The 70,735-nt window shown below is 44.3% G+C and overlaps 2 protein-coding genes across 3 annotated transcripts in view; one reads left to right on the top strand and one right to left on the bottom strand.

Moving 5' to 3' along the window:
• Nucleotides 1-34,281: 34,281 nt before the first annotated feature.
• A1CF (APOBEC1 complementation factor) lies at nt 34,282-54,874 on the top strand. 2 transcript variants are annotated; one of them, XM_010565943.1, is made up of 11 exons: nt 34,282-34,380; nt 37,101-37,235; nt 37,424-37,554; nt 39,020-39,258; nt 42,435-42,599; nt 46,019-46,116; nt 47,006-47,276; nt 48,845-49,029; nt 51,313-51,449; nt 52,091-52,224; nt 54,569-54,874. In XM_010565943.1, the coding sequence occupies exons 1-11, from the start codon at nt 34,282-34,284 to the stop codon at nt 54,718-54,720; spliced, it is 1,746 nt and encodes a 581-aa protein (XP_010564245.1). In that variant the 3' UTR covers nt 54,721-54,874. The 2 variants fall into 2 exon arrangements, with proteins under 2 accessions (XP_010564245.1, XP_010564244.1); XM_010565942.1 differs by having other exon boundaries at nt 48,821-49,029; nt 54,569-54,720.
• A 7,672-nt stretch (nt 54,875-62,546) lies between these two features.
• ASAH2 (N-acylsphingosine amidohydrolase (non-lysosomal ceramidase) 2) overlaps nt 62,547-70,735 on the bottom strand; it is a 20,854-nt gene continuing 12,665 nt past the window's right edge. Inside the window, exons 14-20 of the mRNA XM_010565950.1 lie at nt 70,302-70,341; nt 69,407-69,502; nt 68,437-68,532; nt 67,650-67,799; nt 66,823-66,882; nt 66,030-66,118; nt 62,547-62,736 (exon numbers count right to left, since the gene is read on the bottom strand). Of these exons, the coding sequence (XP_010564252.1) occupies nt 62,547-62,736; nt 66,030-66,118; nt 66,823-66,882; nt 67,650-67,799; nt 68,437-68,532; nt 69,407-69,502; nt 70,302-70,341 (721 nt within the window). The remainder of the gene's footprint in view (nt 62,737-66,029; nt 66,119-66,822; nt 66,883-67,649; nt 67,800-68,436; nt 68,533-69,406; nt 69,503-70,301; nt 70,342-70,735) is intronic.

Below are 70,735 nucleotides of genomic sequence, written 5' to 3'. Positions count from 1 at the left end.
GAGAATTTAAAAAATATTAATAATTGCAGTTTGATTTATTGAAAGGCAAAGAGCGCCATCTCGTGTAGGAAACCATCGTACAGTGCAGGGCAAAGATTTAGACAGACAGACGGACCCTCCACACGCTGCTCCCAAAGGGAAGGGGTGATGCTGAGGAGGGGCAGGCAGGAGCTTGGCCACGCACTGATGCTCAGCACCTTCATGATCTATTTCCCTGTTAAAATCTTGTTTCTTAAAACAAATGCTTCATTTAGGAAAACAAGAGCACCGTCCCTGCACTCCTCGGGGACTTTTTGAAAGTGATTGCTGCCGGGAAGCTAGAGAAAGAAACGCACCAGGAAAATACATAATTTCCTTATAAAACACATAATTGAGCAGTCAGATTTCACCAATATCAAACCAGGCTTTTTCAGGATTATGTTTTAAAACTCACTGCTCATTATTCAAGGATCGCCTATAAGTTTTGGCCTTCACGCAGAAAACAGGAACCAGGATAAATACTGAAATAACCACAATTTAAAGAGAGATGATAACCAAGCAATGCACGAGTGCTTTGTACCAGATTAGTGTACAGTCATACTATGGTTTTAATTTGAGGTGGAGGTAGTCCGCAGTCCCCAGGAATGTCAAGATGACCTGCGTGCGACAGCAGGAGGCACGGTGCGGGATGCTCCTCCGCATGTGGCAGGGAAGGTCCCTCCCATGGTCCCTGGTCTTGCTGAAAGCCCCAGTCCCCAAGGTACGGGACTCCTGGAGAATTTCAGCATCTAATAACTTCAGAAATAACTTCACACTTCAATAATTGCCAAGGCACACATCAATAATTGCCAAGACCAACCTAGAAACATCGCCAGAAAACCAGAATCCATGTAAAAAAAACCCAAATCCCAAATATACTTGGCTCAAATATATTTGGAGAGCAAGGAAAGGTGTTTAGCACTCATATTGGCCACACTGCTGCTGTTCCCCAACCCTCTTTCTTTCCTGACCAAGGAAAGCAGAGGGAGGGCAAGAGAACAGCAGGGACCTCCAACAAGTAGGAGCCACAAGCCAGTTCCCAAATGTAATTCTTGCATTTTTGTCCTACAACGATCACGTGCACCAGAAGAAGGATGCAACTTCCCCCAAGGAGGTCTTGAAAAAACAGCTAAATGCTCTTTTTTTATTGGAACTGTACAATTCCATGTTTCTACCCCAGTAACAGCACTTTAGAAATTGAGTCATTTCACAGTCCTAGGGGCCAGCAGCACAAAGAGAAAACTCCAAACATACTGTGAATTAGTATAATTATATATTTACTGTGAATTAAAACAATGGCTAGGATCTTGTCATCACCATTGTCCTGGTTTTGGCTGAGATAGTGTTAATTTTCTTTCTAGTAGCTAGTATAGTGCTGTGTTTTGGATTCAGGATGAGAATAATGTTGATAACACACTGATGTTTTTAGTTGTTGCTAAGTAGTGTTTAGACTAAGTCAAGGATTTTGCAGCTTCTCACGCCCAGCCAGCAAGAAGGCTGGAGGGGTACAAGAAGCTGGGAGGGGACACAGCCAGGGCAGCTGACCCAAACTGGCCAGAGGGCTATGCCATACTGTGTAATGCCATGCCCAGTATATAAACTGTGGGGAGGGACTGGGAGGGGGGGGAAAGCTTGGGAACTAACTGGGCATCAGTCAGCAGGTGGTGAGCAATTGCATTGTGCGTCACTTGTTTTATATATTCCAATCCTTTTATTATTATTAATGTCATTTTATTATTGTTGTTATCACTATTAGTTTCTTCCTTTCTGTTCTATTAAACTGTTCTTATCTCAACCCACGAGTTGTACTTCCCCCCCGATTCTCTCCCCCATCCCACTGGGTGGGGGAAAGTGCGTGAGCGGCTGCGTGGTGCTTAGCTGCTGGCTGGGGTTAAACCACGACAGCCACCACACACTGACAGCCTCTCCAGTCTTCACGGCTACATTACCGGACCCCCAAGTACAGACACTGCCTGTGACTCTCTCTTCTGATAGATGGAGTTTTTACTTAAAAGAAATAAAATCTCTGGAGCAGGAAGACAGCAGAAGCAGGTCCCAACCTGCCTTCTTGTCCATGCAACCTCGGTTTTAAGTATATGAGTAGTCCAGCATGTGATCTTTATTAATATCCCATCTGGCTTTGGTTGCTTGGGAATCACAGAAGGGAAAACACACTCAGTCATCTACTTTGGATCTAGATTAATGGATATATATATATAATATGTACATGCTACTAAGAACAGACATTGAGTTGAATCCCTGAGCTTACTGACAGCCACAGCAAGTCACCAAGGAGTGTTACCAATTTTACAACCAGCAACTGCTGCAGCTTCAAGGTCAGCTCCTGGGGAAGACCAAATAAGAGTTACCCACAGAGCAAGCCTGTGAAATCGCAGCTTCCCGTCGGTCCCTACATCAAGCCAAAGTCACCCTCAGCATCCATCAACCTTTCCAGGAACACGTCTGGTGTGGTATCTGGATTTAGCCTAAATCAAGTGTGGTTTTATCGGAAGACGAGCATCTTTTTGAAAGCACAGACATAAAACGCAGCCTGCAATGAAGCAACAGCAAGAATCAAGGTGCTGAGTAGGGCCAGACATCTTAATTGGCTTCAACCCTCTTAAGTCCTCCAGACATCCCATATATATGAGAAACCAGGCATGGAGCGAAGCAGCTCCTAACTAGAAACCCTTCAGGGCAAGTGGGTTTGGAGCAACACAGCCACAGACCTAGCAGCAACAAGAGGCTTCAGCATTATCCCATCTTCTTCCTGGGAGGGGAAGGTGACATACCTGCCCCACCTTTCCTGAAAATTCACTAGGCAGCTGCAGAAAATAACAGTGCAGCCAGTCCCATTTATTCTGGATAGTCCCATTTATCCTGGGTAGCCCCTGGTATTAATATTTTGCTTTTAAGATAGGGACAGTTGTCGCTATTGCCAGTGGTAAGGATGGGGGCAAAAAACTGGTTGTAACCTGGGTAGCTCCTACAAGAGTTGGCAAAGAGTTTTACAACCACCTAATTGGTGGTGCCTTTTATTAGCATTTTTTTTTTTTTTAAACACAACTTTTGAGTCCAACCAGTGATTCCTTGGATAAACTATAATCCCTCAGGGTAAGAGCATGATACCATCTATAAGGAAGGGCAACATTTTGCCAGCTACACTGGTCCCAGGGGATCCTGAAGCAGCAAGTGCCCCCATTCCCATGACTAACTCTCAGCTGTGGGTGAACATCCACCACGACAACTTTGCACATACAGAGGAGGCAAAATGCAACATGCTGCTGGAAGTAACCCTGTTGGCTTTGGCCAGCACTGCCAGAGCTTATTGTCTTGGCTTCCAGCAACTTTTCTGTTATGAAGCACTATAGAAAATAGTTTACAGAAAGTAGATATGTAAAATATGCCAGCTATCGAACCCAGGAAGGATCAGCGCCTTCATTTCTCATTCAAGCTCCTTCTAATAAAGGCAGATCACTTTGCAAGCCTGAAACATGCAGACATTACTCAGACTGGGGCTGTAATTATCCCACTGGAAGCCATGCCAGCTATCCCTTAGTGTAACTTTAACAGAGTATCAAAGGTGATGCTGGATTTTTATAAAATCAATACCCTGGCTTTTATTCCTCCTGTACAGCCCCCACCATTTCTCTTTTAAACTCGCTTCTGCGAGCGGAGAGCCTCTGCTGCAATAGAGTGGACTTGAGGTCACAGCTATGTGTGTTTTGGAGGAGCCGTATGAAGCCAGTAATTCCCCCATGTTAAAAAATTTTAAAAAATTAAAAATCGGTATTTATGATCTATTTAAATAGTGAGAAAAGTCTAAACATATTCCATCCCCTCCGCCCTTAACCTCAGCTACATTTTTGTGGCAGCTTCCTAAGGGATGCAGCTATCTTGTGGACCAGATGACACAGATGGAGCACTAGGTAGGAGTTCACGACATGTAGAGGGGTTTACACTTGATTTCTAGAGGAACAGCATTAATAAAGGCAGTGGTTAAAGAATCCGTCAAGGGTATTTTTGTTTTAAAGAGCAGCAGATATTTCATATAAGTCTGCCTAGAGGGTCTCTCTTCAGACGCATGGGTACAGTGCAAGAGAAGAGGTGGCCACACGTCCTCTGGTACACGGTGCCCCATGTCCCAGGTGTGATGCTGGTGGCCCTTGCTGGTCATCAGTCACATCATCACAGCATCTCCCAACCCTGTTCTCCCTTCACCTTTCAGCTTTATTTGGTAAATCACCCCTTGGGAATAGCTGCAATGCCAAGGGGAGGGCGGTACCAGATCAAGTGCTAATTGAATTTGGATGGAGCTGAGGCACTCTTTGCCTTCTTCCAGATTTTCCTTTTTAATCATTTTTCTTATCACACACAAGATAATTTGCTATGGGAGGGTATTTTAAGATCACAAAGAGGAAGGATTAATTTTGTGCTGTTTCCATCTTCAGTAAACATCATTTTAGCCCCTGTTTCACCAGGTAATTTAATAAACTGTGTCACCTCCTCAGTATCTAATTTACTAACAGCTATGAGGCCTTTTCACCATGCAGTAACTCCCCAAATAGGAAGTAGAAAGCATCTAAACACAGTATTTCTTTGCATGGGGAAATGCAAAAGTAATATTTATTTTTTTAAAAAAAAATCAGCCTTCTCAATGCCCTAGCAGCTGACACTACAGAGCAGCCTGCCTGCTGAGCTCCTTGCAGAGCTTCTTACAGTCTTTCTTGCTGGCTGACACCTTCAAAAAGCGCCTTTGAGTTGGCTTTGGGCAGAAAGCAGGGTGTGAGGATGTATCTGCTGTGCGTCTTACAGCCCTAAGCCCTGCAGCTACTAAAGCGTGCAAGAAATACATTGCTCCTTTGGATCACAAAAAGCATCCAGTGATGCTGCCCAAACATTTTTGTAGAACTGGATTGAATTTACACCACCACCACCACCCCCCGCCCCTCTATTAAATTACAACCCATCAAAACTTCCAGCAAAATGACATTACAGACAGCATGAGTTGGAGAAAACTATTCTGATCAGATACCTAGGATTTTGGCTTACAAAATTTCATTAGCTCACAGAAGTATAGCGATGTCCCACATCAAATATATTTCTTGCTGTGATAACCTGGAAATATCTCCTTGTATTCTTTTCCTCTTGCTTTTTGGCACATTTTCTCATCGTTGCTTATGACACTGCTTAGTATACAGTCCCATAGCTTTAATTTCGTCTTGTATTAATATAAATTAAAATCATCTTCAGAATGTCACAAGCAGGATGTAATTTTCCTTAACTTAAGGAAAAATAGGAAGCCAAAAAAATTTATTTGGATACATTGGTATCGTCACATACACGCTTTTAATGCCAAGCTCTCACCACGACTGCTCAACAGCATCAGAGGCTGGGGGGTGGGGAAATCTCCAGCAACTCCAAGGACAGTGAGGATTTCATTCTAGTTTTATCCAGTCCGATCCCCCAGGCCCCACGTGGGTTTTGGCATATTATTATATAGATAATATTAACTCTCCCATCCATAGGCATTTGCAGGACTGCATATGCTCTCAGACACACTCCCTTTCATTCCGCAGGCAGCCCTGAGGTACGGCTGTCTCATTTCCCCCTCCTTCACCATCCCACTGTGACCCAATACATTTTCATCAGTATGTACACTGCAAGAAGCACTTTTAATGCTGAGAGGATAAAAAAAAAGTTGAACTGCACAAGCAAGATCTGTTGGGGCTACAAAAATACGGGATCCAAATTTAGACACTGAACATCTACGGCTGAATTCCTGCTGGTTTGTTTTTTTCTCTATACTATCCCAGAAGAGTTTCCCTTTCTGTGTTTGTGGTTTTTAAGGCTGTATCCTCACTCCCATTCTGCACGTGGTAATTTTTTGCAAAATGTTGAACGTGCAGAAAAATTGAGAGCTTTGTCATAACTCAAAAAAAGTCACTTTCTGCCAGACTTGTATCGCTCCCTCACCTTTTAAACAAAAGATTGCCATGTAATAACTTCCTTTTTTATCATCTTCCATCACTTAATCTTATTACAAATTTAGGCACAGGCTTTTCTGAACTAAGTGTCTTTTCTCTAAAGATTTTTTAAAAATATATAATTAAAAAATTAAAAGTAATGGTAAATGATAAGAAAAATCCCTTCACCTTTCAAGAAAACTCATCCTCCAGAGCATTTCAGCTCTGCTGCAACCCTCACCTGGAATGGCAGTAGGTACATCTGAAACATACCCCGATTTCTTCAAAGGCAGAAGGAAGAAATTGGACCATTATGTCTCAGAAAAGCACTAAGAGACCACACACAGGAGGAGGAACAAAGCCTGTTGAGAAACGTTGTGAAAGACACGCAAAACCCAGCACATTTATAACCCAAATCTTGGCAAAGCCAGAGCCAGCACACACATGGGGGGTTACCATGTGGCAAGCGAAGGAGAAAAACTTCAGGAATTGTAGGAATTCAAGCCCAAGAATACACATTTTTCTGCTAGAAAACCCCATCACACCACTTTCTCGTTCTTGCAAAACCACAGGAATGAAACAGCCTGCTTAATCACTTGCTTCCCTGTCAAAAAAAAAAAGTTCAAAGTAATCCTCTCCAAAAATGAGCTGCCATACTTGGTAGTTACATCTCCCCAGCATAAAGAACATGGCCTGTGAATGGCATTACTGCTGTGAAATGGGGTTCTGACATTGGAAAATATTTAATACTAAATATTAAATCCCAATCCTTCATTCTTCTGAGACAGAGGGGAGAAGACACACAGTAAGAAGAGTTAAGTTCTTGATAAAAGAACTGCTCCGAGGTTCCTGATGGGAAACAACAGAACTGACCGAAGTCTTCTGACTTCCTGAAACATGTTACCATGTCGAGCAATGACTCCATCCTTCATGTCTCTTGAACCAACCAGGTGGTTGGTTCCCACCTTCCATGCTTTTGCAGAAAAAAATACAGTTCCAGATCATAAATGTTTCCATCTCCTTTTGCTGCACGGTGGTGCTCTCAAGATGAGCAAAATACTCCTATTTGCTTCTAGGTGAGAGCCCTTCATTGCCCAACCATCACCACAGAAAGATTCACTAATTTTTATTTTGTCTCCTTTCTGAAGTACTGTTGATACGGACTAGAAATATATTCAAGTTCAATATGCTTGGGACTCTTAAAAGCAAAAGCTCTGAAGTCAAGAAAACAACAGGTCATAAATTACAGCAGTCAGAGGCTTCTTTGTTTGCCACCACACAGATGACTGAAGATTGCCTGAGGTCCACCTATTGCTCCTAAACCATTTTCTTAATTCCACTAGTATGTCACTCAAGAGACATGGACTCCCCTGAAGGTTTTAGGGTCTTTTCAGGGAAGTTGGTACAGGCATGCAGTCTTACAACCACAGCAGGCTCAGGTTGGAGGCACCGAGGTTGCCGGCCTAGGCCCAACCCCACTCCCAACAGGGTCAACGTTGCAACTACAGCAGGTTGCTCATGGCTATGTCCTGGCAAGTCAGGGCATCTCCATCTCAAGAATGGGTACACCTCACTGCTTTTTTATCATATTTATTCCCACATAGGACGGGGAGAAATCAGGAGATCAGGACCTAAGAACAAGAACTTGAGGTAGGGAAACGGATTGGAGATCTGGAAGAGGATGTCCCCTTACATGGCCAAATCTGTCACTACCTAATGGCAGTACTGATACTGTCAAATGTAGGCAACATTAGCCAAATAGCACGAGAAGCAACTTCATGGAGAAACCAAAGACTTTTCAGTGTCTTATAACACAAGGTGGCCATGCCATGGACTGCAATGCAAGAGGTGCAGAAGAGGTTTCCAAACCCAAGTCCACAGGACACAGAGCAGAGCTCTGCTCCGAAGTCCCTCGGGGCTGACAAGGTGCATCACAGCCCTCGCATCAACAGCCTCGTTTTCCAAAGCACTAAGCCCAAGTTTAACATTTCCCAATACACTGCAGACCATCGGCAGTCACGGAACAAAGCACCTTCATCCTTTCTGCTCTGCACGCTGTATCGTGCCTAATAACATCAGTGTCAGAGGGCGATGTCCAGCAGCACAACACAGCTGCTGACAGCCACCTGGCCAACCACAAATACATTGAGCCACTGACAGTCTATTTGGAGACAGAAACATTTCTATAAAATGCCTAGCATCTCATCTGACAGATCTAAAAAGGTTTCTGCTCCTTACGATCATGTTCAAGTGCCAAAATAAAACCAGTGTGCTTAGCGTGACAACTGACAGTTATCTTGGGAAGATGACACCAGGCCTGACCGCAAAAGGCTGCTCTTCCTGAGCACCCTTCATGTTTATATTTGATTGGCTCCAAAACCAGGCTGCGCTATGGCTGGGAGTATTTGTGAAAGTCTACTTTGAGGTATAATCCATCTTTTCCTTCCTGAAGCCTACTAATCTCTTGCCTTTGAACATAGCACTGGAGAGGACAACTCAAATGTAAACAGCAAGAAGAAACTCACTTGAGATGGCAAAAATGGCTCTTTAAAATTAGGAAGGTGACAAAGTGGGTGGAAAGTGACCATTGCCTGTTTTGCTATAAAGGAAACATTCTGCAGCAGTAACATCAAACATGAGCTGGTCCCACGCCAAAAACGGGTCTACAGGATCTGTATATAAATGTCAAGCGATGACCTCCAAGCACAGCCTTGAACTCCATGTTTATTTTCCCACCAATGACTCTTGCATTGGGCTTTTCTGCCTTTAAAAACCCCGTGAAGAGCTGCTTTCATGAAGTGGCAATGCGTGCAGTTGCCCTGGCTTGGCATCACCCGCATTCCCAAGCAATCCCATCAGGCTCCAGCTGGAGGCACTGGGGTGGGGGTCTCCAGCCCGACCCTGGTTGCTCAGGGCAGTGTCCGGGGGCATCAGGGCAGTCCCCAAGGATGGGAATCCCCCACCACTCAGGGCTCTGTCCCAGGGATGTTCTTCCATGGGACTCTTCATCCATCAATGAAGCTATTTTTAGACTCCGGAAACAGCCCCCGTTCCTCACTTTGCTACCACAGCCCAACTCCCAGACAATTCAGTCATTAACTCCATTACTTATTATTGTTGTTATTCTTCTATTACTTGGCTCGTAACTTGCTTTTCTAGGACACCATATGAGCTTCAACTACTTTGCACACTGAGAATACTTGACTTTGAGGGCAATTAGCACCCTGTGACATCCCTGTCACGTGCTCCTTTGTGAAGCCTTTTAACTTTTACATCTTTACATCAATATTCAGGTGTTTGAGATTAACTGTTTATTTTATTTTCTTTCAGCAAAGCTTGCATTCTCAGAGAACATCCTGTAGCTTCCTAGTCTTTATTTGGATTTCCACAGCATTTTAACAATAATGTAATTTCCCAGCAGAGCTGTTAACGTCAGTGTCTGACTGTGAGAAATTAATATACTGAATATCAATGTTCCTTTCCACTTCAGTTTTGCCTTGTTTTGCAGCTATTTTTACTTTGTTTCCCTTAAGGACTCTCTGCTTTCTAAATACTTCTTCATTTTAAAATCCCAGGTAACTGTACATTCAGCTTCTATGCCCTTTGCTTTTGGAAGCTACTGACCAGAGAAACCATTTAAAGAAAGATCCTTAGCTGCCTGCAAACTCTTCTAACACAAGTTTTCATCAAATCTTCCTTAGAAACAGGCTTCTTTATGATTAAATACTTTTTGACTAAGAAATAACACCATGTACTGCTCACCACAAGTGTTCATACTGTCTTGGGGGGGGAGAAATAATTAAAAGCCCCACAGATTTGCAAAGGCACTACAAAGTACAACCTAGAAGTTCAGTCAACATTGACTGTAGCAACAAAATCTTATGTATTTCAGGTAAAGCAGGTCAAATTAATGAAGGTTCACCTCATTAGGTACAAATGGATCAGAGATACACTACAGTTGGGGAATTTTTTTTTTCCTAGCAAATATTACAGTGAAAAGTGAGAAGAGTTATTGATGCTACTGAAATTACTACTGAAACATCTTGCATATAGTAAGAGTATATAGTTGTCACAAACTGTCTTTAGAAGGAATATTTTCTGGGGGTTTTGGGGTGTGTTTGGGTTTTGGTTTTTTTTAACCTTAAGTCCAAAGCTATATTTATGACTTTTTATACTTTCTGTTAAAGATGAAAACACAAGTTCAGCAAGAGGTACCTAACACCAAGGGAGCATCTGTAGTATAGACCAGTGCAGTGAGCAAAACCAACAAAACCAGATGTTTCTTTAAAGTATAAATTAATATTTTTCCTCTGGTCAATTTGTTCTTCATTTGAGCATTTTATGCATCACCTACTTCCCATATTAGAGCCTGAAAACAGCTAGATAAGCATGCTTTGCTCCCATGAACCACCTTATTCGTCAGCTAAGAGACAACACTGTCCATTTTTCACTGTAAAAGGACAGGGGAGAATTGCTATTCAGACTCACTGTTTACCATCCAGATAAAGTTGTGTTTATGCATCTATTAAGAAAAAAATAGCAAAGTGATGGAACCAGCTGTGTTATTTTAGAAATCTTTCCCCTCCCCACCCCCTTTCCAGGCTCAGTCCTTCAGGCAAAACAGCCTCTTGCGGGTCCTAAAGCCTGGTCCACCCAGCTGAACCCAGCCCTGCAGGCACCAGAAAAGCTTGTGGCACCTCACCTGGGAAGGGGTTTGACAGCCAGCCATCGATGACCGCTCAAGGCTGGGTATAAAACCTCTTCATCCCCCTCTCCACTGAAGTCAGGACCCGTTAAAAACAATTTGAGATCCACAAAGCAGACTTCAAACTGACTTCAGGCCTTTGGCAGACATTTTTCCTATTGTCACTAGACTTTTGCCACTTAAAAAAATACTTCTTTTTTTTCACTACATCGTAACAATTTCTATCACATATCAGTTTGAAGCATGGGAAGAAACACTGAGTGAACCTACACTTGAAGATGCACACGCTGAGTTATATTCTGCATCTACCTTAAAAAGATCCTATGAAATTCCTTTTCACACTGAAATTTCCATAATTAATATAATGACTTTTTTTTGGCCTGGATTAAAGTCTGGTTGCATCTCCATAAGACCTGAGAGGAGCCAACCTAGTGGTAAATGTAGCATGGTCCAACTATTCAGTCACGGATGAGAACTGAATCAGAGTTTCAATACTGATAAACACCAGGTAGAGTTACTGAATACCTTGAATATTTTTCCCATTTTATTATTTAGGACATTCCTGAAAGACCACTTTTAGAAACCCAGGGAACCTTCTGCAATTTCAAGATAAACACATTTATCTTCTGTGCTCTATCTTCTATATATGATTCATATTCCACAGCATAAAAGTTTCATCCGATATAAACTGAATGAGCCTGCTTACATATTAAAAAAAATCTGTGCTATTTCTGGAGTATAATTACTTGTTCATTCCAGAAAAGGTAATAAAAAAAGAAAAAGGGTTTGTTGAACAAGAGGAATGGAGAGCCAGATGCAAAGGGAAATACATTCCCTTTAGAAGGGGTGTGTAGCTCTGCAAAGCTGCAAGTGCCCAGAGGAAAAAAAAGCTAGTGGAAAAAACATAGAGGTCAAACCTGTGGCAATGCTGCACCACAGATAATCAAGAGTTTCTGAGGACTTGCAAGGAACCACATCCCAGGGACTAAATTCTTACAAGATTGGCACTTCTTAAAAAATTGAACTTTTAGACACATTGGACAGATCTGAGGTTACAATAAATGTACACGCTGTACTTCCATTTACACTGAAAAGGCCTTCAAAACTGGTCGCGTATACTATGAAAAAGTAAGCTCCTAACCTTCCCCATGATTTTTACAATTACTAGATTAATAAAAATATTGAAATTTGTTCCCACAACTGTGTTAAATATAGTTTTATAGTAACATTAATTTTGAATATACTGGTAGGATTTTTGTACCAGCATCTTTCTCTAGAAGGTTTCAGTAACTGTGGGGTAGTTACAAGGCTGGTGCATTATGGCCTGTAGAAGAGTTAAACAGTGTGTTCAGTTCTCTCATGGATACAAAGTGTGCTGCCCACCCCTGCCTGTTACTGCCAGTGATGCCACCTAGACAAGCTAATTCATACTGATAAGAAGCTATTCCATAGGAAAATGCAGGTGAATTTAATGACAGAGCAGAAATTCAGGTCAGGCCATCCACCCATCACAAGGAGCACAAGCAGAAGATATTTACCCCTTTACAGTGACTTTTGTGACATTTCTCACCTGTGAGAGGCAACAGTGATGTTACCGAGGAAAGATAAAAACCCAACAAAATCAAACCCAATTGATTCTGAGAACATGACAAAAATGAAACTACAGCACTTGAGCTCTGAATTCACAGCCATTTTCAGCTCAGAGTTGACGGTCTCCTTCCACAAGTCAGTCTGTGGTTCTTCTTGGACTGGTGATAGTGCAGTTAGAGCAGCAAAATCTTTAGATGTAGCATTCATTTGTCAGAAATCAGGTTTCCTCTCCTTCAAAAAACCTCAGTAATGTTTCCTGCTTGACATACAGAAACATTCCATTAAAAAAAATTAAATTAGGCCACCACAACATGCCATGAAGACCTTCTTGACAAGGAGACAAAAAAAGGAAAAGAGAAAAATATAATCATTCTGTATTGACTAAATTTGATTAACCTCTCTTCAAAAAGATATTTTTTAAAATGCAATGTTTTATCTTGAAGCAGTCCCAAAAGTGGAGTCAACCCAAAAGGAATTTCAGGTTTCTTCATTCCATCAGGGGAGGGGAAAAAATAAAACATACACAATTATTCCAGCTGACCAAAAGTACACATTTTTTGTTTGGTGGCTGAACCAGAAAGCAAAGTTTTCCACCCAGCTCTGTCCTCGAGGGCAAGGCTTTGCAAGTGAAAGTGAGCTGAATTCTTTTGATGATGAGTAAAGCAGAAGAGTGGCTAGCACGCTGCCGGCTGCCTTGGCTCTGGACTAACACCCTATAAAAACCTACATGCGTCACCCAGAGCAGCAGCAAATCCTAGCACACTTTGGGATGAAATCAGTGGAGTTGGCCCTAACCATACTTGAAACGTAAAGTTATTCTGCTTATTGCAGCAAGGGGCCATGCACGTGAGTACTCAAGACCCTGTTTGGTGACTGTTTTGAAGCAGAGATGTGCTAGAAATTATTCAGAGTGAACTTTCCTGGTTGCTGATCCAGAAAGGGTCTAACAATTTATGGGCTAGTCCAGGTCTATTTAGGTTAACCAGCTTTTTGGTCACTCCATTGGAAATCAAAACATAGGTCCAGAAAGCACCTCCAAAAGTGGTCTCCAGGGCTTCCCAACCTTGTGAGAAGCCCAGGTTTCACTCCGTCTATTCCTGAAGAGCCTCAGCAGAGCCCGGGCATTCACAGAAGTGGTCCAGGTACCCTTCTCCTTGCAGGTGCTCAGAGGTTGAGCCACATGGCCCCATTCACCACCTCAATGGAAGCTGGGAACCATTTATCCCTGGACCACCCTGCCTGATGTCAGTAGATGTCCAAGGGACATGGCAGTGACAGAGACTCCACAACTGCTTTCAGAAACCCACCCCAGCACTTAATTATCTATGCAGGAGGAGAAATTATGTCAATCTCTGCTGTAGATTACACAAGACAACCAAAGACTTATTTTTGCCACCTACCAGGGATAGGACGTTTTGCTCCTCCCTATGTATTAGAATATTTGGGGGACTTGAGGTCTTGGCCTACCCCATCTCTTTTTCTGGAAAGAAAAATTCTTACTCTCCCAGCCCTTTTTATTTTTTTTTTTTCATAGAATAAAGTTTCTTCTCTGAAATCTCTTACAAGTAAGTACTCCTAAACTTCAAGCTAATACTCATTTTTATGACTATGCATCAATTACTGTTGATATTTTCAGATTTTAAAAAAATTTGTTGTTGAACAAAGCATCATCACACACATATTTCCACCCACAATCCATTTAAAGGGTTACTCAAGCAATCCCATAGGTACCGTGGTACCAATCACCCTCACCAGGAAACACAGCACCCCTGTTCAAACACCCAATGCTTCAGCAACAAGAAATCTCTGGCAAGGTTAGAGAAGAAACCAAACAGCCTATCAACATGCTGCTTTGATTCATTCATGAGCTTTTCAGAACAGAATTGACTCATACGGGCCATGAATAGGACAAAACCTCAAGTTTGCTCCAAGCAACAGTTGGCTCCTGTCACATCCAGAGGTCCCTTTGGATGCTGTTGCTTCTCAATTCTGAAACCTTGTTGGACTCCAACATAGGGAAAGGTCTGCCCACTTCCAGGGCAGGGGGAGGGGCTGGGGCAGTGACGCCCCATCCCTTCCCAAAATATCAGAGATACTTTGATTGCTTTCTAGAGTAGCTGCATGTGTTCCCATTTAAACCTCACTTTTTTTGGTAAACTGCCAAAAATTTATGGTCCCAGGGAGAATATTTGTTTACAATTCAGCATTTATACATACATTGCTCAGTTGCATGGTATCTGAACATTTTTTCCCCAGACATACAAATTGGTAATTAAAATATCCAGAACATGTCATTTCTAACCAATACCCAGGGCTATGCATTATCTCAAAATGTTAATTTGTTAGTGAGCACTAGAAAGACTCCAGCAATTTCCAGCTGCAAAAAGTTTTGTGACAAGTTTGGCTGCTTTCAAAGGGGGGGGGGGGAAGCAGTACATCACATAAATGTTGCTAGCAAGGTTTGCCAGGAAGGGTGGACATTTCTTTTATGACAGCTCCGCATAAAGCTAGTCTGGAGCTGCCTGATAAGCCACTTTCCCATTGGAAAAATGACAATTTGCATGAAACTTTCTCAAAGAAATGTCAAAACTTCAGGGGAGGCCATTTCTTGAGCGCAGGATGGTGTCTCTGCTCACAACAAGAGCGACCAGAAGGGATGTAGCCATGAAAGCTTGTAAGGTGGATGTCATTTTTATATATTTTAGTTTTTCTAGCAAGACCATACCTACCCTGGGCTCCTGCACCATCCCCTCCACCACAGGTATCTGAAACGATGGCAAGTGCTGTCGTGAAGCAAGGAGCCTGCATCACCTAAAACCACTGCAAAAAGGAGAAGAGGTATCCAACACCGCCTTCACAAGAGCTTCTCTGCTTTCCCCCTGCATCGCTCCACCCTCTCACTCCAGCTGGATGCTCCTGCCCATAGGATCATCCACCATTTATCTCCAGGAGATAAATAGTTCTCAGGGCCAGAGGTGTTATGAGAAAACAGAGCTGAAAAGTTACTTTCTGCTAGGGAGAAGCCAAGCTTTCAATTAACAACTACATTTGGGGGGGCATGGATTCAGACCTACACAATAGACCTCACCAAATTCACCAGCCTCAGAGGCTGATATGGAAAACCCCACGAACCCCAAAACTGTTCTTAGATCTCCACAGCTTTGTGCCACTCACCAACTGCAGCTCATAACAGTAAACTGTTGTTTTATATTTACAGTGAACTTAAAGCAGAGCTAACCTCAATCCCTGTTTCTTGGTTACAGCTTAGACAAAATGGTAGGAATAGAATCTGGCACGGTGTTGTCAGTTTTTATTTATTTTAAAGAAACACCATTTCTCTAGGCATGGAAACATTTGAAGGTTTAAGCTTGGCCACAGCTGAAAAAGGGTTGTTTAAAAACACCACTTCAAAATGAACATATTTCCCATACATCGTTATGCAGGGCAGCTTCAGGGAGGGTGCTGGCAGGCTATCAGCCAGTAGACTCTTTTTAAACAGCAAAGCAAATTGCAACACTCCAAAAGCTAACAGGGTCCCAAATTCATTTAAAAAATAATGAAATAAAATAAATGCTTCGAAGGACACAAAAAACTCCCCTTACACCTACATTGAAGTGACACAGGCCTGCTTAAACTACTCAGATTAGTTCTATTTTTCCATTCTATTATATTAAATATTTACTCTGTTAGTGGTTAGCAGTCACACATCCAAAAATAAACATTGCTACCTTGCATCACAGACCCTGTTTTGTTCCAATTTGGCCTAAAGTGGAGGACCAGCCCAGCCACCCACCTGAGCTCAGGAACAGCTTGGCAGCCCCACTGAACACCACCACCGTGATTTTGCTGGCTGGATCCAAACCCAAGCCCTCAGGGAAGTTTACATTTAGACCAGGCAGAGGGGCCAAGCCCCAGGATTTGGACCTGAGCTACTTTTTGTAACCTCCTGAAGAAGAAACAAGACTTCCCGCTTCTGACCCAGGCTCCAACGAGGTCTTGTACCCAACAAGCCAACTCTATGCCAGCCTCTGCCAGGAGGACCCTACTTCTTCAGGCTCAAGACATCCCATGATCAAAACCAGCTCACCAGAAAACAGACCACCTGACAAACCACTGAGGGAAAGAAAAAGAGGAAAGAAATAAGAACAAGACTTAGAGAAATATTATAAGAAATGTATTTATTGGCCAGCACTGATTCCGGTTCTCAGCACTTTAAGGCTGCTGGACCAGAGGTAGGTATCTAAGTCTCCACCACCAAAATGTCCATATTTAGTGGGACAATGGGTTCAGAGTGGCACTTAACACACAGTTTGGCATCTCTCCAATTTGTATAGGTGAGTCATTTTTCCTGTACCTACAGAGCTTGAGGAGTTGATCACCCATTTGCAGCTCTGGGCTTTCCTTTCCCACTAATACTCAGCACCCACTTGTTACTTCTCATATCCTTCAGGTCACAGGAACCTTTTTTTTTTTTTTTTACTTCATTTTGCAGTTCTTCTCATACACTTTTTTTTTCCCCTCCCTCCTCTTTCATCCCTAGGGGGATTCGGTACAGGCTGTTGACCCACAGCAAGAGAAAGACCATACAGTCCTGATCTACTCCATGGCACCTCTGCCTGAGTAAGAGCAGCCAAAGTCAACCTTGATTCTTTCTTTCCTGCCACGAGAAAAGTCAGTGACAGAAGAGGGAAAGGAGGCAACAGGCTCTTCATGCAAGCAAGAGCATCCTAGCTGTCCAGCACAAGGCTGCCCACAATTACACTGCAGGAACCCCACAAGAAATTCGCCAAATAAGAATAGATGTGCAGTTTCACCTGCTGGGTTTTCTTTTTTTTGTGCACCAGATGTAACTTTTCAGGTAGTCCCAGAGAGGAAAAACAAAACCGAAAGAACAATCTCGGGCACTTGGAGAAACGCAAACCAGCAGCACAACAGCAATGTCAGTGCAAAGAAAACTCAACTTCTCCATTTCTTACTTGCTTCTCTATCCTGCTAGCTAATTAATGGCCTGGCATTTACCTTGGTGCTTGGATTAGGCTCACTTCTAGTTTAATAGGCATTATCAAATACATACCCAAGCAAATAATTTTGCCCCTTCTGCAGAGAAATAGCTGGGCCACACTCACCCCTCCCGGCACAACATGCTGTGAGGTTAAATACGCTTCCCACTGTTTGTTCTTCCCCTCCCTCCACAATCTGAACAGGGCACTTTTCTTTCCCTCTATTTCTCAATGAATTAATAAACCAGAGACTTACAAAGAACAACAAAGCTTATCGCAGCCATGATGTCATTCCCAAATTGCTGGTAACAGTTCTGTACCTGTTTTACAAACTTTTGTACTTGATGCCTTAATGATATCAAAATGTCCCAAGTGCTTTTCTACAATACCACAACATAATAAAGCACACCTTAATTCAATGTGTTACAGAAATGCTTTTTAGAAGAAAATTATTACATATTAGAGAGGTACAATAAGTCATGGAAACATGACTACCATTTTAAGAGTGAATTGGGAAATATTCCACATGCCTGCATCCACCAGGCTGACACAGCAGTTATGAAATTGTCTTTGAAGAAAAACACAAGTGGAAAAAAGCAAAAGCCACATGGAAAAAACCCCAGCATCCCAAACTATTTGCTCTTGCCTCCCCAGGTGGCCAAATCTCAGAAGAGGCAAAAGACTCAGCTTAGAGGTTAGGTCTGGTGTACAAGTGCCAACCCGCTACTTAGAAAAATCTTTTTCCTCCCTGATCTCCCAGCAGAAGAGAAGTCTCCAAGGTCCACCAATGTCTTCTTATTTTTTAAAAATATATATACACATAAGTAAATATAAAATGCCTCCAAGCCTTATTCCCCCCATCTCTCCTACCTAGACTTGCCTAGTAGTTTATGCAAATTGCTACCATTTCTCTTATCAATGGCCTTATGTCCCAAGAGCAATACCAATTCTCCTACCTCCTGTATTTAATGTACATAGTTCACTATTTGGCCCCTCCAAAAATCTAGAACAGTGGCATTGATCCTGTAGTCTTTACACCTGCACCCAACCATAGGGAGAGTTCCCTTTCACCACCAACTTTCCCTTATCAGGTAGAATTTTGGACTGATGTTAATATTGCCAACTCCTCAGCTCCCAGCTAATTCCTCCTGGTTTGTGCCTGAAGGGGATGTACTCCATCACACAGGCTCATGGGAAGACTAGGAAATAGCTGCGATATTTAATGACAAATCTCTTGCTCCAAACAGAACGAAAAACTCATTCAACAGCATATTATTTTTCCCTAGAAATGCCTTTTTCCTTAGGAAGGTTTATAGCCACGTGGATAAATTTACGCTTTCCGTTCTCCTCCCTTAGACACACCAACAAACTACATTTCTTCGCTTTGGTTTGTAACACCTGGCAACAGCCATTTCAAGCTACATTGTGCCACTTGGGTGGTTTCCCCTCATTTGAGCCTTTGCCCTAAGACAAGCCCTTGAGGAAGCTACCAGGATCCTGAAGTTACACCTATATTAGAGCCTGAGCACAGAGGTCCATGTGCTATTGAACAGCTTTGTTTTAACCAGTGCTTCAGGATCCCTCCAGAGCTGCAAAAAGCTCTCTCTCCTGTATTAAAAACAGGTTATATGCTCTAAGTACCCATGCAGGCTGCAGCATGTTGAGTTCATGCAACCTTGTGCAGGGTGTCCTTCCAAAACAAATAGACAAATAACTGTGCAAGTCCTGTCTTTTCCATGTCACTTCTTATTTGTCCTGAAACAAAAAAAAAAACCCACACAAAAAAAAGGAAAACTTTTCTCCTGCACACACAAGACACAAAAAGGTGCTGCAGAATAACTGCTTCTGGCCTTTGAGTTTAATTATTTGTTTTGTGAGCTTTGGTTTCAGCTAGGAGAGAGTTTTAAGTATATTATTTTAACAAGTCCTAACAGCATTAGATTACTTACTGTCCATGATTTATACAGTAAATCCAATTATTACGCTTCACTTATGTTTAATGTCAGCCATTACTATTAGAACATCCTATTACATCAGAACATACTTAAAGGTGAAATAAGAGCTGGTTCGGAAGTCAAAGCTTAGAGAAAGCCATGTCTGCATGAAATAATTTTAATGTCCACTTACCATGGGAGGAACAGGGGAAAAAGATCCAAAAAGTAAAAACCAGATTTTAACTATACTTATGCTTCCATGGTATGGAAATACTCACCCAGATCTTCATTTTCATAAGTCACAGCTCTTCTATTTTGTCTGTGAAGCACGTATTCAGAAGTTTTCTTTTCAAATAAATATTGTTTCCTTCCAATTCGTGACATCCATGACCAGCGAGAATAATGAACTAGCCATCTTTATTTTTGCATGAAGGACCATTTACCGATAATATTTTGCAGAAAGGAATTAATTTTTTTTAAGCTACATTACATAAATCTTAAGACCTATGACTTCAAGGCTTGCCTTCATATCCTCCTACTTAAGTAGGAGGCCTTTATTTTATGAAAAAAAATTACCTTTTATTACTTACTTCTAAAGTACATGGTATTATTAGGCCCACAACAAACCTGTCTTTTTCCAAGACCAAGTAGAGGTCATACTATTAGTATCAAGAAATCACATGAACAGAAAGGGGGCAGGGGGAAGTCAGAAAGCAGGTTGGGAAATTTTCAGTATAACTAAAAATAGCCGAACATAACTTTCAATTAACTTCCCAAGCATTTAGGTCTAATGACATCTTTTGAAGAATTATCTGCCAAAGGGAAAGCCACACCAGCAGGTACAGAATTAAAACACACTACTCATAACAGGAGACAAAACCATCTTCATAACCAGTGTTGCCACCAGCTCCTGTTTTAAATCACTTTTTTTGCAATGTGCTTGATGGTACAGAGTTATCTGCACTTACATACAGGACTCATCTTCTGCGTTATAATTATTCAGGTTGGCACAGGGAACAAGGATGAAATTACAAAATTATTATTTGTACTTTCCCCCTCGTGATCCCCATCAGTAGCACTTGCAGGAAACCCATGAGACCACAGAAGTTGTAATTGCAGCAGGCTCACACCCCATGTTAAAAAAAAGACATTGGGCTTGCAAGCGGAGGAATAGGAGAACATTTATGGACCAGCATAGCGTCAATATTTGATCAATATTGAAACATTAGCCTTACACAAACACAGCCCACATCCAACTATCGTAAATCAAAGGAGTACCTATGACCACAGGTTTATCTTGAAGCCACAGACACACAAAACATTTATAATTTAGTCTATTTTCTTTGGCACCGGCACAATTCAATGCCCTCTGGGCACAACATGTGCCAGTGGCAAATGGCTACTGCTTCTGTGCGGCACGATCAGACCCCAAACATCTAAGCCATGACAAGGGAAAAGTGGCAACACAAGAGGCTAGAGACTCCCCAGCCCAAGGGATGGGGATGCAGAAACCCCATTCATGACAATTTTTAAAAAGAGTTTGTTTTTCACCTGATGTCAGTTTTGGAATGGGGACCAAGTGGTTCTCATATATATGTGTATGCTTGTAGAAATATACATATACACAGGCTATTTGCTCCACTATAAATTCCTTCGCAGCCTAGAAACAATTCTCTAGCAGGGTATGCTGCAGGCTGCTGGAACACAGGATTGTTTTTTTAAAACCATTAAGACTTAAATTGAATTGTTTATAATTATAGACCACAGTAGCATCACAGTATGCACATTTATTCTCCAGAAAGGGAGGATAACAACGTTTATATAGCTACAGTGAGTTGTAATGGTGTTAAATACAATCTGTAACTCATGGCTCTTAGTACAGACACACATATGTAACCCATATAACATATGCGCCCTACCAAATCTATAGCCCACTTGGGAAAATTCAAAGTCCTTCTAGCAATAGTCCATTTCTTCCTCCATTTCCAGCAGACCATCCCCCCACAGTGGGCATGCCACTAACCAGAGGGCCACCGCACGCAGGTGTCCACACTCCTGTGGCACAGCACGGTCAGCCTAACCCAGGTGTCCCCACCAAGCAGAACAGACAACTCGGGAGATGCTTTCAACACTACCAAGCAAAGGAGGGGTGTTGGCATCACAGACACATCCACATTACAGCTGAGCTATTAACACCCAACCTCATCACAATTTTATGGTTTTTCAAAGCTTGAGAATGCAGATCTTGTATCATAGATCACAGCTCCACACAACAAAAGTTAAGATAAGGCCTTGTGTTTCTTAAAGCCCAGCCCCCAGCAAAGGTCTCACACACCTTACTGGGTTATGTGAAAAACACACAGAGCTTCTGGGAACAAGGACTTATGGAGCAGTCTCCAGCACCATCCCACATCTTCAGACATGGGGATGCACAGAGGCTCCTGCCCCGGCTTCTTCACAACCCCAGCACCCAAAGCCAGATCAGTCTTTTGGAAAGCACATTTGTATCCATAGCCCCCTACCCCCCCAAAAAACCTCCCCATTACCTTGGGAGAGCCTCTGCTTTCCTTTCCACTGTAGAGCAGACGTCCTCTGTACAAGTCCCTCTCTCCACATTAAAACAAGTATGTCCTTGGGCTGGCTCTGGCCCTTTATCTTCTCACCACTCAGCAGCCAGTTCTCCCAAATCTGCTGCAGCTGGCTCTCCAGCGAGGACTTGCTTAGTCTCACCTGTAGCTTAGCTCCTATGGGCCCAGCTCCATGGGCTCCAGGGCCTTTTGCAGATCCAGCCCAGCTGCACAGCCTTGGTTAAAACACCTGAGAAAACTGTCAAGGAGAGTTACATGAGCTAAGGAAGGTAAAAGAAGAGATGTGGTTGAGATGGACCCACTCCCAGCTCAAGTATTCAGAGGAAAAAGCTCCAATACAGAAAGCTAAGGGGACAATCAGGGCACTGGAAAGATCGCTGAGGTCCCCTTCCCAGGCATGATGGAGGTGAGCCCTCCCCACCTGGGTGATGACAGGCCCGAAGGTGAACCTTCCCTGCCTGGCCGATGAGCAGCCAGCAGACTCTCCTTGGGTGTCCAGTTGGGGGTGGTGAACACCTTACTGCCTGGCCTAGAAGCTCCCAAGTCTCAGCTAATCAGCACAGGTATTAACCAGTAAATACTTGCTTTAGACTTTTTAAGCCGTGTCTATCCTTGCAAAGTCTCTTTGTGCACTATGTAAGTTGCCCAAGCCAAGTAACCCATTGAAATGCATGTGAGTTTGGGGCAATGTGGAGCCTAGGAACATCTGCCCACTGTGGCATGTCACACCATTCCTAATGGACATGGACAATGTCCCTAGCACTGGTGGTTTCCAAAACCATGTCCTCCTGAGTTTCCACCCCCTTCTCCCCTGAGCCTCCCCAGCAACACTCAAGGAAAGCCCAATGCTAAATCAAAACCTTCCCTACTTCAAAACCTGAGCAAGGGGGGACTGAGAAGTGACCCCCCAAGAGGTCCTGGGCAGGGCACCCTGCTCCTTCTGAAATCACAGATGTTTATAATGGCTTCATGACTATCCTAATGGACAGCTACTGATCCCCAGCCCCAGCCAGCAGGACTTGTCACAGCTGAGATGGAGATTTGCCATTAACCCCAGGAAATCCTGGGGCATCCCAGGAAATTTCTTGCAGCACTTCCAGGGGAAGCTGGAGGATTGGGCCCACTTTAGGGTTTTTGTGGTAGTAAGTAATTAACACGAAGGGGCAACAACCACTCAAGTATCATTTTTCTTGAGCTGGAAGTGCTTATCCCTAACCCCACCTGACAAGCTGAGGGAAACCCTCGAACAGGCAACCCACTGCTGGCGTGATTATGGAAAAGGAAAAAATTATGTCTTACAGCTCTTGGGGCTCCTTGACTATGCCTCTTGAGAGGCTTTCAAGGAAACATAAATACAGATCACGTCTCTTCTTTTGATCGCTTTTCCTCTTCTGAGCAAAATCTGCCCCAGAGACAGGAAGACAGAGAAGAAAATCATCGCAGCTGCTGTTCCTGTGCAACCTGAGGGCCTTCCAAAAACTATGCTAAAATCCCAACTCCTTTGGCATCTGAATGGTTTTCTTTGGGTTCCCCATGCCCATATGTGTTGTCATGCTTCCCCCATGCCTGTGGGTCAATCCAGTGAAAGGACAGCTAGTTTCTACCACAAAATGGGGATTAGTGACTGGCTTTCCATCCCAAACTCTTCTATTTACACATCTAACCCCACTGGCCACCTGCATTTCATCTAACGAGCAGATAGCTTTTCCTCTCCAGCTTTTCCTTTCCAGTCTTGCTCATGTATCATCAGACTCCTCTGTTGCCCACGCTCAGGTAACATCTCACATTGCTCTCTCCCCCCGAGAAACACTTTTTCATGACTCCTTTTTAATGATGGTCACATGAAGATGCATGACACTTCATTTTTGGGGGCTGATTTGGTCGTCCCACTGTCACAATTTCAGGGCAGTGACATTTATTTGATGCCTGAATTATTTCAAATAATTTCCCTGTGGAGTCCGAGATGCTCAGTGGCACATTGGCATTGAGTCTGAAATCTAATGTCACCGATGATAAAATCTTACCAATTCCTTATGACAGATGAGATAGGATGGCACATTAAAGACAGAAAAACCCCTTTGATAGGAAAAAAATTCCAATGTTCATAGGAGCATAGAATGGTTTGGGTTGGAAGGGACCTTAAAGATCATCTACTTCCAACTGCCCCTGCCATGGGCAGGGACACATTTCACTAGACCAGGTTGCTTAAAGCCCCATCCAACCTGACCTTGAACACTTCCAGGGATGGGGCAGCCACAACCTCTCTGGGCAACCTGTGCCAGTGCCTCACCACCCTCGCAGTAAAGAATTTTTTCCTAATATCTAACCTAAATCTACCCTCTTTCAGTTTAAAACCATTACCCCTCAACCTATCACTACACTCTCTATTCCTCCCAGACTACCTGTCCTTGCTTCCACCCTCTGTAGGCTTCCTTTTTGTGTCTGAGTTTGTCCAGGAGCTCCTTGTTCATCCATGCAGGCCGCCTGGTGTTTTTGCCCGACTTCCTCTTCGTTGCGATGCATCACTCCTGAAACTGGAGGAGGTGATCCTTGAATATTAACCACCTTTCTTGGGTGCCTCTTCCCTCCGGGGCTTTATCCCATGGTACTCTATCAAGCAGATCCCTGAAGAAGCCAAAGTCTGCTCTCCTGAAGTCCACGGCAGCGAGCTTGCTGTGCACCCTCCTTGCTGCCCTAAGGATCTTGAACTCCACCATTTCATGGTCACTGCAGCCATGGCTGCCCTTGAGCTTCACATTCCCCACCAGTCCCTCCTTGTTGGTGAGAACAAGGTCCATCATAGCTCCTCTCCTCGTTGGCTTCTCTATCACTTGGAGAAGGAGGTTGTCATCAACACATTCCAGGAACCTCCTGGATTGCTTATGGCGTGCTGTGTTGTCCCTCCAACAGATATCAGGGTGGCTGAAGTCCCCCATGAGGACCAGGGCTTGTGAACATGAGGCTGCTCCTATCTGTCTATAGGGGGCCTCATTTGCTTGGACTTCCTGGTTGGCTGGCCTGTGGCAGACCCCCACTATAAAGTCACCTGTCCCTGCCCTCCCTCTAATCCTGACCCTTAAGCTCTCAATTGGCTCCTCATCCATCCCCAGGCAGACCTCCATGCACTCCAGCTGGTCACTGACATAGAGGGCGACACCCCCTGCCTGTCCTTCCTAAAGAGCCTGTATCCTCCTTCCATTCCAACACTCCAGTCATAGAAGCCATCCCACCATGTCTCCATGATGCCAATAAGATCATAGCCCTGCAGGAGTGCACACATCTCTAACTCCTCTTGGTTATTACCCATGCTATGGGCGTTTGCATAGCGGCATTGAAGTTGGGCCCCTGATGAAGCTGACTTACTGGCTAGAGTGGCCGGAATTCCTTTGTGCTGCTCTTCAGGTGCTCTCCTGCTGACCTGTGATCCCTCTCCAGGCTCTGGGCATCCATGGCTGGCACTGGCATCAAACTGGTAGGAGTGGGGTGGATTGAGGTTCCCCTCACCCGGCAACTTTAGTGTAAAGCCCTCTTCACCAGCTTGGCAAGCCTATGACTGAAGATGCTCTTCTGACAGATGGACCCCATCAGCCCCCAGTAGACCAGGTTTCTCAAAGCAAGTCCCATGGTCTAAGTAGCCAAAACGCTGGCTGCGGCACCGTAACAATTTGTTGATTTGCCAGATTCGACTGACCCTTTCAACCCCCTTCCATTTGACTGGGAGGATTGATGAAAAAAAATGCTTACCACCGGTCCCAAGGCTCTGTAATCCTTCCTGGTACTCACCGGACCGCTCCCGGCTGTATCACTGGTGCCCACGTGAAGTAACAGCAGCGGATAATAGTCAGTGGGCTGTAGAAGGCTTGGTAGTCTCTCGGTGACATCCCTGGCACGAGCCCCCAGTAAGCAGCACACCTCTCTGGAGAGCGCGTCGGGTCAGTAAATGGGTGCCTCCGTACCTCTTGGAAGAGAGTCGCCTACTACTACCACCCATCGCCTTTTCTTCGTTGCGCTGGTTGTTCCATGAGGAGCAGATGGGGCTGCCTGACTCAGCTCCAGCATCTCTGCTGGTGTGACAGGCCTTTCCTCTTTGATTTGCAGAGGTGAAGCAGTTCTGCAAGGGCACCTCAGGCTTCAGGGGATGTCTCTTCCTCCTGCAGGTCCTCGCCGTTGCAACCTTCCACTCTTCCGCATTGTTGGCCAACCGCCCTTCTGTGTGTGCCAGCAGGGGGACTTTCTGGCTGTTTGGTTGTGGGGTGCGGGTCCACCACCGACTGCTCTTGGAACCAGCTCTCAAACTCCTCCTCAGCCTCCCTGGTGTTACGCGGCCTTCACGCCGCCTTGCCCTGGCCGCCATGCTGCAGCCTGCTTGCCCGCCATCTTGGCCGCTCTTCTGGTCACCAGCACTCCCGCGGGCTGCCCTTGGTGGGAGCGGGGGGGTGGCCGCCATTACTTCTGCCCCCACCCACACCTCATCAGCCACTTCTCCATCCTGAGAGCTGTCGGCTCTTGGAAGGTCTCCACGCTCCCCTGGGCTTTCCCTGGCTCAGGAGACCCTCCCTGTACACCACAATTCCCCCGCTCCGCCGTGGAATGTGCCCATGCCGGAGCTGGTCACCTCGATGTGTGACCGTTATATCAGACTGTTATATCTACCCATCACTCCCAAGCTCTGCCCAGGAGGTCAGGAGAAGCAGCAGACCCCAAACCCTCTCTGGGTACTGTGCCCAGTGGCAGGTGGTCATAACTGTTTGTTGTTTGGGGTTTTTTTATAATATGCTCCAAAATCTGCCTTTGAACCCCTGAATTCAGCAGAAACGTGGATACCAGAGGGCAGACATTTCCTTGGGAGCAGTCACATTTCCGGGCCAAGAAATGGGTGAAATGCAGCAGCGCCTCGGTGAGACAGCGGTTGCGCTGAGCGAGGAGCAAAATGCTGCTTGCGTTGAGGGAGCAAGGCCCCCATTATCTACCTACTGCACAGGAATACCTAATGCTTTTAAAGCTGAGCAAACACCAGTATGGCACTTTTCCAAACCTGAAGCGTCAGCAACACCTAATCGTAAACGCTTCATTTAACGTGCCTTGAAACAAAGCCCGAGACTGCCTTAAATGCAGTTCAGCATCAGCGTAGACAAAGGCTGCTAGTGGGGGTCGGCTTTAGGACTGGCAAACCTACAGGCTGTGGTATAGTCATGGTCCAGCATTGAGGTGAGAGGTAGTCACAGCAGGATGCAATTGCAGGAATGGATCCTTGTGCTGGGATACTAAAGTTGCCCATCATATGAGAAATTACTCTGTCAAACCACCACAGTACCCATTTTATTACTGTAAGGGTCCAGAAGGATTTTAGCAGAGGCAAACATTCAATTCAGCTGTTGCATCAACAGATGTGGCACAATACCCCGAGGACCACAATATCTGGATGCTCAGAGGTTGCCACACCTGGAAGCCACCCATTGCAGAGATTTGTGGCTGCTGAATTTATTTGCAGCCTTTTCTAGGTGCAACAAACCCCCCCCAACACCTGCATTGTCTTTCCTCGCTGCAAGAGTATTGAGTCTTTGCTCAGATGATGTTTTCATAGCGATTCCTGGAAACCCGCAGTTTGCAGGCTATGTGCATTTAGGCCACCAGCAAGTGGGATTTATTGCTCCTGCCATCTTCCTCCAGCAAGCCAAAACCTCCTGTTGAAGCCAGGAATGGCACGAGGCTGTGTCCCTTCTCCCAGCATCTCTGCTGGGGGCAGCAGCGGCGAGAGGGATGGATCAGCTGGGAAAGCCTTCAGCACGGAGCGAAAGAACTGGCGTCAAAACGGTAGCACAGGGCCAGCCCTTAAGCAGCGATCTGACTTCAGTCCTTTGCATTTATTTACAACAAAAAATGGACCTGGGTAGGTGGTGTCGGAGTGGTGGTGACCCAGCTATCTGGTCAAAGGCCTGCAGGGAGCCGGGAGATAGGGTGGGTTAACGTTTAACCCACAGGGACTGTAAACCAGCCCTGGGGCTGCTGAACCTTTGGAGTTTGATATGATGATTAGGGAATAACCGGAGTGACACGTCGCAAACTCTCCATAATCAAGGAGACGTTTTTCCCGGGCGGTGATCTCCAAAATTGCTCAGGTATGCAGCCACTCACCCTACCCTGAGGTTTGGGGCACAGGGACTGGGTCCCCTGTGAAATGGGGCTTTTAGCTGGGAAGGGGAAGGAGAAGCTCCAGGGACCTTCCCTCCTCCCCCAGTGGTGCCTCACCATCAAATGCACACCTCGAGTGCTGCCGGACACTGGTGGGGTTGAACTGGGGTGGGGCTGGACCCCCCTGCACCACACGGCTGGACCCGTGCACTGGCACAGCCCCACACCACTCGCCTTGAGTTTTCGATGAGCAAGGTGGGGAGAGAAGGGCTCCTCAGGGAGCTTTTTTTACTGCTTTCCCCCCACTGATCGCTGGCGGTTGCCAGAAAAGCAAAGCGCGACCAGGTGGAGGGGGGAGGAAGGATTTTCCCTGGGATAACTGGGTCTCGATTTGTTAAAGCGCAACTTCCTAGGGCTAATCATTAGAGATCTTTCCAGCCGACTTCTTATTCCTCTTTCTCTTTGCAGAAGGTCCGTCTCCATTTCAAAGGCAATCACTGATCCTAAAAAAAATCTTAATTTTCCCTAATCTCTTCAAACTAGCAGGCTTTCTGCCCAATACATAATGCTTCTCTTAAGCTATTTTCCCTTGGTGAGATAGGAGGCTCGGGTGGGAGCAGGCATAGGAGTGAGGTTGGCTTCAAAGCATCCGGCACATGATGCTGCAAATAAAATGGGGGGAAGGAGGCTGGGCTCATCATCAGGTGCCCTTCATCCTCAGAAAGGGCTTTTTGGGGCATGTTGAAAAAGCTGTATGCAAGAGGAAAGGTATTTGGAAGAGAGGAGCCACTTCCCCAGCAAAAGAAGCTGAGCAAAAAATTTGTCGGTTCATACAGGAAATATTTTCCCAAGGCTCATGTACTGCAAAGCGTGCGGTGCTTTTCCATTACTCCAAATTTTTCCCACTTTCCTGCAAATACCTATGAGTTCCCACTTGCTGTGGGACCACCTGAGCTGGGAAAAAGCCCTGCGCCCTGGAAAGCAGAGGGACTAAAGCCTCGTGCCTCATTGCTCCATCGGACTCCGTCCCACAGCATGTCTCACCCCAGCAAAGGGCTGGTGGCAGCTTGTGAAGCTTCAAGTGTCTGTCTTTAGCAAGAATATGAAGAATGCTTTGTGTTATATATATATATGTAATATATATGTATTGCTTGGAGCCTGGAGGGAGGAAAAAAAACCCCAAACCTTGAAAAACAAGCTAATAACCTAAAGGAACTAGTTTCTCTAGTAACCACTTATTTGGATTATTAAGGGTAAAGCCTGAATATACTTATCCAGTCTTTTCAAAGGTGGTTATTCTTCATGAGGAGCAGTTGCACCAGTGGGGGTACTGGTGCAAAACGGCCTTCATTAAATGTGTCCAAGTGGCTTAACACATTTAAACATGAAGTTGTATTGATCTGCGCAGGATAAACATGGTTTCGTTATCTCGTTTATGGAAACAGTAACCAGGTTTCCCTGAAAAGGCTGTGAAGGGGCAGGCTCAGGGTACAAAAGCGGTGGGGGAAGAGAGCAGGGTCTGGCCACAAACCCCACCTTTCTTCCTCTCAACAACAATCCCCAGCACTGGTGACATACCTTGAATGGGGAAACGGATTCCTGCTTTTCCAAGCAAATAACCCAAAAGCGAAGTAAAATCTCCTTTTTTTGAGTAAAAGCTTCCGGATTCATCTTGCTCCTGGCTGGCTGGAGCAAAGCCATAGGATCTGCCTGCAGTAGCTGGCAAGGAAACCATGTGTAGAAGTAGTAATGGAGAGGTGAAGCAGTATTATAGTAAGTTTGTTTCTTGTTGATATGGGGCATAAAAGTACCTTTTCTTGCCTTGGCGTTTTAGAGCTTTAATAGAAACCTAAAATGAATGAGAGCTTTCAATGGAGAGAGGAAAATCAAATGAAGTGATGCTCTAGTTTAAGATACAAGCAGTACCTTCTTTTTCTAATGGTGCAGGGTTCTTGATTCTGTGACCATGATAACTTGGTTGTATTGTTAAAAATTTGGTCAAAAATGAGGATGAAATGGGAAATTGTTGAATTCCAGAACAATTATTTCTATTAAGTGTGGTTGGATTTTTTTTTTTTTTTAAATAGTGCTAAAAACGCTGCCTTAATTTGCTGCAGTCATTCACACTTTCCAACAGCAGCCATGGAAGGGGAGTTGTTGGAGTTGTTGTTCCACCCCCCCCCCCCAAAGGGGGATTTGCTAATTGATTAATGGCCCAGGGAACAAAGAAGGAGAGAAAGTAATCATGTTTCCCCAGGTCCCATGACAGCAGCTCTCCTCCCTTACCCTTAATGATTAAAAAAAATAGCCCAGCACACTGGCCCCACTGCAAGGACTGAGGCTGATGCCTGGAATAAGGGGAAACTGCTGAAATCCCACCAGTTTCAGAAATAAAATGTCCCACCACAACTTGTACCCTGGAAATAGTCTGGATGCATTGATGGATATGGACCCTTGGTGGGAAAGTGCCCTGTCCAAAAAGGTGTTTAGATGTCCTCAGGCCAAGGGAGGTAGGAGAGAAGCGGGGACTGAAGAGGTGCTTGGAAAACTGGAGGCTGGAAAGCCTGTTTTACTGTGTTTGGGACCTGTTGTGTTGGGATTTACACCTCTTAAAAAAGAGAGGTATGATTTCTGTTTCTGTCCCAGGGAAACCCAACTGATGGAGGAAAGCTCTCTAGTAACAAGGCTTATAAATTAGCTGTGAATGACTTTGGGCTGGTAATTAGTAGGAGGGACCTCATTTCTAAGAGTGGTGCTACAAAACTGGACCTGGGTGGTGCGTTGGGTCATCCGCATGCGCGTCCAAGCCCTTGAGTGTGCGGTGTTGTCCAGCCCCGGTCTCCGATGCTCCTCCTGAATCAGGAACGGAGATTTGCAGGGTAACTCAGGCTAGAGGTACCCTGGGGTGGGGGTCTCCAGCCGGACCCCGGTCCCAGCAGGACCAATGCCACAGCTGCAGCAGGCTGCTGAGGGCTGTGGTCCAGGCAAGTCGGGGCATCCCTGGGGATGGGGATCCTCCACTGCTCACATGGGGAAGGGCTGTTTCCTTGAGGCCAGCTGGGCTTTCTTTGAAGGCAGCAGCGTGTGGAAGCACTGGGCACAGATTAAGGCCAGATCATCATTAACACACACCCTGAAAGCACGGCAACTGATTTTTCTGGCACTTTCAAAAAATGCATGGAAGTCTCCAACACCGGATTTCGCAGCAGCTGTGATAAATACCTTGTGCATCCTTGAACGCTCTTGCTCCCTTATTCCTAAGGGATTGCTTGAGCATATTCTGGAGTACACCAATGTCTAGACATGCTGGTCTAGAGCCTAAAAAATTTGCAGGATGCCTTACGAGAAGAGGCCAGAGGAGCTCACCTGGTCTTACCTAATAAGGCAGAAGCTGAAGAGGGATATTGCTCCTGCTGTAAATGCATCAGCCGGGGAGATGCTCTATTCCCATCCATCCCCCAGCCCTGTGGCTCGTGCTCACCGCTCAGCATGAAACCATCACCTGGAGTGAGATGTTACTGGAAATTACTCCTCCCTGGAGGAGAGGTACAGAGACGTATGGTATTTAAGGCTCTGCATGCAAATGCATTCACAGCAGCAGCTGCTGAGACACCCAGCCTGTAGGGAAGTGCAGCATGAAATAGTGCAATTTGCAGGGAGGGAGGAAAAAAAAAGGCTCTTACACTAATCATCTATCTAGGTCGTGGTTGGGGACAGACTGGAAACCTCAGCCGCTATGGAAAGCTGCCGAGGTTTGTCTGGCTGCAGTCCAGCCGCTTTCCTGGCACAGAGGGGAGCCGGTGCTGGCGTGGAGCGATGTGCCTGCTTCTGCGCTCCGACACCCAGGGCAGCCTCCCTGCCGGGAAGCAGGTCACTGCAGCACTGATATACCTGATAGAGAAAAAAAAATAGTGGTGAAGTCTGAGGTGGTGAATATTAGAGATATCTCATAGTGCTGCTGTCCCTTTTGGTCCCCACCTCTGTCTCGGCCTTCAGGTACACGAGGATGGCCTCAAATCCAGATATAAGAGGTAACAGAGACTCATGGAGCACTGTGCAAATTTGCACCAAGTGCTGCAGTTTGATTGCTCAAACCCCTGATGGAACTGGGATGCAGCAAAAGCAAAATATAAGGGGCAAAATTTGAGGTACACCAGAGCTTTCCTCTATAGGGTGCATATAGGGTGTCTCTGCTCAGGCAAGGGAGGATGCAAAACCAATTTGGATTTTAATTGGGGTTTTTTTGAATGACTGCTTTTTCCTTCTTAAGCAGCCTGCGAAAGCATCTGACTCGTTTTTGCACAGCAGTGTGCTAATCCTGCCCCATGCCATGCTGAACCCCAGCTCTGGAGGTGTAGGCAGGCACAGAAACCACAAGCATCGATGGGGTTTTGCTGCTGCCCTCAGCAAGGGCAAAACAAAACAATAATCAGGCTCCCGTTCCTGCAGAAAACACTTGTTTTGGAATTAGAGGCAGGAGAAAGCTATTGCATTGGACAGTCCATGTCCCAGCCCCTGCACTTTGGTAGTAATTAAAACAACAGAGAACCTGGGAGCACAGAAAAAAAAAAAAAAAAAATCAGAAGGGTCTCACAAATCTCAGCAATAAATAGCTCCAAAATCTTGCATTGCAAAGATTTCTCTATTTCCAAGTATTTAAGTTGCGGTCTGTGGACCTCAGTGTGGCTGAGCCCAAGTGACACAAAGCTGAGATCCCCCAAACATTTGGCCTTGTGCCCCATTTTTCATTCTGATAATAATCCATCTATTTAAATTTAAAGCACCTGTTTAAGTCTTCCAGGATACAAAGGTATAGGAGCACAGAGCAGGTAATGTCCAAAGGTGAAGTGGCCAGCCTCAAACCTTAGCTCTTCCCGCAATGAACCCCAAAAGTGGCGTGTGCTAATAAAAGATCTTGGTGTTACACAGCTGGTTATTGGAAAAGAATTTTTCTGTTATTTCCATAGCATCTTGGCACGCTCGGAAGATCTGCCATAGCCAGATATGTTGCACTTCCTTACCTGCATTTCTTTACATGCAATGCTCATGTCATGTGCACCAAGAGACCTGCTGCACAGGGGGATTGTTTAGGGTCCTCGCCCCCAAATTTGGCATTAGCTCAGGGTGCAGCCACAGCAATCCATCACCCTTTCACCTTTCTGTCACCCTGCCTCTGCTCCTCTCCATTTCCCTTCTTCCCTGCCCAGCATCTCCACCACCATCCCATGCCCTTCCCCATCCCCGTGCCATGGGGGTCCTGGGGTGCCCTGTCCCCTTCATCTCCAGTACACCCTCCCCAGCCCCTTTTGGCCCTGTTTGCTCTCCAGACAAGCCTGGGAGTTATTGCCTCTCATTGCCTCCTACTTTGTACAACTGAAAGCAGCTTAAAGCAATAACAATCATTTTGGATGGCGTGATTTAGTGGTTTCCTACTATAAAGTTCTTGGTCCTACCAGCTCACAGCACATGCCCTGGCTATGAGGACCCAAGGAGGCAACTTTTTTGGTGCTTTTGCTCTTGCTGGTGTTCAGCATCTGCCCATCATCACAGGTTCTCAAGCTCAACATTGCACCTGCAGACCCTGTTTCTATGCTTGGCTCATACAAATGGGTTTTGCACAAGCTCAATGCTCAGCATGCAGAAAAAATGGGGCAGCCTGAAATTATAGGTTGTGTGTCCGTCTTATAAATGCCCCTTTGTCACTGTGTAACCTAATTCAGATTCAGATTTCAGCTTTATGGTGTTTTCAACCCCAACCCAAAACTTAAAACAAATCTTTAATTAGATATAACCTAAAACTACACCTCTGCATCAAAACATCTGAACCCAAGGTTGTTCCAGCCCTGAACCTAGATACAGATCTGAAGTTCTCCCATGTTCTTGATTTTTAAAAACAAGGCAAATCTGGAGCTAGGTCTTGTTTCTCATAAAGTCCTGGACATGGCTTGTACAAGGTTCACTTCCCAGCATCAACAGGATGCAATGGCATGAACGACTCATTGTCACGTACTCAGCGCAGGATTTGGCATCTTAAATGTGTTTCCCTCCTAAGACATGTACACTGATATGTTACAATATCCCTCTGCGTCTCACTGGAGTGCTGTCCAAAATCTGACGGTGGGTTTAAATGCTATTTATTTTCATGCAACATGAGGGGGATATTTTTTCCATGGTCTGTGGTGTTTTGTTTTTATCTCAAAATAACTGATTTAGGAAGAATGATCCTGTTAACTTTCTTAGGAGGGTAGACTTTCTCCTCCTAGCCTTATTAATTTATTTAATTTATCTTAAATTTGATTGCAGTGAGCAACCCTAATTAACCTGATTTTTTGCTGATAATCACTCACAATGGAATCAAATCACAAATCCGGGGATGGATTGACCGGCACACAGAAAGAAGCCGCCCTCCGTGCATTAATTCAGCGAACGGGATATAATTTGATCCAGGTAGGAACTCATGGTTACGTCCTTTTGTATGCAGTGTCTGGCTTCATCCTAAAGCAATGTGTTGCATCGGGGGCTTGAGCAGGGAATCTGGATGCATGAAGCGCTCCTTGCTCATTCTCCCTCTCTTTGTTTTTCTCTAGTGTACCTGCTGCACATAATTACATGTAATAGATGCTGTCTTTTATGAAGCAGGATCTTATTCCTCCAGGAATTCTTTGCCCAATGCCAAATTATGATAAGGGTGGAAAAACAAACCCAAGCACTGCTAAATGTTGGGAAAGGTTGGGATTTCTGTCTCAAAGCCATGGCTGCAGTGGTAGCATAGTAAAGAAAACCCACTTAACAAAGCTTCAGAAGAGTGTAGGTCCAGAGTTGGCCATAGGAATCCAGCACATCACCACCAGATCTGCCTTTTGTACAAGTGCATGTGAGGCAGGCGCCTCACCTGCCCAAACACCAAAGGTTTGCTCCCAGTTTAGTCTTTAAGTTCTCCAAGTCCAAAGCCTCCTCTGGTTAGGGCAGGTGGAGACTGGGCATGTCCTTCAAAAGCCATCTGAAGAAGTCCTTCTCAGTTAGCATGACCAAAACAAGCTAATTTTTTGAACGCATTGGGCACTAATATGACCGACCTTGCATCCTGGAAGAAGTAAGTGAAAACACTGAATTTTAGGCAGGTGGCTGCCTTGATCTTTGCCTTGCGTTGCATAGCACTAGAGGGCACAACAGCCCAAAGCAAAAACTGAGACTCCTGGGAAAAAGCATTCTCCTATAGCCCTTAATCCTGTGTGCACCCCAGGATCAGGCCAGCAGCTGGGTTTGTTGCCCTTGAGGAGGCTTTCTGCTGTACCTGACCCAGAAGATAAATGACTTCTCTATGTCTTACATTTACTGTGGCTTTCTTTATCCTGGTCTTCAGTTTTTCATACTGTCACATCTGGCTATGGCTCATTCCTAAACCACAGATTTCAACTCCCAGCCCTGTCCCCCCCTCCATCTTCTTTCTTCCTACCTTTTCCATTCCAAGCTTACTATTTTGTCTTTTTTTTTTTTCCCTCCTAATTTCCTTTTCCACATCCCTTTGTCTTTTCTTCCAACCTATCTATTGATGCAGCCAAACACCTTCTTCCTCAATGCATGCCAGGGTCACTCATCTTTGTGAAGTGGATGATAAAGTCCTTCTTCCCTCCAGACACCTTGTGAAGATGAGTTTGTGGAGATGCTGCCTTCAAGCCACAAACAAAGCCACTGCAGATTGATGGAAGACTTCATTTCTTGCTGTGCCTCCTCACACACCAGCTCCCACAGACATTAAAAAAAAATTTTAAAAAAGAACTGTTTGACTGTCTTTTGGTTGGATTAAACTGGGACAGTAAGGCTCCTCTAACCATTTTCAGATCATTGTTGATGAGCCCAGCATTCCTCCAGCTGACATGTTAGTGAAGATCACAGATGACCGCAACAACACAAAACACGACTATCACTTTTTGTCTTCACCTAACAAATAGCTTGAGAGACAGAAAAATCCCATGCCAGCAACGTGCTCAGTTCAGCCAGACTGGGGGCAGAAAAATAGCCTGAAACATCATGGTCTTCCTGTTAGATCTCCTATAAGAAATAATTCATAAAAACAAATATCTCTGTGACTCCATTACTGTGCTGAAAACATTTGCAAAACAGGAATGACCATGGATCATTCAGGGCCTGTTATAGGCTCAGGAAAACTGAAAGAGCTTGTGGTATATTCTTATTTTCCTGCAAGGATCTCTGTTTGCTTATGTGCTTTAGGCTTTCCTCTTAAGTCAGCCATACAGGCATTCACTTGCCTGGAATAATCCCAGAGTGGGAAATAACTACAGAAATTATCAGGCAGCCAAAAATAAAAAAATGACCAGAGTCCCAGCTCCTCTGGGAGCAGGGCATCACTATAGGACAGGAGAGGGAGAGGGAGAGGGAGAGGGAGAGGGACAGAAGGAAGGAAGGAAGGAAGCAAGGAAGGAAAAGAAAGAAAGCAAGGGATGGAGAAAAAAGAAAAGGAAGAAAGGAAGAAAGGAAGAAAGGAAGAAAGAGCAGTTTTCCCCCTATGTTAGCACTTTCTGAAGTCCAGATGCCTTCTGCTTTTGAAAAGTCCTTCTGCCTTCAAACACAATCCCTCCAGTATCCTTTCTTTGGTCTGTAGAGTAGTAAGCTCTCCACTGATTACTAAAATAAGAGGCAATATCATTGCTAATAAATATTTATGATTGGATGAAGAATCATGACAAGTTATAAATTTTGCAAGTGTTATATTATGCAGTCCACAACCAACACACAGTCCACAGAGGTTCACCTCCCATAGCCAAGAAGACCTACATTTTCCAAGGAGGTATTTCACTGTCTCCGTCTTGGACATCTGAAGTAGCAATTGAGTTGCAGAGCATACATTGATGCATGTTCCTTAGCAAAACTCAGCTACTACAAACCAGAGCCTTCTCCAGTACATCACCAGCATACTAACCGGGTTATCAAAGCCTTTCACTACAGTTATGGCAGTGGAACAGCCAATGCACACTATGTTATCTCTGATAGGTCTGTAGAGAGTTGCTCCTTGAAGGGAAGGAGGGCATCTCTCTCCAGCCCACTGGTAATGGAGTGTGTCTGAAGTGTCATTCCCCAGGAAGGGGTTGGTTACATCCCATTTAAAATATATGTCTAAGCCATTCTTTTATTTTTTTCTATGACAGGAAAATGGGCAGAGGAAATATGGAGGCCCACCACCTGGCTGGGATGGTCCTCCGCCAGAGAGGGGGTGTGAGATCTTTATTGGGAAACTGCCCCGAGACCTCTTTGAAGATGAACTTATACCACTGTGTGAAAAAGTAAGACTTCATGGCAGGTAGTTGTATTGCAGAGGTTAGTGATGATCAAAGCTGCATTTCAAGGCTGAACTGGAGATGATTTCGCCCCAACTACTGGTGGAGCTCTGACGTGATATAGTCAAGGAAGCACCCGGTCTTGTTTAAACACCTCCCACCTTGCTGACAACCCTTTTTCTTTCTATTTGCAGATTGGCAAAATCTATGAAATGAGAATGATGATGGACTTTAATGGCAACAACAGGGGCTACGCCTTTGTGACCTTCTCGAATAAACAGGAAGCAAGGAATGCAATAAAGCAACTCAATAATTATGAAATTAGGTAAGCATGGCAGCACCATCACAACAACTTTACATCATATGTATTAATCTATTTTATTATGTAAGGCATATTTTTCCTTGCAGCCTGGAGGAAAGTTATTTAGATACCTAAGCTTTAAGAGGAAAACACCTCTTGTCTCCCTGTGCAGCCATTGCTTTATGCCATAGTACAAAGGCAGAGCCAAAACTTTTTGCAGGAAATGTCTTCCTTACCAAAAAAAAAAAAAAAAAAAAATCTACCAGAACATTGGAAAAAATATTTTGTTTTGGATCAAATTAACTTTTGCCTAACCATTGCTGTTTATTTCATGTTCCCCTCTGGGCTGTTTTTTGTTGATTTATCCTATTCACAGTCTCTCTTGTGACCTATACTGCAGATACATTCTGGGAGACAGACCAATTGCAAAAAATCGTGAAGTAGGATGGAAACCAATTGGCAAAACAGTGACATTTCCTAATAGATAGGAACAGAAAAAGCCCTCATGTTTGTGACTAAAAATGGGGAACAAAACACCCAGAAATCAACAACATATGGGCCCATCAGTATGTTTTGTTTTGATTCCAACCACACTTAATGTTTTTTTCCAGTTCAAAGTGGGATGAGTAGATGCCTTTGCTTAGAAGCATTTTGAGATAAACCATTCTGGCAATTTTATAGTTTGGATTTTTTTTTAATATAAAAAAAGAGATGGGTTGTGAATTGCTTTACTAGCAACCCTAAGGATGAGCAGGTCACAAGGAACACAGGGAGGGCCTGGAAAGGTGGTTTGTATCAGAGGCTGGAAGGTCTTAAAGATCAGGCTTCATCCACCTCCTCTGCTTACTTCCTTTGTTCCAAAGACTCCTCTAAAGAAGTTTTTAACTTCTCAAGACCTGCAAGAGGTACTTGGACCACGAAGAGGCAAGCAAAGTGCATGTAAGGAAATTTTTACTTTGGGGTCTGCACAACAATTAACATCAGTAAGCCCCCAAATGGTGTGCCTCCATGACAAGTCATTTTCTTTCCCTAAAACTTCAGTCATGAGGCCCAATGGTGACTGGGAAGCTACAAGTCACTGGTGAACACTACAAATCCTGGCTTATACTGGTGGCAACACAAGAGTCACTGCTGTGACCATGCATGGTAGGTACAGTTGCCTGGTAGCAGCCATTTTCGCAAATAGCAAAAGGGAGAGCCTCAGGAAGCAAAAGCAAAATTTGGCTTTGGTTTCTGCCTGATCTCAAATCCTTCATTTCAACTGTGCTGCCTTACTTTGATGTCAAATTTAGCAGAGTGGCACCCTTCATGTTAGCTTTTGCATTGAGCAAGACCGCTTGAATATCCCAAAAAGCATATGCCGCAGGAGCAGGAGGCCTTGTGTTTGACCTTGTGTTTTGGGACAAGAGGGGGGGGGTATTTTAATTTTTTCCTCTCTTTGAGAACTGATCCTGACTCCTGACAAACCAGCAATGTTGTTTATACTCAGGAACAGGCGTCTCCTTGGAGTCTGTGCCAGTGTGGACAACTGCCGCCTGTTTGTGGGAGGGATCCCCAAAACAAAGAAGAGGGAGGAAATTTTAGCAGAGATGAAGAAAGTCACGGACGGAGTTGTGGATGTCATTGTCTATCCTAGCGCAGCTGATAAAACCAAAAACCGGGGTTTTGCTTTTGTGGAATACGAAAACCATCGGGCAGCAGCCATGGCCAGGAGAAAATTGATCCCAGGTTAGTACAGATGGTGAGGGTGGTAGGGATAGCTTCATCTCGGGGTCACTTATGTATACATTGCACTGCGGTGAGACTGAACTCTCCAGAGGGCCCAGGTACCCAAGGAAGTGAATGCTGCTGGGTTTTCTCCTCTCAGCTGCTAGGGACACGCAGAGCAAGGAGGGACCCCAGTACGCCGTGGCTGGCTGATGGAGTCACCCTGGCTCTGGGGTGCAGGGTGGGCAATTCACTACAGATTCTGATGTAGCACCGTGCTCATTATCCATGCTCTTCATTAAGGAGCTTGAATTTATTAAAAATACAGCTAGATGGATTTAGCTGTGTGTATCCATACAGCTCTGTTGTAGGATATGTATTATCCTGTGGTTATCTTGGTTTATATATAAAATACAGTCTCAGTCATGGCCTCTCAGACAGAATCACTCAGGAAAGCATCCAAGAACATATTCAATCTTGAGGATGCTCCTGAAAATGTATATTTTCCTTGTGGGAAGAAAACTTCGAATGAGGAATTGTTTTAGGATTTAAACAATACAAAAAATAAGTCTATGCAATTTAGTGCTGGGGGATATTCAAGGCCATTGTGAAGCAGAGAGAGGTTTGGTGTTAGGTGTTAGATAAGGAGTTGCTTAACATTAAGTGCATTTGCAGTGATTTCACCATTTTCTCATACTTTCTTATGCTCAGCAGCTCATGCACAGCTTTGTCGAACCCAGCTCACTTGCTAGTGAAAGAATCCAATAAACTTTCTGGTTTGAGACTTGTTCATAATGCACCAGCCTTCTATCACTCTTTCTATACGACAGCCCATGAAACATCCTGAGTAGTTTAAATCCTTTTTTCTTATTGTAAAAAAAATGAGCATGATTTCGAGCGCTGAATAGGCTTAGCTATTGTGGGATATCACACACTGACTATTTTTCCTTTTATTCTGCATCTTCTGCATCAGTTTAGCATCTCCCTGATTCTGGGAGCACATTCAGCTGGTCTGTGCTTCAGCACAACTTTTCCATGGTTTCTATATCGAGAATGGAGGAAGGAGCAGGCACAGCCACAGCTGCTGATGGCAGCCTTGAGGGAGCAGAGCACTTGAAATCCTGAGGAAAGACAGCGAGACAGATGGAGCAAGCACATAGTCCTGAACAGACATGTGCAACGCACTAGTGATTTCCAATTTGGGGACATCTCGATAAACAGTTTGGGGAATTTCAAAGGCGTACGCAGGAGCCAGTCTTCTGATGTTGCAAACATACGGGAGGAACTTGAAAAAAGTTTCAAACCAGAACTGAATGTGTCTCCAGCTGATGCATTGGATGAATGTGAGATTGAATATCATTATCAAGACATTGCCTTTACTCTGAACCTCGCTGTTCTTTGAGGGAGCTTTGTAGAAGAGACAGAAATGCTCAAAAAGGAAGAAGCTTTTTATGAAAATTGCTTCCTGGTTAAACAAAAGGGTGGAGGAAGACTGGGTTTTAGCAAGAGGCTAGTGCGGGCACCAAGCTTAGCTCCTTGCTGCAAGTCAGCCAGGTCATTATTTCCACTATTGAACAGAAAATGGCAATTCAGAAAGGGCCATACGGCCTTTCATTTCAACTGGCTACCATTAGCAGTCATCTCTCTATTTCTGGTCACTAACAGCCCGAGTCAGATTGGGCAGTGCTGAAACCTGAACATCAGCCCAACCTTGCTCCACAAATCCCAGCTCATTCATGAGCCTTCCTAGCAGGAAGCAGCCTCTTTCCCTTTAGTTTGTTAATTTTCACTTCCAGTAAGAAAAACAGGTCTCCAAATTCTACCCTCTCCCTCTAATTTTCTCTATTTTGGAGCTCCTATCCCATCTTAGACAGGTTATCCAAGTGGAGATGTGAGATAGAATGCCTTTTTTTAGATCTCTCCAAAAATATTTTGCAGGATTCTCATTTTCCCTCTACCAGCATAGGCATCCTCATGTTTCTTCCAGGTTTTAGCACAATTAAGGCCTGGGAGGACCCAATCTTCATGTCATAAAGATGAGAGAGAAAGAAAGAAAAAACACAGAAAGACTCACTCTTCGGGGGACATTTGCAGAAGAGGCAGACATTTTATTTCATTATTTGGAAGGAATATCTAGCACTTACCATGCTGCAAAGACAGAAAATGGTCCCTACTGTACATCCAAAGAGCTAGTTGCTGGGCTGATTAAAATTGCCAGAGGAAAAGTGGGCCACAGGTAGACCACATGAAATTTGGGGCTCTGGATATTAGTGGGTGGCCAGATTTCAACCACTCCTGAAGAGTAAAGGGAGGAAGATCTCCTTGCAAGATGTGCAGAAGGGACGGGGAATAAAAAGAGGAGGAAAGAGGTATCATTGCTGTCTGGAGAAGACAGGAGGTGAAAAAACCATCACTATGTAGAGGTCTCTCTTCCTTACCTGGTGTCCTGCTGCTTGTCACTGATTCCCACAGCTTTGAGACAAGTCTGTGGCAGTCAGTTTTCATTACATATTAAACATCACTAATTGACTAATCAATTACTTAACAGATTAGGTGACTCAATGCAAATGCTTATGGACCTCAGTGTGATAACATGGTGACAACATCACCTTTAACTACCTCTTTATTTGCTCTTTTTATTCTCTGCCCCTCAGCAGCAGACACCCACACCCGGTTTTGTGCCTCGTTACTTTTTGCGTCCCTCTTTTCTGCTACTTCTGTTGCAACTTCACCCAGCAGGGACCATAGGACTTCAAATACTTGCACACAGAGGCATCCTCGCTTTTACTCCTTCATTTCATCCAGCTGGGACTTCTGGATCCCTTTCCTATTATCTAGGGAATGAAACTTTCTCAGCCAAGAGGGATTTTTAGAAGTTCATTAAAATATTTCCCTTTAGAGAGCACTCCAGGGAACGCAGACTGTTAGTGAATCATGCCATATTTTCACTTCTTTAATTTTGGACGCTACATTTCTGCAGGCATCTAAGGTATTAGCGGGAGCATGCTCAAAGTGTGACCATCTGCTTTTGGAAATGAATTAACAAAGCAGCTGTGCTTTGAGCTAGAAAGGCTTCTTTTGGTCCCTTTTGTAGAATTGGCCTGTTCTGCTGTTCATTATGCATGTGAAATAGTCTCTGAGCAGAACTGAGAGGAACCAAAGCCTGTCTGACACTGACCACGCCAAATCCTTTAAAGGAAGGATCCAGCTGTGGGGACACCCTATAGCCGTTGACTGGGCAGAACCAGAAGTGGAGGTGGACGAAGACACCATGTCATCGGTAAAAATTCTCTACGTGAGGAACCTCATGCTCTCGACCACTGAAGAGACCATAGAAAAGGAGTTCAACAGCATCAAACCAGGTAGGAACCCATTGACATGGTAGCTCCTAAAGAAGTACTGCTACTGCAAATGGAAATATTTCTCCATTCATAAAATGTCAAAGAGATAAAAATAACTGGTTTTCCGCTGTAAAATGTTCATGTGTAATGCCACAATAATCATCATTAGGCTGAAGGCTCCCACCCAACATGCACATCGTGCCATCCCATTAAGGGCTGCTTAATTTCCAGCTAACAACAATACTAACCTTTTTAGAATGATTGGCAACTGGAAGAGATCCAAAATGCTGCATGGGGATGCCCGTGTCATAAAAATTATTTTGAATCATTTCAGTCTTTCTTAAAAAGAGCCAGTTGGTGAAACAGCTGGGTAATTTCAGCATTCTTCTTCTATGGCAAAGGATGATGACAGAAATAGAGTGATTTAATAAAAAGGCTTTTTATCTAATCTATCTGAATTCTGAATTCTATCATTTTCATACAAAACCCCCCACATTCTTCTGTAAATTTGTGAATAATCGGTGCTTATCATTTAACACAGAATATGACAGCATTTCTTTGTGGCATATATTACACACACTTAGGTGAGATTTTTTCAAAAAGCAAGTAGATTTGTTGGGAATAAAAATCCTGCTGGCTTTCAAAGGAGATTTTACTTCTGAGTTGCTCCAGCTTTAGGAAATTCCACCCCAAAACAACAAAGTAAAAATAACCCATTTCTGCAGCTCTCCAAGCCACACAGTCCATTAGGCATTAGTAACTTATGCTTGGCAATGTGAAATCGCCTTTCATCTCATTCCTATTAACTTCCTTCTATTAATTTTGTAAAATACACTACAGACCTTAATTTTTCCTGCACTAACTTTTCATTTCTGCTCTATACATTTCTCTTTTTGTACTAGGCTGCAATGCAAAGGTCTTTATGAGGTTTCTTTATGAGTCTTTTCTGTCCTTTTAATGTTTCTGGCTAATACTTCTAGCCACCATCAAGCTGTTAGAGATCCCATTTTACCCATGAATTAAATATGTACCATCCCACTCTCTTAACCTTTTCCTCCTTTATTTACCCAGTTTTGCTCCTGAATGTTGAACTGTTCGCACTCCCCAGAAGCACATTTATGCCCATCTAACACTTTGGTAATAGCCATCTGCTTTGCTGCTAAGACAAGTTTTCTAGTACAACAATAGAAGATCTCTATTGTCTTTAATTTTCCTTTCATCACTTTATCTTTTTACTTCTTATGCTGGAAATTCTTTTTATTTTTTTTAAATTGACAGCTTTATTTATTGTGGATAAAATCAGGAGTGCCTTTTTTAAAGCAATGCCATGCTTTCAAAAAAGTGTGCATCAAAGCAGCAAAACCTGAGCTTTGGGGAGAGTAAATGCAGTTTAAGTTATAGTGAGATTACAATCAAACACTCAGCAAGAGTCTGAAATGATTCACTTCCCCGCCTTGGTTATCTGCCTTATTCATTGTGCCACATTTCAGTACTGCTTGCCTGAAGTGTACATTTGATCCAGAGCATTAAGAAGCTGTTTTGACAGTAACAAGTCACCCAATAAAAAAATGTTCCTAACCAAAGGAGTTACGATCCCCATGACAGAGCAATTACCACATCGCTACGGGCTCCATAGACACTACCAGGAATGCTGCTTATGCATCTCAAGTTGCAATATAGTACAGGTATCACCCCTTAAATCTGTGCCAAATTCTGTGCCTGATGAATTCTATAGAGATATGCATCACTTGTCTCACTGAAAAGCCCTGCCCTTGATTTTGGCAAAAATCCTCATCCCTGGCAAAGTTTCCAGCAGTAAGGTCATGGTTCCCAAATGTACTGAAGGGACAATATCCCCCCTGTAACATCACACGAACGGTCTCTCTGTGGAGATGACCCGAGGGTGGTTATCACATTGCTTTGCCTCAGCAGAGGCAGAAGCAGGGAAGAGCACAATTTTTGGTCCAGACAAGGATCAGTAACACAGAATGCTCTCCAGGAGGAGGAAAGGGGATTTTCAAAACATACAGAGTTCATTAAAGCCGTGATTTGTAAACAAGGTGTCAGCATATAACTCCCATAACTTCAGGCTTGGAAAATCACCCTCTGATCCCAGAAGGACACGAAGTGCTACTTACCATTCCGGTGTCATTGTGAAGATGTGCAGGCTGCTCAGGTTATAGGCTGGGAGAGACCTCACTTAGCCTGCTGGAGCTCCTAATGACTCTCCCTGAACTCCTAAGAAATATATTTTCTCCTGCAGTAATTTAAGTAAGTGCTTTTTCTGTGGCAATATGACATTTCCCTGTGCACCTGTTCAGCTTTAAAGGGTAAGAAGTCAACAGAAGAGTCATTCAGCATCCCTTAGCCATATTTCCAAAGGATATGTTTAGGGGTGTTATAGTTTCAGTGGCTGGGCTGCTTGACAACTGTGCTTCCCAACCCACAGGAGAGGGGAAGATGAACAATTAGAGAAGAAAAGGCATATGTCTAAAGCTTGTGACTGTGGGGAATAGGACCGGTGTGGTTATTTTGGAGACAAACTTCTTAGTCCTGAGTATCTCAGTGCCAAGAAGTTCCCGGCAGCAGAGCAGCTAACAAGGGAAAGGGAAAGCTGTAGAGGAGGGACATAAAGAGAAGAACAAGAAGCCATTTACATCTGAATTATTTTGGGTAATCACAGAGGTGTAAGAAAGACTCAGGCTGGGGGCATCAAGGTGGGAGTCTCTAGCCCAACCCTGCTCCCAGCAGGGCCAGTGCTGCAGAAGGCTGACTGGGGCTGTGTCCGGGTGAATTGGGGCATCCCTGGGGATGGGGATCCCTCACCACCTTGGGCCCTGTCCCAGGGCTGCCCCGACTCACATGGGAAAGGCTGTTTCTTAGGGACAGACCTGCTGCCCCCTCGGTCCCAGGCCATCCCCATGCTCGGGACTGCTCTGTCCTTGACAGGACTAGGTGCTTGTTCTTGGTCAACATCCTGAGTCAATGGTTAAGAGAAGAGCCTCCTGAAGCTGCGTCTGAGTAATGTGTACGACGCATGTACGAAACCATGGAGATGGCGATCACATGGTGACATCAACCTGTAGCTCACCAAATCCTGGGCTGTTGCATGTCCTGTTCAGCCACCCGGTCTTGGTGGTCTGTCACAGAAGGGAGACACAAGACCAAAGGAAGTGTCCAACAGAACCTTTTGGACAGGAGAAAACCACTCCAGTATAATGGGAAACTTACTAGTGCCTGGCCCCAAATACTTCTAGTTTGCCTTGAAATACTACAACCATTATATATTTACTTTCCCATGGCATATACACCCTAAGAGGTAAGAAGGCACTGGTCAGCCCTTGCTCTCCAAGGGCTCATAACCCAACACAGTTGCTCTTTCAGATCTGTATTTTCCAACTAATACCCATTTCCAACTAATATTCCAACGTTTTCTGCAGGTGCGGTAGAGAGAGTAAAGAAAATTAGAGACTACGCCTTTGTGCACTTTAATAAAAGAGAATATGCGGTGGAAGCTATGAAAGCCTTGAATGGGAAGGTAAAGCTGCTGTAAATGCTAATTCGTGGGGCTTATGCGCAGTATATTATACACAGCTGAAACAAAGCTGCCTGGTTTATTAGTTACAAAAACTTCCTGAAGGTGTTAGCCCTAAGTTCTCTTTGCAGGCTGCTTTTATACTCCTGAATTCATTTTTCAGCAGCTCTGGTGTACACAAACTGTTCAGTTTGGCTTCTTGCTCCTCACATTTTTGCTAAATGTTTGCCCAGCTCAGACTGCAGTTCACTGCTCAGAAAAAAAAAAGCAGAGTAAAGCCAAAACAAGGACTAGCAAACGAGGGGTTACGGGTTCCCTTGGCTCACGCTCACATCCTTGTTCCAGGTCTGCCAACAAAAACACTCACAGGACAGTGTGTGAATGGCAAACCGGGACAAACAAGGTCAACCCAAAACATCTGCTCCAAATTCAGATGCGGATTTGCAAGGAGGTTGCTGTATTTAGTACTTCTTGCACTGCATGTAATTCACGCAACCGTAATGCAAGAGCTGTTCCCAAAGAGGTGTTAACCCCACTCCTATTTTTAGTGCTACTGCTGTTCTCCATAGGAGCACATATAATCTCGCTGACTTACATGCTACTTTGCAAGGGAAGTGAAGCCTTTTGAAGGCTTCACAACTGTGCTAATTCAGTTAAGGAGCCTCTCCTGGCTGGGGTCAGGGCTGGGTGCTGTCAATGCGTTAAACCTTCACCCAACCAGTGCCTGCTTCCACCTGTGGGAGGGAATTTTGGTTTTTTTGGGTGGTTTTCTGCCTCTTCACATCGCATTAGCAAACCATGCAGGCGTCCTTAGGCAGGATAATCCCCGTGTACTTTGGATACTTACACTTGTGCTTCTCCCATGCTCTCTCCCCACCACCCGGGCATGAAGGTGCTGGATGGGTCCCCAATCGAGGTGACGTTAGCCAAACCCGTTGACAAAGACAACTACGTCAGATACACCCGGGGCACAGGTGGCAGAGGTACCATGCTGCAAGGAGAATACACCTACGCCTTCGGACATGTGTACGACCCCGCCACCGCCTACCTGGGCGCCCCAGTTTTCTATGCACCCCAAGCCTACACGGCTATCCCCAACCTCCACTTCCCTGCCACGAAGGGGCTCAGCAACAGGAGCATCATCCGGCCCCCATCCATCCGAGGTAACGCCCGTCACGCCAATCTTCAGCTCTAGCAAAATATCTCCTCCAGGGCTTGGGTGGCTGCTCCCTAGGCTCATGCTGAGGGTGTTGGCTTTTCCCTGGATGCTGGACCTCTTTCAGTCAGGGATGGAAAACACAGGATTTTAGGTTCTGTCCTTCCCAAAAGCGCAGTGATCTTCCAGCAGACTAAGCAGGGCATGAAAAAAATAACCATTTTCCCAGAGCAAGCCTGAAAGAGCTTCCAGATTGCCCTTCGTCCAGTGTCAATAAACCATGAATCCTCCTGGTTTTGCCCCAGTAAGGAAGACCAAATAAAACAATTTTCCTTTCCCCACTTCAAAGCCAACTCCCTCAGTCAGCCACCAGCACAGCTCTCTGCAGTGTTTCCTCTTTGCTTTGAAGGTCACGGGGAAAGTTTTACCAGTCCTGGTGTTTTCTGACCCAAAGCCGCGGAGTTTCCCAAGGAGGTCACGTTGCCCTGATGCAGGGTAGAGAACCAGCACTGAAATCAAGCAAGCTGTTAACTGTGTGCTCTGGGAGATGGACTCCTTTTTGGGGGGAATCATTAACCTAATAATAAGCAGTTTATGAAAACACGGAGTATTTCTGAAAGCTGCTGGGGCTCTGCCTTTGATCTCAGGTGACTGCACCTGGGATAAAATCAAATCCCACACTCAGGTACCCCCAAATTAAATATCATTGCAGATATCGTTTGGTAAGTGCAGAAGTAAGCTTTGGGGGCTAGCAAAAAAAACCCCAAAACCAAACCTGCCCATTAGATCTTCCTTCCAAAGATGAAGCCTGTGGCATTCAGCTTGTGTCCCCAAGCCAGTGACCAGGTCCCACAGCAGGCTGAGACCTCGTGTAGCACCCCAATAGGGCTGGCAAGGACTATGCCAGCCAATTTTTCCCCCTTCGCAAGGAACGGGACAGGGGAACAGGAATTTCCCTTGCTGCACCCCTATGTTTTTGCCTGCACAGGTGAAACCCGCTTCTATGAAGGTTGCATTGGGAAAGGTGCAGATGTGATAACCCACCAGCCCTCTCTTGCCTTACAGTCTCCCCAGACACCCAAGTAGGGCTCCCCAAGGAAAAATGGAAGTGAAATGGAGGAAAAAAAAAAAAGGATTTTGGTTTATATAAGCAAGGGATTGTATAAACTCTGAATTCTTCAAGAAAGTGAAATTACACTAGTGTGTAGCAAGTGATATCAGCTGTCCCCTCTCTGCCTTTCAACTACAAATCTGGGTAGAAAGGTGTCACTGTGCGTCACTGAAATCAAAACTGTCCAGAGGAGATGAAAACTGGGTCAGAAAGAAGCAAGGCTCCCCCCTATCCTGAAAAAACTCACCTGTCCAAGCATACGAGCCCAAAAAGCAAGAGTGTCAGTGTGAAGCCTGGGTTATCCCAGCAGCAGGTTATGGGGGCCTTCTGCCCATCTTCTTCCCAAACCCGGCAAGTGGGGCTAACTTTTCCATTTCAGCAAGAATCAGGGTAATTTTTCCGGTGATTTGATTCAGTTTAATGCCTTCTTACATTCCTAGAAATTTACATGAATGTACCTGTAGGGGCTGCGGGAGTTAGAGGACTGGGAGGTCGTGGCTACCTGGCATACACGGGCCTGGGGCGCGGATACCAGCTCAAAGGAGAAAAGAGGGGAGATGATAAACTCTACGACCTCTTGCCAGGAATGGAGCTCACACCGATGAACCACGTCACACTAAAGCCCCAAGGGATCAAACTCGCTCCTCAGGTATGTGCATGAAAAAAGAGTCAATATCCCGGCCAGAGGTGGTCTTTGCCCAAAATGCTTTTGGGAAAATGCCCCCCTGCTTGAATTTGCACTGGGAACTGATAACTAAATCCATTCTTGCATCTCAAAAGACATTAAAAAAATAAAATACCACTAGCTGCATCTTGCAATACGTACCCGCCTCACTGGAGCGCGGCGTCCACTCTCCCTTGGAGGAGAGTTTTCATAAACACGCCCGAGTGTAAGAAATCCAGCTATGGCTGTCGCTTCCTAAAAGCACTGAGGGTAAAGAAATTCTCACCCAAAATGGGTTTGATAAACAGGATGCATCACTTGGAGCTTCACCAAGGAACAAATGCACATATATAAAGAAATAATGTACATTTTAAAATCATTTATGTGAAAAGAGGTGTTGACCGCCTGCACAACCCAGCCCAGCGCAGAAACTCTGGTTGCTCAAGGAGGCTTTTGATGTGGTTGTGTGTGCAGGACTGGGATCCAGATGGATGGATGAGGGCTGAGGAGAACAAACCCAGAACAAATTCCCTGAGTTTCTGAAGGTCCGGCTCTTATGGCAACTCCTTTCCCCTTATATTATCCAAAGCAACATGAGAAACTAACTTAACCCTGAATTTTGAAGCACATCCTTGCCTATTAACTTTTCAATTGCCACAGCATCCAGTTTGCTGAAGTCTTTGAAAACATCCTTTTCTCTCCCAGAAAACTGCGAAGTGAGTTTTTTTCCCCCCAGCAAAATTTCACAGTCCCCTTACTCTATTTTATCAGCATATAAGAGGGGTGAAATAGCCTGCGCAGTGCTGCACTGCCTTAGGGCAGGTAAAATTCATTTTTTCCTCTTCCCAGCCATGCCAAACGCCCGTGTATTTCAAATAGTGCAGTAACAGCACCAGGCACTTGCAACACTAGGTTTTGGGGCACATTTTCCCGGCAGCTGAGCTCCCTAATCCCCCCACTGCTACTATTTCACAACAGCAGGTCTTAAAGAGCTACATCTTGCTTCACAACAGCCTCATTAATAGGACAGCCTCATTAATACCCATCAACTTGGTCAGCTGCTCCCATCCACTGCACTGAGACCTTTTCAACAGCATCTTTGAATGATGGATTTCGTTCCCACTGCCTAGCTGACATTCTCAGTGTTAATAAGCAGGTCTGCCTTATTGAGGATTTAAATGTTCATGTAAGATTATAAAACCAACATTCATATAAAGGCATTGGGACAGCAGTTGCCATAGTCAAGAAATGCAACAAACTAGTTTATTTACACAACAAAGTGCTAAACTTCAGTTGCAGTTACGATTACAAAATTAAAAGCAGTAGTGACTTTTAAAATTTACACTTTAATTTTAAATAAAATTAAGTGCAAATTTTAAATAAGGTAGACCACAGAAAGACACAGGTTGGAGGCACCCAGGGTCTCCAGTCCGACCCAGCTGGCAGCATGGCCAACGTTACAAAGCCCCAAGACTCAACAACATCTTCTCAGCTGAGTGTCAGGGCTGGTGGAGCTACTTGAAAGACATAACTGGTCTGAGCACCACTCACAGGGAGACACGGGCACACCATGCTGTGTTCAAACCCATTTGGGACAGCACATACCCAGTGGTATTTTTTTTTTCCCCTTAAAAAAAGAAATACAAAGCCAAAGCAAGAGTGTTTCCGGACAGCGATTCCCAATTACCATGGAATAAGCTGTGCTAAGACTGGGGGCAACATGGTTCAGCATTTCTCTTTCAAACTAGAAACAGAAATCGCCTATTGAAGCCTGTATAATTAATTGGATGGAGACACAGCCTTTTTTCTTCTTTCTTTTTTTTTTTTTTTTTAAAGAAGATTTGGACTTTTCATGCACTGTAACCCACTAAGCCAGGGAGGCAACAGAGCAGTGAAGATGAATGCAACCCTAGTGTTTTAGCACTGTTAAAGAAAAGTGCATAGATAGAGTGTCTGGGGAGAATTGAAAGAAATCCACACCGATAACAGAATAAAACAGCTAATCAGCAAAAGGACAAAGATGTCTGATTTAATGGGGTAATAATTAACTTCAGGAACTAAATGGATTTTTAAAGTATAAAACATATAGATGAATCTTATACTTCAAGGTGAATGTAGTATCCTGTCTGCCTTTTTTTTTTATTTTTTGGCTAAGCCTTGAGAAAGCTGCCACGACACCCCTGAAAACCAAGTGCAGGGGCTGGAGCTGGGTGAGAAGGCCACCGCACACCAATTAACCCAAGCAAAAATCCCTTTTCTGCCTTCCAGATCTTAGAAGAAATCTGCCAGAAAAACAACTGGGGACAGCCTGTTTACCAGCTCCACTCTGCAATTGGCCAAGACCAAAGACAGCTCTTCCTATACAAAATCACCATCCCTGCCCTCGCCAGCCAGAACCCCACCATGTATGTAACTATTCGAGGTTTTCTGGGGGTTTGGATTTTTTTTTTTAAATGGTATTTTATCTAGCGTCTCTCCTCAAAATACAATTGCACAGGTCTCTATTTCCTTTATATATATTAGGGAGAAAAATATCCACAAACTACAATAGACTGATAGTGATGTCTGCCACACTTGGCGCTCTCTCTCTGGTGGTGCAAAGATTACAGAAAGCCAGAAATAATCAGGCAAAAGGGTGGTTTTCAGCACAAAAATAAAGCATACGACAGCTCTTGTGGCAAAAAGAAAGCAGCTTGAAGAAACATGCTAATAATTCAGCTCCAAATATGGTTCTAAACATTTCTGACCTAAAACATTGTTTGCTGTGTATTTTAAAGAAAAACCCAGACTGCAGCAGGCTTTCTTTTGGACTGAAAATGCACAACATGCTCTGAAAGGATGCTGTGTCCAAAATGAGACCCGGGGCTGATAAACTCAGCAAACAAACCAGATTATTACGAGGAGACTACTTTTGTTAATGCATCAGCATAGTAAAACAGTGTTTCCATTTGATATGTGGGATGATGCCATCCATGAGTGGATCAAAACATCTTGCAGGAAAGTCCTAGAGAAAAAAAAACAAGCTAACATTTTGCTGTACTCACAGACATCCCTTCACACCACCCAAGCTCACTGCCTATATTGATGAAGCCAAAACCTACGCAGCAGAATACACCCTTCAGACGCTGGGGATTCCCATGGAGGGAGCAGAGGTGGCTCCTGCAGCGCCAGCTTTTCCAGGTATGGGAAGGTCTGTACAGCAAAGGTCTTCTGGAATATTCTTCTTCCTGCTGCTTTCTTGTGGATGTCAAGAATGAACCCGTTTTTGGCCACTGAGGACAGACCTGGCTGTGCTCCCCCCACGCCTCTACATTGACTTATGTTACTTATGTGTATGATACCTTTAATGACTATATAGTAATTTATCTCTGTATCAGGACTACCCCAATTACAGTCTACACACCATAGAGCAACTCAGGCTGGAGGCACCAGGGTAGGGGGTCTCTGGTCCGACCCTGCTCCCAGTAGGGTCAATGCCGCAGATACCGCAGGTTGCTTGGGGCAGCGTCCAAGGATGGGGATCCCCCGCTGCTCAGGGCCCCATCCCAAGTACGCACCTCCACTCCACTCCTTCCAGTCTGTGGATGCCTCCCTTCAACTGGGAGCCCCAGATAGGAGGCAGGATCCCGAAATGGAGTCCCCACTGTCACATCTGGGATGAGTCCCCTCCCTGGATCTGCTGGCTGCAGCCTGGCTAATGCCACCCAGGATGGAGTAGATCTTCCTCCCCACCAAGATGAACGGTTGATTGATTCACGGTCCACACGTCCTCCCCCAGCACCCCCAGCTCCTCTTTGAACCAACACTTTTGATTTCATCTGTCAAAGAAATGGCGCAACTGTGAAAGTTAGGATCTGATCCCAACTCTCACACCCCCACTGGAAGGTTTTTTTCCAGTTTGGGAATTCATACTCAACAGCTCTTGCAACTGCCCAAAACAGCTTGGCAAGTCATGGAAAACACAGGCTGGGAGCAGGAATCCAGCTTGCAGGCATTACATTTACTGTGCTCTCCAGCATGACGGGTTTTCTGATGTAGTGGGAGCAACACATGCCAAACTGCACATGAGGAATGCATTAGTCAGTACTACTGAGTTGTTTGGAGTGTCTCAAGGATGGATTTAAAAAAAAAAAAAAAAAAAAAAAAACCCATCCGGCTTCCTGCCACAGGAGTCCGCAAAAGCCACAGAAAAATCAATTTGTCTGGGTTTGTGCAGGCTTCCGCAGCGTGGAAACCAAATGGGCTCTTTATTGAATCCAGTCTCCACTTACTGCTTAATTATAATCTCTCCTTTTTCTTTCATCCACCCTTATTTATTTGTCTTGGAAACTCAACAAATTGACATACATTAAAGTTTCTGCTTGCAACACACACCAGTCCTTGATCAGGGCTTGCTGAAGCCCAGCCCAGCTCAGCTCAGGCCATGCCCAGGTAGCAGCTCATTTCTCTTATGATGGTGGCAGATATGTTTTAAATGTCAGATTTCCCAATTCCTAGTTGAAAAGTTACACCTCACTTTGCTGATGCAAGGAAGATACTTTGAGTGGCCACAATACTCAAATTATAGTGAATTTTTCATGTTTTTCCCTAAGGTAACACCTTCAACGAGGCAATGTGCTCTCAGTCTTGCCCAATATCTCTACTCCCCCCACTGAGAGGACCTCGGCTCTGACTGACCTTGATTTGATCCCATTGCCCAGCTAGTTGTTTGGAGATTTTGGACCCTGGGAGATCTAGTCTGGCAGCAGAGCCTGGTCGAGCAGAGCCAATGGGCATCCCAGCTGCTATTCCCAAATTTGGGCTTTGTCTTAATTCTTAATTCTTTCACAGCAAAATATTGTGGTCTGGTTGACAAGCTGCTATACCCTGCTTTCAGGCAAATGAGCCCCAAACGATGTTTGTTTTCCCAGTGATTCAGCAAAGCTAACATTTTCCCATGGAAAATTTAAAGTGTTGAAACCACATTTTCCATTAGAATCTGATGGGAAAAAAATTCCAGTTTACTAAATATTTTCTCCCTGATATTGCATAGAGGGACTTCCCCTCCTCTCTAGTGTGGCTGTCCTGAATTGCATCTATTTTGACTGTGAAGGGTATCAGAGCCATATTTTCCCTATGAAACCTGCCCAGATTTCCCCTATATTACTTCATTTTCTTGCCCTCCTCATGTCATGTGTGGGAGGATGTGTACAGAGCACTATTAACATCCTCTTAGCTCAGAAATAATCAAAGCATAAGGAAAAAATATTTAACAGAGAGGGGCATTTTTCAAGCAGCGTGTTAAACAAGTAATGGGTGAGAAAATGCATTAATTTTCCAGCTTTTTTTATTACCTTTAACATGGAGAAAAAACATGCCAGAAATGACCTATTTAATTTAATTAAATTATTCCCATTAACAAACTCATTACTCCCTACGTCATTCCCATCGACAGCAAAGTCTTCCCATCAAAAACTATCAGGCACTGGTGAGTTTTGAATGTCTTTTCATTAATCTGCATTTTTTTCCCTCTTTTCTCCTGCAGGATATACCATTGCTAACGCAGCTGCGACCGTCACAGCCACTCAGCTCAAGCAAGCGGTGACTATGGGGCAAGATTTAGCAACGTACGCAGCCTACGAAGCCTACCCGGCCTTCGCAGTCGCTGCACGCAGTGATGGCTACGGAGCATATTAATCCTGTCTTTAATCGAGTTCCCTTAAATTGAGCACAGGCAGGAAAAAAAAAAAAATCTCAGTCTGGTAATTCTTACACCCTCATGATTTTAAACTAATCTGTCGCCTAAAGTTAGATTTTTAGTCGGAGTTTCATTCTTGTAGTTCTTTAGTTTCATAACAGAATATTGGGGGGGAAAGGAGAAATAAAATTTAAAAAAATCACTCAAAATCAGATTTTCGCACTAGAAAGCAAAATCTCAGCCCAGAAAATGAATGGTTCTCAGGTGTGTATATATACGTACATTTATGTATATATATGTGTATATATACATACACACTGTTGTGTGTTTACAAGCAACAACCTGTGCTGAAAACGGTTGGTCCTGTGGACATTGTGACATGGGACTGGGGAAGGCTGGGGTGTCTCCAGCAAGCCCCTCTGTGCATCAGGAGTTCTCCTCCGTTCACCCCCAAATTTCTCAAGCCAGGCAGAGCAGTGGATAAAATGAAAGGTTGTCCTTTTGCCCCACGGAGGTCTCCAGTTTGCCTCTTACAGCCTCCAGTGCTGTGGGGATGTGTTCAGGCATCTCAAGCAACTTCTAAATTCATTCTGGCACAGCCAAAGAAAAAAGACATTTATCATAAACATGTCCACCCAGCCTAACAGGCTAGTTTGCATGCTCTTGAGCACTAATTTGATTTTTAAAGCAGGAGGCAAGCATTCAGCAGTTTTCCCTCTTAACTTTGCTACTTCTCAGACATACCTACAAGTCACAAAACAGCAAATAACAGCGTATTTTTAGCAACCTCCCATCAAATGGCACCTTCAGTGAAAGATAGGAAAACTTTTAGGACTATTAAGGTTGACTAGAAAAGTGCTCTTCATTAGGGCTAGTTCTCTACTTAATTAGAGCAAAAGAGCTCACAGCAGTGGCCCAGTAATAACAGACACCTCTACAGGAATAAAATTATATACAGGGAACCTTGTATATGCACACTAAGAAAATTTGAATCTGCTCAGTCTAGGACCAAAAAAAACCCTTTTGGGGGAGAGAATTTACCAGCTGGCTGATGATGCCCACTAATTCCAACAGATTTGGCCCCAAATTTTTCATCTGGTTTAGGTGACGTAATGTGGCATCACACAAGCCGTTTTAAGTGGAGCTTTTCCCATCCATCCCCAAAGCTGTACAAGGCACAATGGTCTGTGACAAGGTGTTGACTACCAGGAGCTATTTTCTATTCTGACACTTCATCTGACTCGATTTCACTAGGAATGGAACAAAAACACATAAACTGTATAGTTTGTGGTCCTATTAGACCCTTTCTATTTATAAAGTAGCTCATTAGGGTGATCTTAAAGGTATTACAAGCCCTCTGCAGTTGCTGTTCAGCACGCTTAGCTTTGCAGAAAACAACAAACCTGTTCACAGAGGGTGAAATAACCAAGAGTGTTATGGGTATCGTGGCTTTATTTTCTCTTCTGTCTATGTCTTTTAAATCGTGTTTGACTGCCAACGAGTAACATATCCATGCGTGTCTGTCTCACTCTAAAAGACTCCTGTTGGCAGAAAGTGTTTCTCTCTTTCCATGTTCAGTAGCTTTAGTCTGCATTTTCAGCTATTTATGTAAGTTCAGAAAGATGTCAAAGAAAAGGGCAAGAAGCAGTATTAAAAGTGTGTGCATGAAGCACTTATTTTTGTACGCGTAGTACAATATTTGTATAGAGTTTTAACACTATGAAGTGTAGTGAAGAATCACACTATCCATTTATTGGAGGACAATCATGTATGTTTAATCAGAATGAAGTGAAAATGGCAGCTCAATCATCTGTTACAAGGAAACTATAACCGGGATTAAATTCTGTGAAGCAAGTCTGTAATTCTAGAGTAATCCAAGGACATTAACTGGACTTCGAAATATCATTAAAACTTTTTAAACCAACATACATGCCTCAGTCCTTTTATACCCCAAGTTTCATCTGAAAAGGTCATCCTGTGCATGGTAAATAAGAGCACACTTTGCTCTGTAGGGATTGATTTGAGGTCAGACAGGCAAGGTCACAAGCTGCTCAGCAATGATGAGAGGGTTTTCAACATGCACTTTGGGGACACTTGGCATGCATACGCAGCAGAAAATCAGCGGTGTTATGCATCTCCACTTTTAAGTAAAAAATCAAGGGGTTAGGGTTTTTTTCCACCACCTCTTTGGCCAATATTTATTCATCTGTCAATGCTGCAGGAATCACTTTTGCTATAAATTTATTACAGTGGTAATACCTTTGTTCTTCACCTGATCCTTACCTGATGTCTCGGGGGCAATACCAATAGCAAGAGAGCAACGTGCAAAAATAAGGGGTTAGATGGAGTGCTACATGATTTAGGGCTGTGAAGGATTGGTTCCACCTTGGGAAGAGCCTGTTGCCAGGTCACCAATACATAAATCAGCTACAGCCCTGGTCATTTTAAGAAGATTAGGACCTCTTACTTGGAAGATCATCACAGTTAAATGACTGAGCAATAGCAATTCCTGCTTTCATGCCCAGTACACAGGGTTCTGGGTTTGCACCTTTCCAGAGAAATCCTGAGCCCAAGAAACATGTGGAAGTTCTGGTACCTTGCTACTGATAGCACACAGCGCTCAGCCAAAGGCCTCCCTACTAAGCCAAAAGAGATTTCGCCAAAATAGCTTGACATTGTTCTAACAGACTTACAAAGAGGTCAGCTGTATTCTGGGCTTTAGCAAGAACAGCAGCTCTGCCAGCTCTGTTATTTTACCTCATTAGCTTTTCCTGATGTCCTGCTTTTGTTTTCTTTGAAACCAGGGCAATGGTAGAATTAGCTTTTGTGCTTTAAGTTTCGCCTCTCCGAGAACTGAGATTCTCTCTTTGCTCAGCAGCAGCTGGCTGATCAATTTTGGAGAGCAAGAATGATTTTTCAAGAAATCTCAAACCCACAACCCAACTTAAAAAACATTATTTACCATTTGTAAAGATGTGGGTTCCCAGTGGATAGCAAGACAAAGCCAAAAACCATATCCATCCTCCACAAACAAGTCCAAGACATGTTGGAGCTGTAAATGATGAGATCAATGGCCCAGAAAAATCAGCAGATGGCCACACATTTGGCTGCTTGCAGGACAGGAGGTAAAACACCCTGCGTTTTCCTTCCCCCTTCTTCCAGCCAGCCCTTTCCTGGAGGTCTCTAGAGCACAGGCCTCACATCTGAGGTGCAAGGTGAGAATAAAACATGTCTAAGGATTACACAACAACTCCACCTTTGGAGCTGGATAGACCCTGAAACATTCCACGCAGAAACTCTCTCCCATGTTCCACTGAGCCCCCCTTTAGAAGTCCATGGGACAAGGTCTCCGGTGACTTTCAAGGGGAGTTGCTTTATCTTTGAGCTTGCATGGCTTCCTTTTGCCACTAGCCCTGCTAAATCTCCCATAGACCATCTCATCTCCCCATGACATACCTAGCTGGATTTCCCTTTTTTGGGAAAAATAAAACAAAAACAAACAACCCCTTTGAAGGGTGACATTCCACTCAGGGACCACAAAACACTGCTGGTCACTAGCCGCCTGGAGGTCAGCCTGTCCCTGGTGCTGCTCATGGTACTCGCAGGGGATGCTCCTTTCTTTCAAGGGCTGGAAATTATTGTGTCCCCCCAAAACCTTGGTCTCAGCTAAAATGGCAATTCTCAGCTGCCCTTTGTTAAGTGCTAGTGGGGGACTTAGCCCCTACCCACCAACCCCTCTCCTTTGTGCGGTGCTTGGGGTGGGCTGCTCTCTCCCTGGAGATTCCCTGCCATCTCAAACTCCTCTCCATGCCCAGAGACTTGTCCTCACCTGGCTCTGGCTACCTGCAGGAGATGGGGACTGTGCATGTCCAGATTTAGGGCTGTTTAATGGAAACACTGGGAGAGTGACGTTCCCCGGTCCCCAGGCCCACCTCATGCATACGCAGCCCCAGTTGTGAAGATGATAAAAAGCAGATAGCTGCTGGTGGACCTGTAGGTAGGTTGCACACAAGTATCCTTTGTGGGATGCATGCAAACAGCACCAGACAACCACAGGATCAGACAGGTCCTAAAAGCCTATATCAAAGCCCAGAGACAGTAGAAGGATTCTCTCCTTGCCCCTCAGTGCCTTGGGTCAGATCCTAATTTAGCATCTCTTCTGCAGCTCCAAATACTGTCGGTAAATTCGGGAGGGATAAGATGTTGTGCAGGAGGAAAGTTGCAGCATGGTCAAGTTTTGCAAAGGAGCTCTGTGAGGCGGCTCAGCCTGTGGACACAAGTTTCTCAAGTTCATACTAGTTTATGTCCCAATAAAAGAAAAAAAAGGTGGAGGTTTGCTCGCCTCCCGAGCACGTAGGCAAGACACAAATGGCTATACATTGAAGGAGAGCAGCCCGAGAGAAGGAAGAGCAACTGTGATGAGTAATGCTATATTTAACAACTGGCAAGTTGCCCAAATTCCTGAAGAATTTTTCTAGGCTTTGGCTCTGTTCAGCAGCAACCTTGTTCTTGTGTAAAACGGCACTGGCACCTAGTGGCTGTTGGATTCAAGCACAGCACCCCAAAACGACATGCAGGTAGGAGGAGGGAAGGCAGGGCTGTTTGTCACTGTATGCCAACAGTAGATGACAGCCACAATGCTATTAAAGAGCAAATAAAACAAAGGTCTTCTCTCAACAGCCTTTCTCACACTGAGGCACTCGGAGCTGCTGAATTTTCTAGACACAAAAAAATTACAAAAAGTTCCAAAAAACTCCCCCAACACTTCAAAAAGCCTGTGCCCACTGGTGACATAAATAAATAAGCCTGCTACAAGGTGTTTCACAAGGGGACCTCCTCTGGGGCACTGGTGGGACTCTCCAGATACTCTAATTCTGGCTCTCAACACCTCTTCTCCCACGAGGAACACCAGCTCCCTAAAAACTCACTTTTGGGGTCAGATGCTCATGTTTTAGAGGGTAAATCTTACCCAGGAGCATTTTAACTGGGCAATTCAATTTTGTTTGTGTAAACATGTTCAGTACAAGCACTACTTAAAAAAATCCATGGTTAGTGTAATGCAATAATACAAACAAAATTATCTGAAAAAATCAACTAAAACATCTCAGTGTTGCCTGAGAAAAAAATGAACCTCTATTTCCTTTTTCCCAATGTACTTCTTCCAGGAAAACAGGAGCACTCCCATGCTATTTATTCTAGTTTATACAACATAAGGAAAACGGCAAGTAGAGAGACAATGATTGTTATACCGGGATTCATCAGGCAGCACCATTTTCAGACCACGAAGCAGTTCCTGTGTTTCATAAAGATGATCTGACCCTCCTTTAAGGGGCTGCAATGTGTTTCACCATGCATGGTCCCACATGAAAACATGAGGAAAGTGGCAAAAAACTTCGCAAGAAACTTTCTGGATCATTTTGCAACTTGAGCGCTGCTGCACTGACCAAGCCTGTCCCATGGCACAGTGGGATGCTGGAGCAGCATCCTCTGCTGCTGCCCTCATCCCACAGATGCCACCACTGCCATCAGAGTGATTTTGCTAGCCAGAGCAGGGTGGACAGGCCAGGTGGGTGAGTTATTAGGGAAGGGCATTAAGATCATCTTCAGGGATTTGATTCCCAGTGTTGTTCTTCCAAAGCTCACCCTTTCCTGACTCAATATTGTGATTGCTTTGAGCTCCTCCGGATGGGGATCTCTGAGACTGATTGCAGCTGGTTTAAAATGAATAATTCATTCTCTCCTACTGGTTTTAAAGAGAGGCAAAATTATCTGACTGATGATTCTCTGAAGAATTAAAGAGATTGCATACAAAATTGGTACACACTGTTGGAGCTTATTAAACATTTAGAATTGTTTAGCTGTAAGACACTACGAGAATCCTAAATCCAGATCTGAAAGGCATCTTTTCTTCTCCCTGTGGCCTCTGGATCTACTACTTACAGAGGTTGGAAGAGACTTGGGGACTACGGAGCCATCCCTGCTTACGGCACCCCATGGCAGCAGTGGTGGGAGGCTTTGTCCAGCCAGCTTCTGAAACCCCCCAGAAGATTCTCTGCCTTCCTGGTTGATCCTCAACCTTTCTGTGTTGAAACTCTTTCAGCCAACGGGTTTTGGGACTGTCCTTCTGCCCCTTCAATAGTACCTTCATTCTGTGCTTTGATGAAAACCTCCACTGATCTTTCACATGGGTTGGAGGGGCACCACGAGCCCTCCTGGTGACATACCTGTAGGTGATTCAGGCTTTGGCCATTGGCTCTGGGCAGCCCTTCATCCAGCCAGAGCCTGCTCACCTTGTGTCCTTCCTGATGCTAAAATGAAGCAGGCTGAAGTCTGTTCAGAGCTGCCTCACCCGCAGCTTTAATTCATCAGTTCAATTCTTACCGATTTCCAGCTGCAGTACGCAAAATATAAACTTACCACAATGAAGTCCAACCCTTCTCTGGTTAGACATGAGTCACCTTTTGCTAGCAGCTGCAGGTTCTCCCTCACCAACAGGTCCCTCCTAAAATCCCCATCCTGCATATGGCCCCTGGTGTAATGCCAGTGTCCTCCCATGACACCCTCCTATTGAAACAACCTCTGGGACATGTAAGCATCCTTATTTTTGATCTTTTTGATGTGTCCCAAAGTGATATTTAGAGGATATAATGCCATCTGCTGCCCTTTGCTGTAGTCAGAGGGCTGGGCAGGAGCTTAACACAAGGACAAGAGTGAACAAAGTCAGCCCTAAAGTCTTTCTCACCCAGCACCCTGCTTCTGGACCGTGTCACAGATGCATAATGTCTCCACGTCATAAAATCATAGCAAACATATGTAGTCCTTCCAGGGACTGGGCGGCCTCTAGCCCGCTGTAGTTTCTTGGGCCACTTGTAATTGTTTGAGAGCTTTCAGCGGGCTTCTCTGCCAAAAACTTGCCCAGCATCCCCTTGAAATGACGCAAACTCACACATGGTGGGCAGCACTGAGCCCACCTGGCACACTGGTCAGTTCAAAAGTGACATTTGTGAAAGAGAGTAATACAGTCTAGCAGGAAAAAACTGCCAACAGCTTCAATATTTTATTTTGCGAGTGTCTGACCTTCCTTTCCTTACTCGACACCTCTGACGTAGGGCCCCATACAGCCACTCTCATCAGGCACCTGTGAAACCAAGCCCACTGATTTATGGAGAACGATGAGCAATTCACTTCATATGACACTGTTGCCTCACCACCACCTGTAGTCTATGGTGGCTTTTAAGTCAGAGAATGAATCCTCCAAATGCCCTAAACCAGAATGATTAAATGAAATGATATTCAAACCTTTCTGATGAGTATCTACCCTATTTATCCCTCTGCCACCCTAAAAGGTCAGCTTTGCACTTCAAGCATGATTGAGGAGTCTTCTCTTCTGATGACTTGTGCATTCAGCAGCTCTTTCCAGTTTTATGGACTTGGTTCAATTTTATGGACTATTTTATGATCTGGATTAGCTCCCAATATGCACTAATTCTCTCTGAGAGAGCCTATTCACAATCAATAAGCACTTGTTTAATGACTAAAGAAAAACAGTTACCTCTTTTACTACAATAAGAATCAACTGCAGCAAGATCTGGCCAGGATGGGGACTGCTTGAATGAGAATACGATGGACTAGTGAGACTGAATTGCAGGTAAAAGTCAAAACTTTGCAGGAAGTCAAGCTTTGCACAGCAAAGGATGACCAGCAGCACTTGAGGGACAGCCATGATGTATAGAGTCACGTATGCCACAAAAAAACTCTCAGGCATGCATTGTGAACATTGCAGATACCAAATCTACTGCACAATTCCTTTAATGAACGAGATCACCTACAGAGCTGTGATTTCAAATGCCGAAGATGTGCCTTCAAATGCAATAAAGGCAGCGGAATTTTTAGACAGATTTTTCTTGTAGTGCCCGAAGTACCGTATCCTGTAGACACCTGGCTCTGTGTCACGAGGGATGTGCCATTCAATAGTCACGTTGCTCCGACCAAATGATCCTTTGGTCCAGTAAAACCTAGCAGACAAACCAAAAACTGCAGTCAGCAAGAAAATCCACTTTTCATTTGTTTTAATATCCCAAGAGCTCACTAAGTGGAATGAGATGAATGTACTCCAGTTAAGTATAGTTTAAGAACTTCTTTTATCCTTTCCTCATATATTTAGATTATCAGAGCAGCAACCAACAAGCCAACCCAAAACCTGGCAGGCCTGAAAAATATCTGGAAACATGGAAAAGCAAGTCAATGATCCTTTTTGCAGATGAAGAATATTTCTACCAACGTGTTCTTACATTCCCAGCTCCATATCATAACACCATACAACATTACCTCTGCAAGCAATATTTGCCAACTTAGTCTTCCCTGCGCAGAGTGAATGCTGAACCAAGAGGATGAATATATTGAGGGTCACAAGCAAAATCTATCGTAATCGAGCTCAGGGATTCTGGCACCCATTTCCATATCAGATTCCTATTTTCTTTTGCAGACTCCTTATGCAAACCGACTTCTGCTCAACCTTAGAACTCTACAGACAGCCACACATCATCTGGGGGCGAGGGATTTTTCAGCTGGCCATGATGGAGGACTTCTTGGGGAGATTAAGAAGATTAACCTGCTCTTCTTTTGATACCGCCAGTGAGGGGTACTGTTGGATATCGCCCTAATTGTGCCTGGGCCAGACATGAGACTTATCAAGCCCTCCTGAGATAGCACCCCCATTTCAGGGCTTTAACTACAGGAGGCAGATGAACAAAATACGTTGATTCATTGGCAATTGTAATAAAAAGTTTTCCCATGCCAGTCTCTTACTGAGATTGAAATAAATATTTATAGATATGACTGGGTGAAAAACAGTGAATGATGGGGAAATTTAGTTTGGTAAACAGAGACCACAGGCTGACACAGGGCCCAAGTATCCGCTTGGTTGCTCTTGTCCAAGGTTTTGGCGGTGGATTGCACTGGCTTGGCTTGGGACAAAGACAATGTTGTCTTGGGAGATGACAGTGAGGTGACAGCACAAGGCCCAAAGTGGTGGGGGAATCTCCATCCTTGGGGACCACCCCGACTCACCTGGACATGGCCCCAGGCAACCTGCTATAGCTGCGATGTTGGCCCTGTTGGGAGCTGGGTTGGACCAGAGACCTGCAGCCTGAGCCTGGCTGTAATGCTGTGACCTAAAAATGCCGCTGTGACAGATCTATGCCACCACCCAGCCTCCTCCCCATCCTGCCCTCCAGGCTCTGTGAACCAGGACTACCTCTGGGATTTGGGAACTGGAACGTAGCTGAGATGCCACCTGGGAAGAGGCTTCTCACAGATGAGCTCATGGGGATTAACCATGTCTTATCTCTGTTAGCTGTTTGCTAAAGGCAGGGCCAGGCAAATTCCTGCCTGTAGCTCAGGCCCTCCTCCTAAACAGTCCCAAGAAAGCAATTTCTGCCCCCATGGCAGATGCAGGGTGGGACCAAACACTTCTCTACTGCAAACACCAAGACAGCATCCAGCAGAAGGGCAAGTCTGCACTGAGTTCGTCCCTGCTGCAGTGGTGAGCGCAGGATAAAGAGCAGATAACAGCTATCTCCTTCCCCGAAAGCTGCACCTCCTTTAGGTAAAGCATCATATCTTTCAGTGCCTGAAAATAGGCATTTTACAAATGCAGCTATAAGCTATTTAACACTTTGCAACACTAAGTTAACAAACGGTGCATTCCCTTGTGCTACTCTCCTATTGCAATGTCAGCACATTCGATGGTATCAAACCTTAGTTTTCCCTGTACTAAAAAACCACAGTCTGACTCCCCTAATATCTAGGAAAAAAGTTTGATGCTCCCTGGCCCCATTGCCTTAATTACTGACATTTTAAGGTTAACAAACTGACTCATTTTCACCTTAACAGAACCATTTCCCCTTTCTTGTGGTGTTTGGTACTTTCCTGAGGCACCAGGAAGGGAAACATTACTGTCTGCATTGGTCTGCCTTCTGGCCAGCCCTTTTAGGCAGGAAAAGGCCAAACAGCTCCTCTTCCTTATCAGCAGAAGTATTTAAGAATCATTCGGAGATCCAAAGTCTGACCTTTCTCAGGAAGGAAAATAAGATGTCTAGATTCCCTTCTTTCCAGCATCACGGCAGCACTTTCTTCAAGTTTTGCACTTTTATATGTTTTTTGTCTTCTCGAGCAACATGTTACTAAGTATTTTCAGTGGTCCTGCCCAAGATTTTGGGAAAACTGTTGGGTTTTTGGAAGAGGAGGGAAGAAGGCAAGGCTACATATACGGGTGATAAAATGCCATCATTTACCTTACTCAGTTAGGGAACTTGACTGGACAGGGTGACATCAGTGAGAGTGACAAGGTAACATAGTGCAAGCGTTAAACAGAGAGCAAGCTCTTAGAAATGCAGAGCTCCAAGTGCAGGTAGGAATACATCTGCCCTGGGACAGCCGCAGTCCTGGCTAGCCAGATTAGGTTTAGAGAGCAGCTGGTTGCACTTGGGCAGAGACAATTATGCCCTATCAAATGCTCACCATAAACCAGAGGAAGACTTTCCCAATGAAGCCAAGCTGTCCAGAACTTTGCCTCTCTGACCTCGGACGTTACGTGTTTGCGCTGGGACGTTGCAAGGTCAGAAGACCCCAAGAGGGGCGTTTTTCGAGGTCCGATTTCTCACAGATAGGTTGCAGATGCAGGTGGGAAAATGTCTGGTTTTATTCAAACAGGGGAGTAACTTGAAATCAAATGGTTTGATAAAAGATGCCTTTGGTATTCGTATTCCGTGCGCTGACTTCTGGTGTAGCTCTGAAAGGTGACAGCAGGTTTGCTGCTTAGTGGATATTTTTCCTCAAGACTGACATTTCTAACCTTAACTTTGCTTTCTTGCAAACTTTTTAAATTGTTGACTGTTTCTACTTTATGATGCACAGCAAAGCTGGCCAGTTTTTCCCTATGAAAACCCCACTGAGGTGGACCTCTCATATTTTCTATTTGGTATCCTATTCAACAGCACAGTATGGCAGATGGATGGATGTAGGCTCTGAACAAGTTGGACCGCGAATCTTCTGTAATTCTTGCTCTTCCTTCTACCATTCCCAAACTTATAAGGCTTCATTGCAGAAGCTAGACCCAAGGGGAAGACTGATTGTTGCGGTCTTGACAAGTCAACCACCCAAATATAGACAGATCCATCCCCAGAGAGCATCATCTGCAGGGGCAAGACCAATCTATGGTTGGGAGCTCTGAAATGAAGCCCTTCAGGTTAAACTCGAATTACTCCATGGAGGCTGTGGAACAGTGAAATCTGGTCAGGGCACCTACCTGGTGACCCAGGAGGCATCGTTCCATACCACGTGCCAGCTGTCTGAAGTGTTGGTGTATCTCTCCACGGTCAGGAAGTTGTGTTCAGTCTGGAATAACAATAACAGAGTTAGCCAGATGCTTAAGGGACAGTCATGCCCCTACTTTTTCTGTGTCACTTTAAACTGGAGAAGGGACTATGCTTCTGTTTGCTTTAGTGGGAAATGCGGTAATTACTAGCAAAAATGCTTGTATTTCGCTGCCAAAGCACAAATTTAAGCTAATAAATGATGCAGAGAATGAGTAAAGAACTTGATCATTAAAAAGAGAACGGACAGGCGAGGTATTTGCTATCAATGCCTATGCAAGATGAGTGATGGGATGAATTAAGTACTTCTCTAATTTTTTTTGTTTTATTAAAATAATGCACCAGGCTGATAAGATAGAGACTAGAGACCCTGATTTCTATGACCGGATGGTGCTGGATACCAACCAAGAAAGAGTGTCTGGCCTAATGCATGACATGGGTGCCTTTGATTTCAATAGTTTGAAGAGATCATGAATGGTCTGTATCTGACCAAATTAAGGACTTTGCCCAAAAGCATTCTGGTGGTGTGAATTCCCAAAGCACATGGTGAAGGGAGAAACTATCTTCTTCTGAACTCCCAGCAAAGAAAAAAAGCACTGGAGGCACACAGTCTTACTCCTTCTGAAGCCTGAACATCACAGATTAAAATGCATCAGGCAGAGGCAATAACTAAATATTCACTAATTCTGAACATCCCCAATTGCAGTGTCATTGTGTCATATTTACCGCATTCTCTGCAGAGTTCCTGGGGTTCGCACCTACAAAAGTTACTTCAGCAACTTCTCTCTGTGGGGGAAATTGAGATTTAATTAAAGGCTGAGCAGCATATTGCACATTAAGAATATCCTTTGAAGATGCCATATAGGTTTTTTAGTGGTTTGGTTGGGGTTTTGTGGGTTTTTTTTGTTTTTCTTTTAAATCATTTATAATTTCACTTGGTGCAATAGCAATGGACAATTTAGACTGTGAACTGGTATTCTGTGCCTTGCCATTCTATTTGTCCTGCTTGCTGGATAAACTCCACCATAGTACATAAGATTTATGTGTTAAAGAGGGAGGGAAATAGGTGAGATTTTTAAGAATGTCTCCCTGCCTTCTTTCTACCTTACTGCTGGAGACAGCAATGAGACAAAAATCCTTGCTCTGAACACCTTATCTAAATTTTGAACATTGAAAACTGAACCCTTTTTGACATTTTAATTTCATTTAAATTCCATACTACAAGCATCAAAGTTGACCTGATTTCTGCTTGTAAAGAAATCACTGTACAATATTTGCCTATTTAATAATCAACTGTTATTTTATGTTGAAGCAGAAGGGGAAATCTTCTTCATGTTGAATAAAGGGCTTTTATTTTCCCCTTCATTCACCCATTTTAATCACATTCAGTACAATGACATTGGCATGAAAATGCTCTGTCTCTGCCTTTTCAACCATGCCCACTAAGAGCAACCACAACCCTTTCTTTAGAAAACACAGACTTTTTTGGATGAAGGGTAAGAACTTAAAGATGATTTCCTAAATAGGTTTTAGCAAATCCTTGAAGCTCTCACCGCTCGATACTGTTGTCTCACTTCTTGTAGCACATCCCCAAAAGTCTTATTCACCGGCACGCGATCGGCAGTGAGAGAAGGCAGCAAGGTCATGTTACCTATATTGAAAAATGGGGGCTCTGGACCACGTGGCAAATCCTGAACTGTATTCTGGGAGAGGGAAGATGTGCTCATTATACATACATATAGATAACCGATATCTCCGTGATGACTCATATCACTGCTGTGGCTCTTTATCCAAGTCCATTGCTTAGATAGATTTCAAGAACAAGGGCAATAAAGTGAGCATAAAAACAAACAAGAGGATCTTCATCTGTGCTCTGCATGCAGGAGCAATCCCCACAGGACACCCGCTGCCCTGTTGCTGATGTCCCTCAAATCCACCCACCAGAACACCCCACGATTTCAGGAGGCAGTGCCCACCCACCGGTCCTGCACATTCACATGGTCCACAGATACAATGGTAACGAACATTGCCCTGTACAGCAGAAATGTAACAGATTTTTCTTCCCCTTCGTAGAAAAGCAGCAACTTCAGGCCATGCTGAATGGTTGGAGGTATCTATTTCCTAAACTTTGAACTGAAAAAAACCCAGAATTTCTCAAGTAGTACAAGACACCATTACAGGAATTTTCATACCACATGAGAATTCCTCAAAGCAGTTTCTTATGAGAAAAGAGAGGGTAGCAATCATGCAGCTTCACTGAGGAACAAATACAGCCATAACCAGGCTTTACAGGATTTAAATGTCTCTGGCAGCATGCGGCATACAGAAAATTTTGATTACCGTAGCAATAGCCCTTGCGAGTCCTCTGTACAGTTGAATGTAAGCAGAAAGGGTGTGTGGCCCATAAATAGTTGATGCAGCCTCATATCGTTGAACCTAGCAAAGGACAAATTTGGAAAAGGAGGGTTTGAAGGACTCTTGAGCAGTTTCTACAGCTCATCTTACTGTGCCAAGACAAGATCAGCACTATATCTGCAGGGGGTTTATTTACTCCCTTACTGCTAAGGAGACAGCCCAGCAACTTGCCTAAGTATTCCTGCTGCAATTTCAGGTTACTCTTCATTCTCCAAGCCATCACAAACAGGGAGGACCGGTTGTCACTCTTCCAATTATCACAGCTCTTTTACTCTTTTAAAGGCTTATGATGTAGGTCGTCTCTTCTCCAACTTTTTGCGTTGGACAACCCCAGTTCTTCCAACCCTATCTCTCAGTTTAGGGTTTCTAAATCCAAGGAGTCCATCCAAGAGTCCAAATCTTCCTCAAAGCACAGTATCTACCATGCCTTGTGGGGACCCTTAAAACTGGCAAGCTATATTGCAGTCTTTTCCACAGTAACATGGCACTGCAATTCATGCTCACCTTACAACCCTACAGCTCCGAATCTTTCTTCTGGCAATTTTGCCACTTTATGAAGATAATTTCTAATTCATCCAAGTCATCAGGAGTTTACTAAACCAGACCTGAACTCACAGGAGCTCCTTTCAGTATGTCTGCCCATGTCACATTAAAGCATCCATACGTACTCTCTAGCTATGTTCAGGAAACCACATTGGCCCTTGGACAATGTCCTCTAGGCCAGAATAAACGTGGAGGTCTCCTGATTTCTGCCACAGATTCTTCTGCTTTTTGTGGCAAAGGAGAAGTACTCTAAACTTCATTCATAAATTTCATAATTTCATATGAATTATCATCCCATAGAGCCATAACTGAACTCAGTTAAACATGTTCAATCCGCAATTTTAACATTTACCTGGTATTCTTCATAGGTGGTAATGTAGTGGGTGTAGACATTGCACAGACCTGCAATTACAACATCCATTCTTGGTGTACCATGAGAATCAAATTCCTAAGAAAGGAAATAAATCACTTATCTTCTAACAACTGCTTAATGAACGATTGTGTTGTTGTGGTGGTGGTGGTGGTGGGGGTTTTGCGGGGGGGGGCGGGGTTTGGATTTTTTTTTTACCCAGACAGAATACAAAGTTATGGTGGGGAGGGGACTGAATGTTCAGGGAATGCAACCCTACAAGTGTAATTTGTCTTAGTTAACATCTCGTATTCACTTCCCAAAGAAAAATAGGAGAGATTACCTCATACTCTGGTAAATTCAATAAATTTAGGGGTTTGTTTTGAAGCTGATGTCTGTATTCTCCTAAAAAAACTGGTGATACAACTATGTGAGATAGGCTCAGTGAGTTGTGGAGATGGTGTCTGAGATTAAGATAGCATTCAGGCTGCAGCTGAGAATAGGATCAATCAGGAAAATGGAAAAAAAGACATTTGCCATTTTTTTCCAGTTGTTCTCATGTTGCAAAATCCTGGTAGGGATTAAGGAGCTAAACCCCTCCACCCCAGAGACTCCTTGCTAGCATCAGTTATGCCTGGATCCCAGTTGAATTAGCTTGTGTTGGCTTAATGAATTGAAACTCAATTGGTTTGCTTCTTTGGGGGAGGATATTCACTTCTCCTGCATGTCAGTAAGCACATGCAAAATGTGTCTGAAACATTTGCGAGAAGGAAACATCTGTAAGACATGAGACCCGTGGACCCAGGTGGGAGGAGACAAGGGAAAAACCAGAAGGGTCAAGAAACATGAAGTTCCACATATGCTGCGCTCTGAAGAAACTTCTTCCTCAGTAACTTACTCTTTTAACAGCTTCCCGTAGCCTGCGTCCAGACATGGTCCTAGGGGCATTAAGGGAACAATGTCAGTCTCCAGAAATGCAGGGAGCTAAAGCAAGAATCCCTGGCTGGACATGCAGCACACCACCAGAAATTCACATAGCATTTGCAGCGCTGCTCAGCATCTCTTAAGGCTTCTCTGTGATGAGCTCAACCAAAACACCTCAAAACATTTCATGTGCATCATCACAGCCAGGGTGAGGCTGGAGGCGCCCCAGGGTAGGGTGGGGTAGGAAAAAGGTGCTAGAAATAAATCATTATCCTATTCAGGTTTTCACCATTGTACCATCAACAGTCAGTGTAATTCATCATTATGGTGTTTGTGGTGTGAAAAAAAATCGAAGTTAACAAGTTCCTTTCGTTTCATTGAAACTGCATTTTGCAATGAACAGTTAAG

This window comes from Haliaeetus leucocephalus, unplaced genomic scaffold, assembly GCF_000737465.1.
Source record: "Haliaeetus leucocephalus isolate CR32 unplaced genomic scaffold, Haliaeetus_leucocephalus-4.0 Scaffold198, whole genome shotgun sequence".
NCBI classification, from domain to species: domain Eukaryota; kingdom Metazoa; phylum Chordata; class Aves; order Accipitriformes; family Accipitridae; genus Haliaeetus; species Haliaeetus leucocephalus.
Note: the sequence above shows the minus strand (reverse complement) of the source record. Positions and strands in the feature narration are given on the sequence as shown.

What these genes read in the sequence shown, in the direction of transcription:
- A1CF (XM_010565942.1), top strand. Translation starts at nt 34,282, where the DNA reads ATGGAATCAAATCACAAATCCGGGGATGGATTGACCGGCACACAGAAA. An exon ending in CGGGATATAATTTGATCCAG is followed by an intron (nt 34,381 to 37,100) that starts GTAGGAACTCAT and finishes TTTCTATGACAG; the next exon opens with GAAAATGGGCAGAGGAAATA. An exon ending in TGCAGCGCCAGCTTTTCCAG is followed by an intron (nt 52,225 to 54,568) that starts GTATGGGAAGGT and finishes TTTCTCCTGCAG; the next exon opens with GATATACCATTGCTAACGCA.